This window comes from Primulina huaijiensis, chromosome 9 (genome assembly GCF_012295235.1).
Source record: "Primulina huaijiensis isolate GDHJ02 chromosome 9, ASM1229523v2, whole genome shotgun sequence".
In the NCBI taxonomy this organism is placed as follows: Eukaryota; Viridiplantae; Streptophyta; class Magnoliopsida; order Lamiales; family Gesneriaceae; genus Primulina; species Primulina huaijiensis.
The window spans coordinates 2775213-2837679 of NC_133314.1; the positions used below are offsets into that span (position 1 = coordinate 2775213).

Below are 62467 nucleotides of genomic sequence, written 5' to 3' on the forward strand. Positions count from 1 at the left end.
AGATGAAATTTCTAAAAAAGGAATCACCCAGAGCTGTGATCACGCCTTATGCTTAAAAAAGGGCTGATTTTTTTTTTTTTTTAAGAGCAAGTCATAGTGACGTGCATATGCCTTGTACTTCATGATAGGCTGAAATTTTTGAAAGAAGGGAATTACATGTTGATATGTCCACACTTTAACATCTTTGATGATATGTCATATATATTTACATAATTTCGATTTTTTTTTTACTATGTGTTATCAAATTTCAATTTTATTATGTTGTATTTGATTTTGATTTTGATTTTATTTTATTTTTGTAAATTTCATCATTTTCCACTTGACATTAATAATGCTGACATGAAATCGACATGATTCTCATGTATGCAGTGTCATATGAACAAATATATCGACAAAAAGACTGAAATTGCCAAAAAAAATATGTAAGATACATTACTAAAAATTTGTCGTTATAGCAAAAAACCAAAAAAAAAAAAAAGGACCAAAATTGTAATTTTTACTAAGTATAATAATTAAGCTTTAATTAATATCTTAAATAAACTCAATCCATTCTTTAGGAATTAATTCAATTTGTTCCGATTTCATTACAATTTAATCCACATAAATTTTTAAAAATTTAATTAATGGGCCGGTAGATTTTGTGATTTAATCAGTTAAATTCCCTATTTTCACTCATAAAATATCTGATCTCTCTCTTTTGAGCACCCCACCCCCCTCGGGTCATTGTATTTACACAGCTACTATATATATAGGCTTTAGAGTTTAGATTTCCACAACTAATATATTAATGGCCTAATCCTATGGTCTTTTTTTATTTTATTTTTTTCTCCTGAAAATATCTACTCTTGCGATTATTTAATTCCCTTAATTATGTCAATATTAACTCGATGTTAATTAAAAAAAAGTAATAAGAAATTAACAGATATAAAGCTGTGAAAATATTTGCAGATTTGTGTTGTAGAATGTGTTCCCGTTTTATTCTTTCCGATCTTTTTCGTTGGATTTTGAGCGGTTTCTTAGGGTTTGTAATCCTTACATATATAGTAAGATCTCGTGGGAAAAATTGTCATCCTTAAATATATATACTGGTTCCCCAGGGATGCGATGCGTACATACATATTAATTGTGTTAAATAAATTTTGAGCAAAAATTCTAGTGATTATATTAAAAATAATTAAAAAATTTTCTTTATTTTAATGTTTATGTTATGGTGATATGAAAGTACAAATAAAGATAAATAAATGTTTTATTAAAATATGGTAATTACATATTGGATACAAACTTAACGAATAGGTTTTTATATTATTTTTACTAAATAAAACATTGTGGCACATCATATATTCTTCAAATATTAAAAAATATTAATTAAGATAATGCCCATTACTGTTGTAAATAATGTGAAACAAGAGATCAAGAGAAAATGGGAAGAAAAACTACGGCATTAATGTTGTCAAATAGATTTTGTGATATAATTGTATTATTTGCCTAGTTAATAGATTAATAAAATTAAAGGACCACGAACTAAGAAAATGTTGGATGCATTTGATTTTATGTCAAAATTATATAAATTTTAGATAATTTAAGACAATGCAAAATGTGGAAAGGCTATATGCGGGGAATCAAAATCGATTAACCAAGTTGGAAATCTAGAATTATTTTAATACACCATGCAAGTGTGACCCAATAATTTTTTAATTTATTGAATAAGCTTACTTATATTATAAGGATGTGGTTTTGTACTTTTGTTAGCATCAAATGTTTACCGTTAGATCAAATATTATAACTGTTAGTCAATACACTACTTTATTTTCTTACACTCGTGACAATACAAAGTGCACTATTTGGGTGGTAATGGGTCCGCGGGCCATTAGGCTCATGAGTCCGAAGAGGTGCATGACTATCTTCTGGTACTATCTCATATCCTTTAAATATTGGTCTTAACATTTTCCTAACGCTGGTCTTGTCCCCAACAGATACATTATTACTCGTTAAGCCTGGCATCCTTATTTTACGTCTCACATAGCCACCCAGATCAAGAGGATCAACGTCGATAGATTGACACACGAGAACTTCCAGGAGATCACTCATCACAGTACTAACATCAATCATGAACGCTTAACCCAACATTCCCCCAAGAAATATAGAAATATGCTTCTTCAGATACTTGAACTAATGACCTCACTTTCATATCAATTGTTATGATCAAACAATTATCACTAAGCTAAAAATTATAGCTATCAGCCAGGACACAACTTAATTTTCATATACTCATGGCACCGCATAGTGCATTTATTTGAGTGATAATAGGTCAGACTGTTAGAATCATAAGTCTGAGGTGGTACGTGTCTATTTGCTGGTATTGTCTCATATCTCTTAGATATCAGTCTTATCTTTTTCCTACCACCGACCCCTATTTTTTGCAGAGACAATATTACTCGTTAAGTATGGCTTCCCAATTTTATGGTCATATCCAATCAGATCAAACGATGCAACGTCAGCAACTCGACACATGTGTACTTTCTAGGAGGTCACTTGTCTCGGTACTACTCTCATTCATGCACACTTAAATTAATATTCCCCCAAAGAAGTATAGAAATATGCTTTTTGGGAGACTTGAACTTATGTTATCGCGCTGATACCAATTATTAGAATCAGACACTTTTCAATAGGCCAAAAGTTATAGCAATTAGTCAATGCACAACTTTATTCTATTAAATTTGTGACAACGCGCGTGGAGTGCATCTACTTGGGTGTTAATGGGTCGGACTGTTAGGTTCATAATTCCGACGAGGTGCGTGTTTATCTGTTGATGTTGTCTCGTATCTCTCATATATCAATTTTACCATTTGGCGTCCCTATTTTATGGCTATCGAATGGCACAACGTCACCACCTTGCTCTGATTCCAATTGTTAGGATCAAGTGCTTACCGCTAGACCAAAAGTTATAGTTGTTAGCCAAGATACAACTTTATTTCCTTATACTTTTGGTACCTCAGAGTGCACCTACGATCGAGCTATTAGGTCAATGAGTCTGGAGAGGTTCATGTCTATCTGTTGATGTTGTCTCGCATAATTTAGAGATCAGTATTACTATTTTTCTAATGTCGACCATGTACTCAACGTCAGTGACTTCTCGTAAAAAAAATGTGTAATGTCTTTAATTCGATAGTTTTTTCTTACATTCTTATTAAACAAATGGAACCTATTAAGATTGATTTTTTTAGTCTCTGGACCAAATTTATCATCTTCAGATATTTGAAGGAGTCTGCTAACCATGACTATTTAAATTAATGGTTATAAGACTTCAAATTTCGTCGATCAACTTTGAATTTCAAAGTATTATTTTTTTTTCAAATTTTGCATTATACAGTTTTACCATTATAGATATTTCTAAACATTCAAGCAAATTTCTAGACGTCGTGAATCACACGGTATTAAGGATTTGTCGCCATGTTCCTACGTATGATCTTCCAATGTAGGGCTATTTTCGTCATCGCGGCCGATAGACTGGCGGGTGAGTCCAGGTAGATTTCTGTGAGGTGCCCTTCCCCGCTTCGAATGGGAAGGCCAACATCCTTTTGTCGCATATATATATATATATATATATATATATATATCAACTGTATGCTGACTCGAATTGTAACAAAAAATTTCCATTCTCACTCGCTAACTATCAAAGCACGCACGGCTTCCATCACTCTCAATGGGGAAATATACTAAAATTGGGCACATTGTCCGAATCCATCAGATGCTGAGTGCATGGAGAAAAAAAAAAACGCTCCGGTCTGATGTGCCGCCCGGACACGTGGTTATGTGCGTGGGGAGCAACGGCAGGAGGTTCGTTGTTCGTACGACGTACCTGAACCACCCCATCTTTAGGCAGTTGCTGAGAGAGGCGGAGGAAGAGTATGGATTCGCCAACCAATCCGGGCCGCTGGCTATTCCTTGCGACGAGTCGGTTTTCGAGGAAATACTCGTGTTCGTGTCCCGAGCTGAGTCTGGCTTGAAGAGAAGCCACCGTGGGAGCATCAGGAGCCAGGATTTTGGTTTCTCACGCGAATCTCAACCTTTGCTTTATGCCTATTGATGTACACATCCGGGTTAATTTGTTTCGGTACAACGGAGCCAAGGCCTGCTGGCTAGCTTTAGTCTACAAGTTAGCCGTGATTTTGATTTTGGTTCTCTAATTAATTAATTGAATTTTGGTCTCCGTGCAATAGCTTTTTCTCTTAATAATTTTAGTTTCTTCGGTCGGAGTGTTAATCCGATGTCGAATATCGCTAACGCGACTCTGATCATTAATAATATGATGGAACATTTTACTAACGTATTCGACGTCACGTAAATACTCCTACAAAAGAAGAGACTAAAATTGCAAAAGAAATAAAGTTATTGTAGCAAGTCTGAAATTTGATTGCGATTTCGTTAGTTTCCGGGATAGCTAATATTGAACTACAGGTTTATCAACCGAAGTAACTAATTAAGAATATTTGTACCAAAAATTAAGTACTAAGCCTACATTGACAGCATATATCCTAAAATCTTGTGAAATACTTTTCATGCATCAAGTGTATAATGTTCTCAAATATTATTGTTATTACTGTTATCACTTCAGCAAGAGTGCGTTATGTAAAGACTTCAAGGGTCAATTTGGATCTTAATTTATGGTAAAAAAAATAGCTTAACTCCTTGAGTATAAAATCAAGACCATTGTTTGCTATATTTCATTCAACACAAAAACTCTCGCGAGACTCGTTGAATATAAAATTATTACAATTGTTTGTTGTAATTCATTCCTCACAAAAAAATCTTGTCATACGGTCTCACGCATGGTTTGCTGAAACGGTATCCCACCTTGACGAAGTTCCGGGGTGTAAACGTTGATGTTTTAGGACGTCGTTACATAGATAGAAAACGTCGTGTTATCGGTGGAACAGCACGGATCGACGAAATGACATGGAACGGAACGGTAAAAAGAAAAAAAAGAATACAAGAGCAAAGTATTCTGGAATGAATACACAAACAAACAATTGCAAGGCTTCTTGTACTTGAATACACAAAGAAAGTATTCTGGAATACTTGAATACACAAACAAACAATTCTGCAATTGATTTTAGTTGATGTTAAATAATATTTAATTTTAAAGTAAGTTTTGAAGAAATTTGATTCTAATTTGGGTTAATATATGTAATTCTAATTGAAATTCTTTCAAAAGTTTAATTGATTATAACCCAAAACTTTCTTAATAGTATATTTCAATTTTGAGATGGTTGTGAAAATTTTGATATATAACAAAGATATGCTTTGTGATTCAATAAGGCGTGAATAAAATTTAAAAAATATATTTACTATCAATTAAATAATATTTATTTTGATTTCATATTTTTAAATATTTTTCCAAAATTTTCAATTTATATTAATTTTTAAAAAATATCCACGCCGTGACCGTTCCACGAAATGTCATGAGAACTGGAACGGTGACTTCCGCGACGGTCTCCGCGACCGCGATTGCGAACCACGGTATCACGGGTCAATTTTGTAAGACATATATTCTATTTGAGTCACTCATAAAAAAATATGATTTTTATGTCAAAAATATTATTTTTTATTGTAAATGTGAGCAATATTAACTCGTCTCACAAATAAAATTATATGAGATCGTCTGACATAATAAAATTAGTTTCGAGCTTTCTTGTACTTCAGATATTTATCGTCTAGGGTGTGGACTATATCGAGAAATATTAATATACCTTCTCCTTACAGAATAAAATTATTTTCGAACTTTCTTGTACTTCGGTTGCTACATTCAACTCAGCTGATTTTGTTAGGATTTTTTTTGTCCGACAGATATCAATAAATAATGAAAATATCAGAACAGGATGTAAAATTGGTAAATTTGTGTTTTGTCAGAATTAAATGTTGTGCCAGATGTTATAACATCTCGGACAACATCTTCATGCAGCGGAAACTTTTTATAACACAAATTGACTTGAAATAAATCGATGGACAAGATTAAATATGCACAAGTATAAATACTTGTGCGGTGCCTTATGGCAAAAATTAATCACTAGAAAACCAAATCGTTTACACAAAAACCTATCACTAGTGATCTCCACGAACATCAATTTCCTCAATACTTTGAGAAAACAAATGCTTTCTAAAATAACCAACAATAATAAAACGTAAACAAGAAAGCAAAAACGTAAACCCAAAAGCAAAATAAACGAAACACGATCTTCAGTCAACTTCGTTACGGATGTTGTCTGAAGATGTTGGCAACATTCAAGGCAACACTCGGTATCTGCACTTTTCACAACAGCACGTCCCTTGAAGAAATATTTCTCTGAAATCTATTACGTGCACAAGTGCGTGTATATTTGATCGAGAGAATAGAACACCACGAAAATCTCTCCAATAAAAACTCTTCCACGAAAACTCTTCACCACGAAAAACACTCCACGTAACACCACGAAAAATTCCTTCACAAAAAAACTCTCCCACGAAAATCAACTCACGAAAATCTCCACGAAAAATAACTCTTCTCTCTCCTCTTAAGCTCCCACGCACTTCCACCCTTTACATGAGGAGAATTCTCTTATTTATAATTCACCTCATCTCACAAGAAAATCTAGAAAATAAAGAAATCAAGAGTTAAATCAATAATATCATATCTTCAAGATCTTTATCATAAATATAATATCTAGAAAATCTTTATAATATCTAGAAAGGTAAAACCAAATATTCCACATAATCTCATCAATAGAAAATTAAATTTAAGGAAGAAATTATATCACAATAAAATCTTAACATAATTATCTAGAAAGTCAAAACATATTTAATTATTCAAAATCATATCATGATATTATTTGCATAATTATCTCATTATCTAGAAAGGCAAAATATTATATGCAATCAAATCAACAAGGAAATACAATAAATTAAATTAAGAAATTATTAGGAAAATATATTTCCCTTCAATCTCCCCCTTTTTGCCTTTCTGGACAAAATGAGATCAAACTCAATTTCTCAGTTAAACTCCAATTAACTCCCCCTTAATATGAGAATTTTTCTCCCCCTGAATAAAAACAAGTTAGTACGGGTGTTGTTCGAGTTGTTGGCAATACTTGAGACAACACCTGCAAAATATCATTAACAATTCATTGAAAAGAATTACATCAGGGAAAACAGAAACATATATCATTAACAATTCATTGAAAAGAATTACATAAGGGAAAACAGAAACATAAAAGGTATCTGATAGATGGTTGAGTTTGAGGCGCATCTTCTCCCCCTTTTTGTTCAGAATGGACAACCAAGNTTGGCAACATCTTCTGACAACACGCACAATTTCAGAAAAAAATCTCGATTTTTCTTCACACTTGGTGACTTAACAACTTTCTGATCATAGAAGTGATAGCTCCCACACTAGAAGAACGGTCTTCTTTAGGACTCCTCTAGGTAGCTTTTTCCAATTCCTTCTATTTTACCTTCTGTATGAAATTCAGAAGAGGTAGCTCCCACACTAAAAGCACAGTCTTCATTGGACTCTTTTAGGTAGCTTTTTCCCATCTTTTCTTCTGATACAGAGCATATTCATAATTTATTTTTCTTTTTACTCAATCTTTTCAAGTCACTTTTCGTACGAGACAATTTCATGGAGTACGTGATCATCCTTCAACTACTTTGTGATTTAATCAGATTATTAATAATATCCAAGTGTGTTAAGTTTAGATAGAACATGAAATTGTAAGTGCACCAGAAGATTATGCAACATTGTGAAAACATATCATATAACAGTATGCATGCAAATGCAGTATGCCTAAGTCCTAGAAATGCACATGCAGATGGGGTGTTGTCTGAGATGTTGTAACATCCGAGACAACATCCATGAATGATCAGATTGCACACATGTTGAGAGATTTCCTAAGGTTGGAGAATCTCTCAAAGTCTAATGCTTTAGTGAATATGTCTGCCAATTGGTTATTTGTACCAACAAATTCCATTCGAATCAACCCCTTTTCTACTAGATCTCTAATAAAGTGATGTCGAATGTCAATGTGTTTAGTTCGAGAGTGTTGTACTGGATTTTTTGAAATATCAATTGCACTCGAATTATCACAGTACACAACTAAGGTTTCACTCTTAAGCCCATAGTCTTTTACCATTTGGTTCATCCATAAAAGTTGAGTACAACAACTTCCAACTGCCACATATTCAGATTCAGCAGTTGAAAGTGAAACACAATTTTGTTTCCTACTATGCCACGAGATCAAATTATTTCCAAGATAAAAGCATCCCCCAGAAGTACTTTTTCTATCATCTAAATCCCCAGCCCAATCAGCATCTAAAAACCCTACTAAATTAGAGTTGGTTTCGTGTATATACCACAATCCTAAATCAATTGTTCCTGCTAAGTAACGTAAAATGCGTTTCACAGCTTTTAAATGAGAAATTTTAGGATTAGATTGATATCTAGCACATAAGCATACACTAAACATGATGTTAGGGCGACTAACTGTTAGATAAAGGAGGCTAGAAATTTTAGTGCGGTATAAAGTGTTGTCAACATTTTCGGCAACATCATATTTGCACAATTTTTCACTCGAGCCTATAGGAGTTCTCATGTGTTTGGTGTTCTCATTTGCAAATTTCTTAATCAAATTTTTAACATACTTACTTTGACACAGAAAGATGCCATCATGCATTTGTTTAATTTGCAAGCCAAGAAAATAACTCAACTCACCAACCATGCTCATTTCAAAAGTAGATGACATACACTCAACAAAATCATTAGCATGCTTTTGAGATGAAGAACCAAAGATTATATCATCAACATAGACTTGACAAATAAGAATCTCACCTTTGGACTTTTGAATAAAAAGAGTTTTGTCTACCTCACCTCGTTTGAAGCCAATTTCAAGTAGATATTCTGTCAATCTTCCATGCCATGCACGTGGTGCTTGCTTCAAACCATAAAGTGTCTTCTTCAATTTATAAACATGATCCAAATGGTGTGGATCCTCAAAACCCTTAGGTTGTCTAACATACACTTCCTCACTCAAAATTCCATTTAAAAATGCACTTTTAACATCCATTTGAAAAAGTTTGATTTTCATGTAGCATGCAATAGCTAGCAAAAGTCGGACTGACTCAATACGGGCTACATGAGCAAAGGTCTCATCAAAATCAACCCCCTCAACCTGTGTGTACCCTTGAGCAACCAACCTTGCTTTGTTTCGAATGATGTTTCCCGACTCATCAGTTTTATTCTTAAAAATCCATTTTGTACCAATTATGTTACCATGGTCAGGAGGTGGAACCAAGTTCCACACATCATTTCGAACAAATTGTTCAAGCTCATCATGCATTGCATTAATCCAAAATTCATCTTTTAAAGCTTCATCAACATTTTTAGGTTCAAAATTTGATATAAAACATGAAAATCTTACCTGTGAGTATGTAGAGCTCATGCATATAAGTCCAGCCAACTTGCGGTAATCCACTCTCTCTTTCTTACGAGTTTGGACTTCTCCATGCACACTTCCAATTATTTGAGATGATGGATGGTCTTTCTGAATTTTACTTGGAATATTATGTCCATCATCTACTGCATTATCATCACTGTGTGTCTCTTTCTCAGATTCAGTGACTTCAGTGTCAGGTGTTGTGCTAGATGTTGCAACATCTGCATTTTCCAGTATGATTGGAATTTCCAGTAAGTCTTCCACATCATCTTCAGCAGTTTTCTTCTTGAGATCTGCACAATCATCAAAAACAACATTAATAGATTCCACAAGAGTCCTAGTTCTTAAGTTAAGCATACGATAAGCACGACTATCAGTGGCATATCCCAAAAATAAACACTTATCACTCTTTGAATCAAACTTAGCAAGTTGATCCCTGTCATTCAAAGTGTAACACACACAACCAAAAACATGAAAATATTTAAGATTAGGCTTCTTTCCCATGATTATTTCATAAGAAGTCATGGTTGAACCACTTCTTAAATACACCCTATTTGAAATATGACAAGCCGTATTTAGGGCCTCTGCCCAAAAACGCTTTGAAATACTCTTCGAAGCTAGCATCACCCTTGCCATTTCTTGCAACGTCCTGTTTTTGCGTTCGGCAATGCCATTTTGCTGTGGGGTTTTTGGTGCTGAAAATTCATGTGAAATTCCTTTCCTGTCACAAAAAGATGAGAATGAAGAGTTTTCAAATTCTTTACCATGATCAGTCCTGATCCTTCTCACCTTCAGGTTGTGGAAGTTGGTGATTCTTTTGATCAAAGTTTTGAATACATTGAAAGTATCTGATTTCTCTCTAATAAATCTAACCCATGAAAAACGTTAGAAATCATCAACACACACAAAGGAATATTTCTTACCTCCGAGGCTTTCAACTTCCATAGGACCCATAAGGTCCATATGTAGTAACTCCAGACAGTGTGTTGTTCCAGATGTTGGCAACACTGGATGCGACATGCGAATCTGTTTATCTTTTTGACAATCTCCGCACACATATGGTATACCAGATGAAAGATTAGGCATACCTCGTACAGCATCGTACATACTCAAAATTTTCAAGGTTTTGAAGTTTGCATGACCGAGTTTTTGATGCCAAAGGTCAAGTTCAGTGATTTGTGCATGTTTGCATGAAAGTTCTTCACCTATTTGATAGCAATTATCCGAAGACCTTGTACCTGTCATAATGCACATGTTAGTTTCATCAAAAACTTCACAAGTATGTTTATCAAACTTGACAAGCAAATTATCATCACACAATTGGCTTATGCTTATAAGATTTGAATTTAATCCTTCAACATGAAACACATTGTGGAGCTTTGGTAGTCCTTCAACATTCAGTGTACCCTTTCCAACAATTTTTCCTTTAGCTCTCCCTCCATAGGTCACTCTACCACAATTTTGTTCAACATAATCGATGAGCTGTTCTCTTGAACCTGTCATGTGGCGTGAGCTTCCACTATCAAAATACCAATGACCTCAAGTGTTAGTTTTCAATGAAGTATAGACAACTTTACAGTGAGTTTTTACCTTTGGGACCCAAATTTGTCTTACTGTAGGTCGATAGTGGGAGGTGTTGCGGGAAATGTTGGACAACATTCGGGGCAACATCCGACTCGACTTTCGATTCATGCAGTCATCCCTGAGTTTAAAACAGTAGGGCCTGATATGTCCAGGCTTAAAACAGTAATGACATACATACCTGCGTTTTTTCTTCGTAGGGATAGGTGCAGCAGGTTGTCTTTTCGGAGGATCACTTTTGATTGAGGGTGTGGGTTGAGGCTGTGTTGATGTATCAGCTTTTCCTTTCACAAAAACAGTTGAATTTGAGGATTCACCAATTTCGAACACACTGTCTTTGAAACCTAAGCCTTTCTTGTCATCTCTTCCCAGCAAAAGTATGGAATCAAGCTTGGATGTGCTTGAATTGAATTTGGACAAAGTCTCAGTTGCCTTTTGAAGTTCGTCCTTGGTTTTACCTAGTTCCAAATCCTTTTTGCTCAGGATTACTTCAAGTTTGGCAACCACGGCTTTTAGATCGATGTTCTCCTTCATGAGATTTGAGTTTAACTTGTTTCTTTTAGTCCAATCTTCAAACAACTCTTCATAGAGTTTTTGTATACTCTCAAGAGTGATATCTTCATCATCAACTTCCAATTCATCATCTACATTCGAATTTTCAGAAGCTGTAGATTGTAAACAGACTGATTTTTTGCAGATGTTGCGGACAGGTGTGGCAACACCTAGGGCAACACCTGAAGGGTTCACTTGCAGCCAGTGTTTTTCTGTCAATAATGCAGTCAAGGAGGTTTGATTATCGTCATCAGCGTATTTCTCATCCACATCAGATTCTTCATCGCTTAGGGAAACATTGTAGCCTTTATTTTTCCGCAATCTGTTGGCACATTCATTGGCATAGTGACCAAACCCCTTACACTCTCTACACTGCACTGAATCATACTTCTTTGAGTCAAATTGCTCTCTGCCTTCATTCCTCGGTTGAGATTGTTGTTTGCCAGGAAGTCTTTGTGGTCTTTCAGGTATAGGAAGACTTGGAAATTTTGAGGGTTGTGCATCCTTCTTCTTATCTCTAATTCTTTTCAAATAATCCCCGAATTTTTTTGTGATAAAGGAGATAGAGTCCTCACAAAGGTCTGATTCATTGACTTCTTGGGATATTTGAATTAGGTCATTGTAGGTGTTGTTTGAAGCTTGGAATGCAATTGTTTTCCCTTTATCCTTTTTCTGCAAGTCTAAGTTCATCTCAAAAGTCCGAAGTGAACTGATAAGGTCTTCCAAAGCCATTTGCGTCGTATCCTTGGCTTCATCTATCGCACAGATTTTTATGTTGAATCTTTCAGGCAAAGAACGGAGAACCTTACTAACTAGTCGTTCATTAGAGATGGGATCTCCAAGACTGAACGCCTCATTAGCAATTTCTCGTAGGCGACGATCATATTCCAATATGTTCTCAGATTCTTCCATCCTCATTATCTCGAATTTGGAAGAAAGCATTCTCAATCTGGTTCGTCGCACACTTTCGGAACCTTCACAGTGTCTTTGGAGGGTATCCCATACGCTTTTAGCAGAAGTACAGTTTGTGATTAAACTGAACATGTTTGTGTCAACTGACGTAAATATAGCATTCAAGGCCTTTGAGTTATAGTTCGAACTTTGCACTTCATCAGCAGTCCAGCCAGTTTCGGGTTTTGGTAGGATGTCACCATCTTGATCTGTCATGCTTGGTGAAGTCCATCCATTGATGACACGCTGTCATGCCCTTTCATCTAAGGATTTTATGTAGTATCTCATTTTGACCTTCCATAGGCTGTAATTGGTTCCATCTAGGACTGGTGGTCGAAGCGCTGCATTAGCAAGTGATGTATCCATTGATTATTTATTCTGTCAACACAAAACAAAAGCAAGAATCAGCACTTAGTATATCAAGAGTAGGCTCTGATACCACTTGTTAGGATTTTTTTTGTCCGACAGATATCAATAAATAATGAAAATATCAGAACAGGATGTAAAATTGGTAAATTTGTGATTTGTCAGAATTAAATGTTGTGCCAGATGTTACAACATCTCGATATCTTCATGTAGCGGAAACATTTTATAACACAAATTGACTTGAAATAAATCGATGGACAAGATTAAATATGCACAAGTATAAATACTTGTGCGGTGCCTTATGGCAAAAATTAATCACTAGAAAACCAAATCGTTTACACAAAAACCTATCACTAGTGATCTCCACGAACATCAATCTCCTCAATACTTTGAGAAAACAAATGTTTTCTAAACTAACCAACAATAATAAAACGTAAACAAGAAAGCAAAAACGTAAGCCCAAACGCAAAATAAACGAAACACGATCTTCAGTCAACTTCGTTACGGATGTTGTCTGAAGATATTGGCAACATTCAAGGCAACACTCGGTATCTGCACTTTTCACAACAGCACGTCTCTTGAAGAAATATTTCTCTGAAATCTATTACGTGCACAAGTGCGTGTATATTTGATCGAGAGAATAGAACACCACGAAAATCTCTCCAATAAAAACTCTTCCACGAAAACTCTTCACCACGAAAAACACTCCACGTAACACCATGAAAAATTCCTTCACAAAAAAACTCTCCCACGAAAATCAACTCACGAAAATCTCCACGAAAAATAACTCTTCTCTCTCCTCTTAAGCTCCCACGCACTTCCACCCTTTACATGAGGAGAATTCTCTTATTTATAATTCACCTCATCTCACAAGAAAATCTAGAAAATAAAGAAATCAAGAGTTAAATCAATAATATCATATCTTCAAGATCTTTATCATAAATATAATATCTAGAAAATCTTTATAATATCTAGAAAGGTAAAACCAAATATTCCACATAATCTCATCAATAGAAAATTAAATTTAAGGAAGAAATTATATCACAATAAAATCTTAACATAATTATCTAGAAAGTCAAAACATATTTAATTATTCAAAATCATATCATGATATTATTTGCATAATTATCTCATTATCTAGAAAAGCAAAATATTATATGCAATCAAATCAACAAGGAAATACAATAAATTAAATTAAGAAATTATTAGGAAAATATATTTCCCTTCAGATTTAATGCAGACGGTGACAAACAGCTAGTACACACACATATATATAAATTATTTTTTACTAATTAAGTTTTAAGATATTGATTCATTTATATTTGAATAAAAAAAATAGAAGATTTTGCAAAAAATTAAAGGCAAAAACTTGTGTGAGACGGTCTCACGGGTCGTATTTTGTGAGACGGATATCTTATTTGGATCATCCATGAAAAAATATTATTTTTTATGCTAAGAGTATTACTTTTTATTGTGAATATCGGTAGGGTTGACCCATTTCACAAATAAAAATTCGTGAAACCGTCTTACGAGTGACCTATTCAAAATTAAAATATAAGAGAAGATGGTTAGTGTTGTAAGATAGCATCTTAGTTTGTCACTATTTAAGAATATATATATACTGTAAAAGAAGATTTAAAATTTAAATCTTAGTTTGTAACAATTAAATTTAAGAATTTAAGAATTTAAAAATATATATATAATGTAACAACTAAATGAGTTTTAAAATTTAAACATAGCATCTTAGTTTGTCACTATTTGAGGATATATATATAATGTAAAAGAAGATGGTTATGTTATAAGACAGAAAATTTGTCACATTATTAAAAATTATAGTCGGAGGTAATCGTGCAACTCAGTTTTTTTTTAAGTCGTACATATCAACTCAAACATCACAGTTTGATCGACAGAGACAATTATTACACATAACCGTTAGTATCGGATTCGGAAACTAATATTTGGTGACCAAAGTGATTTCCACTTTGTCCTTTTTCTTCTTTTCTATTGGATGTTTATTTATTGAATCAAAATTAGTTCTGTAGCCTAAACTTTAGTGTAGGGGAAAAATATTATTCTTAATTTTGAGAGGGAGGAACGAAATGAGAATGATTTCATGGCAATCTGTGGTTGGTTAATCTTTTGGAAGATATTTTCATGTAAGAAAATATTTATATAAACTTCGTTTTATATAAATTTCATATTTGTAGTTAATTCGTATAAAAAAATTTATCAACATTAAATAAAAAATATATTTAGTTTCGTTCAAATAATAAATGTAGATAAATATTGAATAATTTATTAAAATAAATTTTGTATTATTTCATCCAATAATAAAGTTATTTAATACATAATTAATAAAAAATAAAATTCACTTAATACAAAATTAATTAAAAAAAATAAGTTATTGAAAGAGAAACAAAAATGTAATAATAAAATAATGTGAAATGGAGCAACACTGTTCTCAATTTATGCTCCATTTAACAACAAATTTCTTCTTCAGCTACATATATTTTGCCTATTGAAAAATATTTTTTAAGAGAATTTTATCTATACTATTTTTATTATTTTTGAAGTAAAAAAAAAGTCTAAAAATAATAAAATTATTATATTTTGTTTACTGTAGAATATTGATTTAAGTTTTTTACCACCTGATTCTGAAATCATGTTACCCTCTGAAAATGGACTTTGGGAACATTGATAAATTCTACCAGATTTGATCTTTTTTCACTTGACGAAGATCGTTTGAGCATGCGCCTGTGACATGCTTGCATTGAAGTACTGCTTTCTGAAGCAAAGATGTTTGTGGAGATGGCTTCGGATTGTGAGCCCAGAAGTGTATATACGTACGTATATATAGACGAATGCATATATCGTCGATTAGGCGAATTTGAGAAAACACAAGCACACGGGGAATCACATGAAGTGTTTCTTCTTACCAAAGACATGCATGATTTCTTGCTGGTGTAAATCTTGCAACTCTTTAGCAAGTGTCTGTATTTATTGATGATTGGCCGGAACAGGGGTGCAAAGTAGCCGAGTCGAACTCAAGTATCATCTTACTGGAACTCGACTCGATTTAAAATTTTGTCTACTCGAGCTCGACCTCGATCGAGTAATCCATTTCAAGCTCGAGAGCGACTCATGTGTATATCGAGTTACTCGAGTTCGAGCTCGAAAAACTCGAAAGTATGAATTAGAGTATATACATCATAAGCTCAAGCTCGAGCTCGAGCTTGAGTTCAAATAACTAAAACTTCAAACTCAACTCATAAAACTACTCGAACTCAGTCAAACCGAGTTACTCAGAATTAACTTGACTTTCTTATATCCTTAGGCTGAATCTATCTAATCATTCTATGGTCCGAATATTACTTTTCTTTTTTTTTCTTAAATTTTCATTCTCTTATCATGATTTTTTATTTGAAAACGAAAGACAAAGCAAACAGCTAACAAAAGGGGAAATTCGATGCTGCATGCATGATTTTATCATATCCATAGAGGTGCAATAAAGCAGTTGACTCCAAATAAAATATATAGGAATTTTCTTAGAGCTACTCAATCGTTTTTCTGGTAGCATGGTGCTGGGAAATTAAATCGACTCGAAGAAATCATACTTCTGGCTCAACTACATAATGTCATTGGAACAAAAATAAGCTCCATACGCATATACCCCCTATTCATAAAGGACACAAGTTTCAATCCATAGACATCATGTTCTTTTCAAACAAGAGATGATGTAGCTGAATATATCGTCCGCGAGCAATGGTGACGTCCCCCCATCTGATGATAGAGTCCAAATTCTTCTTCGGCTTTCAATTAGCAAGTTCTAGAATAGAGAATGAGGCCAAGAAAAAAAAAATCTCTTTTGTCTCCCAATCAATGTCACTTGAAAACATCATCAGTCGAACATGTCAAATTTGGCGAAAGGACGTAGTCATTCAGAAGAAAAGCTTGCATATGCAGAAAGAGGCGTAATTTGTGGGTGGGAAAATATTAGAAACAAAAGCACTCCAGTTGGGCAGTCACAATATTGTCTTCAATTGCTAAAAGGATGTAAGAAAAACAAATTAAAGCAATTTTATCATATGGATAGTAGGGCTCGGCAACTAGTAACCATGTCTATTAAATTTAAACGGTACTCCTTTTATCTGTCTATTTCTAGCACAAACATGATACATTAAAAACGGCTTTACAACATATTTTATGCACCCAATGCAGAGGCATTTGTGCAAATGGTTGTGAAGAAAAGTAAGCATCATCAAAAGCAATTTATCACAAAATTATAAATCGTTTTCAAGAGTTCTGAGCATACAGAGGACTTCCGCTTCAAACAAAGTAATATTCACATGTCTGGCAACTTGTTTCCGATTAAAACTTACACCATAATCAGAACATGCATGGCGTCATTCGGATTGAAACAAGATGTATACAACCTTTGCTTAGCAATTATATTATCATAACTCCAGATACACAAGAAAAGGTCCTTTTCAATAGATCCAATGAACAATAACAGAGCGAGTGATAAAATAAACCTAATTCATATACCAACAGCTAAAGACCATGGCCAAAACTTTAAACACAAATACTCATGCTAGACCACCATATACACAGGATAACTGCGACTACTTTTCTTCACTTCCACCTCTCTCATGGTTTTGGCTATACATAAAATCAAATCAGTCACGCTCCCGAGCATCCCCATGAACAATTCTGGAACCAAGATTGCCAGCATATGACCAGAGTTTATCCAAGTCGGCAGGGACCACTTTGTCGAATTTGTGGTTTGTCAATCCTGGGACACTACTCTTACTGTGTGGAGAGACAGACCTTCTAGGGCTACTGGGGACTGGAGGCGACGAACAAAATGTTGGAGTTGCGAACGGGGATGTGTAAGGTGTGTGCTGGATTGAGAATGGACTTGGTGACATCTTCTTTTGAATAGGTAGCCCATTAAAGCCTCCTCCCCTACTAAAAATTGACAGAGACTCGGCAGCAGCACAGCGCTTGGTGGTGTCATCTACGTACAGGACATCATCAATCCTAGCGATTATGTTGAATGCTAAGCTTTCCATAACCCTCGCGTAGCTTTCAAGAATTGCATGTCCAACATCCTGCCTCAGAAAGACCAAGAATAAGACCCACAAATGTCAAATTCAAATACAATAATATGCCAAGTGATTAACTTCTTCAAGCACAGACCATATCAGATCATCTGATTGTTTTCGTCCCCATAAAGGTAAGATTGCATTCTCTTAATTAATGTGATTCAATATGTATTATATTATCTATGTCACTAGTCTGAATTTACTACAGTAAAGAAGAATGATGGAATGACGAACCTTGTTGTACTGGATTTTGTTCATATCAAGTGCAGTTTGTGGAAGACTTGGAAACCTAAGTCTAAGGCTATGTAACAGAGACTCTGCGCGTTGCGCCAGGAAGTGATTCTTTTCACAATCAGCAACAAGGCCCTTCACCTTACCACCCCACAACTTTCTTTTAGATATCTGAGAATTGGGGTGTTTCTTCCGGTCTTTCAGCTTCCACACATGCACAGCTGCCTCAGTTCTATTTACAACATCAAGAGTAAGATGTTCTGATGACAAGTCTAGGCAATCAAGAAGACATTCTGGTGAGAACTGCTCAGCAGTTATGTAGCGATAGATGATATCACCCAGGCAATCTTTTCCATTCTGCAGGGAAATTTTACACATCGCAAGACTGAAAATCAATGACTATAACATGGTAACCACAGTGCAATACCTCATTCAACAGGATAGATAAATGATAACCTAATATTTGTTCATGTGTGTCGAGGAGATAGCACTGATGTTAAACTTCAATCATAGAAAATGTTTTTCTTAAGCTTAAGATCATAAATCTAGTTATATATACTACCCTGCTATAAACACAATAAGTAATAAAACCCAATATATCAAAGCAAAAATATCTGTGATGGAGGAAGAAGTTAACAAGATCCCACTTGTAATGAATGCAGGTATATTCCATGAAAAACAAGAAATTTCTTAAACCCAAAACATGTGCATACCCTTTCAAATCTTTAAAGCAACCAAATGTGGATACTAGAGCAATGAGTAGTAGAAATAAATTAGCTGGAACAAAATGAAAGAGTAATTTTGTTTTCAAAAAGCAGATTTGAGTTGAAATTAACAAAAATCATGAAGAAACACTAACCGGCTATATCAGGGTAAATTCAGCTCTGTCATCGAGAATCTATATCACACTAGGAAACTAGACCAAATATGTTCAGAAACTCTAGCAGTATAATGCTTACGACCATGTGGCATCTTAATCATATTTCTTCGGGAATATATAAAACTATAACGAGTCTGAAAATTATTCAGAGGCATGCACATGTAACTCTACCAAGAAGTAAACAATTAACGAATCACCTTGGGTAAGGTTTCCACATAGGCATCTGGTATTTCCATCTCAGTAAGTACATTGCTATTAATGGCCATGGCTGCCTTCAGTAACTGGTTTGTGCAATCCCTGCACTGCTGCAAACTCTTTCTGGAGGCCTCTGACAATCCCTTTCCAGGAACTTTAGGGCATGGAAGCCACCACTTCTCTTCCTGCCTTACTGAAGGCCTCCCGCTCAAAACACCTCCCGAGGCATACTTGTCATAGTCATCCACAACTATCCCACGGTCAACATACCCAAACTCTGTGTCCCGAAATCCGTCAAGAATGCTTATTAACATTGCATCAAGCTTCTTGAGTGCTGGTAAATTCATATGCAAATCAGAACGTGGTCGAGTCTCCATAACCTCGTAAGTCCCCCCACCAGGAAATTGCTGCACTGAAGGCACGAGTTCCACAATCGAATCACTCACAGATAAGAGACATTCCATTTCTCTGCGCCACATAGCCTTCTTTTGTGGAGCCAACGGCTCCAACCTCCACAGCTCTCCAAATACAGTTGCTAATATCCCAAATCACGGTTCACATACATTAGAAAGGAACAAATTAGAGCACACAACTTTTGAACGTTGGCAGTACTAACCAGAAAGATTGGTGATGGCATTTGAAATGGCTAACGCAGTACAAACTCCTTTACCCCCTCCAGACATGTCTTCCCCAAGGAGCAGCTTGGCAAACCTTTCTTTCATCATTTCAGTTTCTAAAATATATTGAGAAAATAAAATAAACAAAAGTACCATAAAAAGGAAATGATTTTCATGAGGTAAAAAATAAATCACAAATGTGATACAAGAATGCATGCTATTCATCTGCTAGATTGCGACTGCACGGATGAAACAAAAGTCATGAACAAAAAAACGAACGCAATGGAGGAATATGAACAGGCAGACAGTCGCAAAACTTCTTAAGAACTCCAAACAACACAATTACTTCCATGAACTTGGTACAGAATATCGTCGACATTTTTCAAGCAATGACAACACGGCTTCTTATTTCTTACTTCAAAAGCGACAAGATTCTACCTAAATAAACATAGTAAAACCAAATCATCAACAGTGAAAATTCTAACGCAGCTTCAACATCACTGAAAATAAGAAAATTAATTAATGAGATAAAGCCCGCACAAACCGGACAAATCAGAGCCACGCTTCAGCGGCTTATCATCACAAACCACCACATCTTTGCCCCCAATCACCGGAAAACTAAAAGTCGGCGTGACCGCAGCCGAACCACCAGCGGCGAACGGAGTATAAACCATAGATCTCGAGGTGGGCCCATCCTCCTCCTCCTCCGCATCGTAACTCGAACTCCCCGCCTCGCTGACGTCAGCGCTGAGGCTGTAGCTCCTCCCGCACCTGTCCTCACTCCCGTCCTCCGACGTAACACTCCCCATGGACTCAGCAAATGCTGGACACATCAAAGCTAAAAAACATAAGACAACGAACAGTGAAAAACCCAGATGCACATTCCGTCTCGCATCGAAGCAAGCGCAGATGTGGCTTTACCTTAAATCTCCTCTGCAGATAAGAGCATTGGTGGAGGAGAGCTCGAAAAGTAAAAGCAGACTACGGCGCAGGAATGTCACCCCTCAATCACTCTACACAATACAGTGATTCATCTGCCCCCCTCTCTCTCTCTGCGCTATGTCATATGTCAGATAACGCAGTTAAAATTCCACTCGTCCTTTTCCCAATAACAAACGGTAAAGGCTTGGCCCGTCAACTAACGACGTCAGTAATATTCCTATTAAAAAAATATTATGTAAATCCTATCGGACAAATTTTATACAACAAACTAATATATTAACGACAGAAATTAAACTTTTAATTGTTAGTCAAATGTATGACTACTCAATCACACATGGATTAATATGATATTATCTCGTGTAGTTAAATTTAAAACATTAAAAAATTTCAAAATTTAAAATTCTAATCCATGCGATCCAATTTTCCTAGCTCCGTCACTCAATGTGGCAATTACTTAATAGATGTATAATTTTGATATGTTTCATCACATTCGTTAAGTAAGTATCACTTCAACACAAATATGACCAAAGTTGGTTAGCAACATATCAAAATTATTGTGTAATATATATAACACAAAAATTTATGTGAGATAAAATTTATGTGAGATGGTCTCACGAGTCAATTTTTTCAGACGAATATTCAATTTGTATCATCAATAAAAAAAATATTATTTTTTATTATAAATATGAGCATGATTAACTCGGCTCACAACTAAAAATACGTGATATCATCTCACAATATATATTTATATTTATTATATAAATACATAGATATTATTAGTCATTGTATAGTAAAGGTCTATCCTGCCCTTTTATCTGGAAGCACGCTAATCCAAAATATCGTGCCGTACGATTACGAAACGGTGGTACTCATGACTAGGGTTGCGTCGTTTAACGGCAGTATTGCCATTGTCAGCGTACAACCCCATTTGCACACATAAACGATATTGGTCATGTATCACAATAATTCATTCTTCCTTAAAAAAAATATTGTAATAAAAATAGATTTGAATATTTTTAGGGTTTCCGTATAGTTATTACTTTTTACTTGCCCTCAAATGGAATAAAATAAAATAAAATCAAACAAGAGAAATAATTGCATAATTTATGATATGATTTATCGTATCTTGGACCATTTTATAAATTTAATCCTGAATATGTATATTTCATTGCTTCTATTTACATTATATTATATCTTTTCTGGTCTGTCCTAAAATAAAATGTATATTGTTAATAAAGATTTGTAAATTTAGCTAAAATAATGAACCATTTAAAAAAAAAAACTCTAATTCAATTTATTATACCTAATACATTCGTCTTGTTAATAATTTTTCTTTCCCCCTAGTTTTAATTTTTGAAATCCTAAAATTTAAAAATATTATACTATGTTTATATTGTATCAAGAATAATGCTAAAATTACAATCAATATATCAGAGATATTTACAACCATTATATCGCGAGATATTACTATTATATCGCGATATGTTGTATTCAATATATAGTCAGAGTTTGATAAATTGAATTTTTGCATTGATTTTTTTGTATTGTACAAATTAATGTACAAAATATGGATGTACATGTAGCTTCACTCATTTTATCAAAGGGAAATTGGCCTTCAGTCCCCAGCCGTCGATTTTTTTTGTGTTCAGTCCCTGGGTTCTTTTTTAGTACCACATTTCCACATGAAGTGTACCACATTTCCACATGAAGTGTACCACATTTTGTATGACATAGTACCACAATTTTGTGGGTAGGGAGTGAATCTAAAAAAATATTTTAATTGGGGATTTTTCACCAACTTCTCCTTTTATCAATTGTTATTTCCCATACAAAGGTGATCTTTTTTTCTAAAAACACACATACCAAAGTGAAACAAATGATAGTGTTGTGAAATTGTAACATTCTTAGACGACCTTGGCTCCGTACATTTTATCTAACTAACATAATTTATAAAATATTACATTAACTCGAAGATCAATTCAGTGTACATCAAACAATAACGACATCGGAAAAAATCGAAATATTCGATAATTTGTTGCTAATTATTATATATATTTGCGTTTCTTGAAATAATAAATAATAAATAAATAAAAATAAAAAAAGTAGTAGATAGGTTGCGTGTAGGATTAGATGAAACGGCAGTTACTTTTTGTTATCACATTTAATATATCACGTAACAACAATGGTGACAATAATAGCGCAATGAGTGGGATATGTTAAGAAGTGGGCGCCCCCATGGTAAGAAATATGGGCGTCAATTCCCAGGCGTCGGATCTGAGAATCTACTTAGTTTTGAATACAAACTTTTTTCCTTTTATTTTTATATTTAATAAAAATAATAATACACTTATTCCCGTAATTATGCTTTATGGGGTCTCTCTATTATTATTATATATTATTATGCCAATAAAGTAGAATAAAAATCCAATCCGATTATATTATTTTAGTTCCTTATATTATTAAAGGAAAAAGGTGTAATTATGGGAATATGCAGATAATATTATTTTGTTTACTATAAATACTTTTTTTAATAACAAAGTATAAGTTCATTAGTATGGGATACTATAATTTATTATGATTAAGTTTTTTGTGAGACGATCTCATAAATATTTGTTTGTGATATGTGTCAATCATGTCTATATTTACAATAAAAAGTAATATTTTTGGCATAAAATTAATATTTTTTCATTGGTGACTCAAATAAAATATATATCTCATAAAATTGACCGTGAGACCGTCACTTTATTGATAGATATTGAAATGAGCACAATTAGTAGNTGAGCAGATTTTGTATTTGGATTACAAGATGGAGAAAGAAGATAATGATTGGGCAGTGTGCTTTGGGTGCTTATGTTATATATATTGATTTTATTAGTACTATCAAAATAGTAATAATAATGTATCGCATTGGTGAAAATATGAATTTTATTGACATAATATAATGATAGTTATATTAGAAAATAAAAAAAATTTCGAAATCGTATAATTTTTACTTATACAAAATAAAAAGCAATGTTTTGTGAGATTGAAACTTCTCACTTAAAAGGAAGTTATAATTGTTTGTAAGTGTACAATTCAAATTTTTTAAATTGTAAGACAACCTAAACACCGCTATTTTTTCGTTCTGTAAAAACATTTATAACAGCAAACAATTTTTTTAAAATGTCGATTTAAAATCATCATTGTTTCTTTCAATATTATATATAATAAAATCATGATAGATATTAATGGATAATGTGATTATAATATTTTTAATAAGACATAATTTTTATTTTAAAAAATAAAGATAAACCTAAATTTTTTTATTTTTTTATATAATTATGGGCCCTTGGGTACAAAACGATTCAAAGGTAAGTTACACTAGTTTCCATAGGCAAGAGAAGAGCAGCACATGCATTGTAATTGCTGCAAATAAGTAAACAAATGCGTCAATAACCGTTGGATGAAATCAAAGCAGTCAGACTCAATAATGAAGCGTAATTAATGGCACTAAATGTCATTTGATTCACGCATCTTTGGACGTTCAACATTCCAATTTATTCTTGACTTGTATCCCACCCCACCCCACCCCACCCCACCCCAATAAATATAAAATTGTAATTTTGGTATGACATATATACTCTTTTTATTTTTATTTTTTTGTAATTTTGATAATATTTTATGGTGCTGGACAACGAGACAGTGTCATAATAACACTTTTTATTAAAAAAAAATATATTGAAATTGTTAAAAATTGAAAAATATGCAATTATGACCTAAAATTGACACGATAGAGGACAGATATTACAAAAATGCAGATATATAAGACAAAAATTGTAATTTTCCCATAAATATGTGTGCTTTTTTTTTTTTTTTCACAAATCATAACAACCCTAAATGCTTGTGTTTTCAAATTTCGCATAAAATATTATGAATATCTTTTCAATTTAATACAGTTGAGATGTTTGGGTTAGAAAAGTTGAGATGATAACATTCAAAAAGAAGAAAAAAAATATCATTTCCCAAAATGCAAATAATTTGTTCCAGGGGTACTAATTTGCAATAAAATAAAATTACACGAGTGAAGGTTTACCCATAAATAAATCCAAGACTAGACAATTTCCCAAGGTACAAATGATTCAAGACGTGTTGGGCTAAAAGTAAACATAGACACAAATGTTTAGGGCTTGCTACCATGTAAGAATGACAATCATCTACAAAAGAAAAGCCTAACCTCAGTTAAAAAGCTTACCACAAACTCCCGACTGACTATGTGTGCTTGCGAGTCAAGCTGGTCGTGAGCGGCTCAATCAAAACTAGAGCCGAACTTGATTTAAGTGAGCTCGATTTGACCGAGCTTGAGTTTCAATTGTTTATATTTGAGTAGCTATATATTATTATTTTGTTAAAATGATATATAACTTGAGAGTATTAACGTGTGTAAATATAAATATAAAATTTAAGCTATAAAATTATTCTACTAACATTTTAGAATTTTACGAATTTGAGTAATTCAATATTTTAAAAAATCGAACTCGAGTTGGAAATATAGCACTAAATAAACATCCAAATGAAAAACGAGCTATGAAAAATACAATGATGTAAGGTAATAGGGGTGAGCAAGATTTAGGTTAAACCAAATTAATCGACCGAACCGAGCCAATTCGAAAATTCTGTTCGGTTACTTCGGAAGTTCGGTTTTCAAATTAAAAAAATTTCGGTTATATCGGTTAATTCGGTTCGGTTATGATTTTCAAAATTTTGAAATCGATTAACCGAATTAACCGATATAATAAATATTATTATTAATAAATTTTATTATTTATCAATTTTATATATAAATTAATTTTTAATTTTAAAATCAACCATAATTCTAATCTACGGTCTCGTTCTCACTTCTCTAACCGAATTTCTCGTTCTCACTTCTCTATTCTCCATTTGTGTAGATTGTAGTGTTCAAGAAAAATTACATATATAATTAAAGTTAAAGCACAATTTTTTTTACAACTAACTGAATTAATCGATTTTAATTTAGTTCAGTTTTCATCGATTATGAAAATTAATTCGATCAATTCGATTATGACTAAATATTTCAGTTCGATTCGATTATGATTAATTCGATTCGATCGGACCGAATGTTCACCCCCAATAAGTTAATATTAGGATCTGTTCGCTGAAGTTTGGCTTTGAATCCCTATGTAAAAAGTTCAGACCTATGATGTGTAAAATTTCAACTTTTGCATCCCAATAACTTGTTTGATTCCATACGTCTCTCTTTATCGTGAAGTGTGTTACACTCACATCCACATAACAACACCACGCGCCCAATCATGCGTGTCCCGCTCACGCCCCCACCATCTAGGGATACCCATTGAGATGCTGTTCAACAATTATATAGTTCTCTGTTTATATATTCATTTCACAAAATTTCAAATCAAATCAAAGAAAATCATAAATTACTTATTACTTATAATGATAATAAGTAAACTATCGTAAACTAAAATATTATGCATAATTTTTCAACTTATGAAAAAAACTTAAACTTTTATGGTTTTTATGTTATTTTGAGCTAAAATATGTAATAAATAAATTCTCGAAATATTTGGATAGTCTACAAAGCTCATTGACCAAATCAATTTCTTCGATTTGAATTATTTTACAATCAATACAAATATTGATTGACTTAAAATTGATCAAAACCATATAATTTGGTTTGGTTTTGCAATTTGGTTCGATTTTTTGAATACCTTTAGATATCAAGTCGAGACTAAATCGAATAAAAAATTATCTTTTTATTTTTTTTATTGCACCAAATTATGCCTGAAATAAACATATATTTGAATAAATTTTAGTAGGTCTCTTGTGAGACGGTCTCACGGATCTTTATCCATTAGACATGCCAACCGTATCTATATTTATAATAATACGAAATATTTTTGTAAATAATGCTTTTCCATGGTCGTCTCACAAAATTGACTTGTGAGAAGTCTTATAAATAAATTTTTTGGATAAATTTATACTTGGTGTATTTCTAAATTGTGATGTCATTTATACAAATCAAATACACACGAATCTTTCTAATAAAACTTTTTTGGGATAAATTTATACTTGGTGTATTTCCAATATGTTTTTTTTTTAATTTAGATTAGATAAACGTGATGTCTGTTGTACAAATTAAACATACGAGAATTACAAATCATGGTCGTTCATGTTTATTGTTACACATCTTCAAAGTTGCAAACCAAAAAAGAAAAAAATCCAAATAATAAAGATTCGCCTTATGATTGTTGGTGAGATTCTAACAGCTTCGTTCGAACTACAACTTGAAGATAACTCATAAAGATGTGTTACCAATTTGAAGTGCAGGCAAGATAAAACTCTTTATCTTTAAGAAAAATTTATCCTGCATATAGTGCTCACGAGATATGACAATCGTCTTCTACGATAGAACTACTTCCAACTTGCGCGCTAAGGCCTCCCTTGCTATTTGGGCTACGAGAACAACCATTATGTTAGGCTTTGTTGGAAGCTTTCAAGGTGAATATTTGAACATTTTTGTTCGGTCGAGTTTTCTTCGTCTTTTTTTTTTTATTAATTTATATTCATTAAGCTCAAACATTCCAACAATTATCAAACTGGTTTTCTGTGTTTTACCAAATGCACCTACTTCAATCAAGCACTGGTTAAGAATTCAACAGTTGAAGTACCTGTATCTCGACCATGAGATTATGTCCTCGAAATGTGCAAGAGTTGCTACTGGAGCTTCTTTTTTTTTTTTTTTTATGAGTTAGTTGTGTTCTTTATCTGCCGATTTCTTTCTGTTTTGTTTGTGTGTGTGAACTGTTTTCCTGACTCACTTTTGTCTATCAATATTTCCTAATTTAATTGGTCAAAAATAATTTTAACTCAAACAAATAACTTTATATTTCAGGCCAGCCCTTTCTCTAGATTTCAATAATTTACCAGACACTATCACTTTACTATAGCACTCAGCATCCCATAGTGATACCATTCTCTATTCATCACTCATCTGTAACATAATTTTAATATTAATTTGCATCTAATGTTCTTGCATATGTATATGTAAGGAAAAATATGGGTTCTTTGATATACACTTGTAGGGTGAGTTGATCCAACCGCGTCACCGTCCGGGTTTGAAGAAGTTGGCATCTAACCCGTTAACAATCAAAGACCAAAGAGCTGCGCTGAATAACATTAAGCTCAACACTACACCTAATGAACCAACACTAATGTTTAGGCACCACATTTTACTGAGTGGGTGGGGCTACTTGATGGCAACCCACATGAAACAGGGATACACCAGCGTTAGAGGAAGTGCAATCGAGCCTAACAAGGCTCCTAAACTTGGTAGAAACGGGAAAGCCATTGCTATGAAATATGTTAATCCTCCGAACGAGACCTTAATGGCAGAACGGAGCCATCTCGGGCATGGCTGGTTTTTCTTGCTCGTGTAGATATGTTCGAATTTGTCGAACACGGGCATGGCGTAGATTTGGAAGGCACACAAGTAGTTGATCAGTATTATGAAATATATGGCACCGGTTATGTACTTTGATGTATGGTTCTGGTGAAACTTTGTAAAGGCACCTAGAATTCCTCCGTCCACTATCACCTGAGAGACAAAAGGACCGTATAGATTGAGTGTTTCATATATTCGGTATTCAGATCGGATTCATGGAAAATTTATGTCTTAAGTATTTGTTTACCTTGCTTCCGTAAGCCCAATGGCCGACAATTGCCAGCGGATACATACACATAGCAATCAGTAGATATGAAATAGTCACTCCTCTCCACATGGGTTTACGCGACGGCTGTGTTGGACTTGTAGGCAGGGTTCCCTGTATCTCGAGCACGAGATTATGCCCTCGAAAAGCAAGAGCAATGATTCCAATACCATTCAACACATTCTGAATTCTATCACCAGTATCGGTAGGTTTAACCTCCATCGTCGACGAATCACCCGAAACATGAGCCAGCTGGCCCTTACTGACTGACAAAACCCACAGAAGGCTGCAATATGCAACTGCGGTGACAGACCCGATGAGGGAAACACGGTAGAGTTTGTTGAGATTAGTGAAGAAAAGAGCAGTTAAGGTGGCTGAACATATGAAAACTAGAAACCATTCAGAAAGTTTTAATGTTTCCGCCTCGCATTCGAGCTGGTCATCTCCACAGAGGGCGTGGTGAAGTTGGTCCAGGATGTTGCCACCGCTGATTATGTACAACACACATGTACCGGTAGATAGGTACATTGTGGGGAAGATAGCTACCAGCTTTCCCAATTTTTTACCTGTAATTGACCAGATATACGATGAGTTTATAATAATACACACACGTACGTGTGTGTGTGTGTGTATATATACACACACACATGCAATGTTTTGGTACGGATTTATACTAACCGAAGGCTACCATAGAGAGGTGGAGAAATCTACTGTAACGAATTCCAGAAGCTGATTCGTGAAGATTAAGAAGAAGCCATATGGTGTAGAGTTGCCACCAGAATACAACAGACAGACAAAGAATCCCCCCCGACCTGTGGACCGTCAAGATCAGTTTCAACAAAATATTTTGCAATCGCGGACAAAATATCTCCACGAATAAAAGCTAAGGCATGATTCTTGATTCGCCATGAATCAATATGTAAAAAAGCCATATTCTTGATCATGCATTACTAATCTAACTGTACGCTGTTGAATTCACAATCCTTTCTGAATCGATTTATTTATTTAACTTGCTCACCATCCGAGGTAGGAGAAGGCAATGGGGAGTAGAAGAGGCTGCACTCCTATTCCAGAACATATCAAATGGAATGCAACAGTGTAAGTGTTGCCCTTTCTGGATTCTGTAATGGGTAGCCAAGAGTCTTGCTCATTCCGCGGCGGCTCTGTTTCCGACACAATTATCACAAATTCTTGTTGGGGTTTGCTTTCTGTCCTGCTCGAGACCTCTCCGGTTTCCTCCGCAACCGGTGCAATTCTTGCTGACCCGCCGCCCATCGCCATTTCTCCGATCATCACGTGATACAGAAAAAAAGAATCCTTAATCTTAGTATATATGTTTCAATGTTGTATGAGCAATCTCACACCTACGAGGAATCAATATATATAGACGCGCACACAATTTATCATAGGCAATGTTTGTGTTAGAAATTATTTGATTTTTAAATTATTTTCCATTAATATATATATATATTGATATATTGACACGTTTGAATGAATCAGGAATGTGCGTTTGGGTAGAGATCGCAATTCGCAAGCAATGATGCAATTTTTAGTGTCATTGGCCATGACGTCATTATTATAATGTTGGTGTTTAATGTTTTATTATTAAATTTCTTACTTTTTGAAAATGTGGGATTGAATTATATTTGTTTTTTAATAAAGTTGAAAAAAGGCGAAATCAAAGAAANATTAATAAATTTTATTATTTATCAATTTTATATATAAATTAATTTTAACTTTTAAAATCAACAATAATTCTAATCTACGGTCTCATTCTCACTTCTCTAACCGAATTTCTCGTTCTCACTTCTCTATTCTCCATTTGTGTAGATTGTAGTGTTCAAGAAAAATTACATATATAATTAAAGTTAAAGCACAATTTTTTTTACAACTAACTGAATTAATCGATTTTAATTTAGTTCAGTTTTCATCGATTATGAAAATTAATTCGATCAATTCGATTATGACTAAATATTTCAGTTCGATTCGATTATGATTAATTCGATTCGATCGGACCGAATGTTCACCCCCAATAAGTTAATATTAGGATCTGTTCGCTGAAGTTTGGCTTTGAATCCCTATGTAAAAAGTTCAGACCTATGATGTGTAAAATTTCAACTTTTGCATCCCAATAACTTGTTTGATTCCATACGTCTCTCTTTATCGTGAAGTGTGTTACACTCACATCCACATAACAACACCACGCGCCCAATCATGCGTGTCCCGCTCACGCCCCCACCATCTAGGGATACCCATTGAGATGCTGTTCAACAATTATATAGTTCTCTGTTTATATATTCATTTCACAAAATTTCAAATCAAATCAAAGAAAATCATAAATTACTTATTACTTATAATGATAATAAGTAAACTATCGTAAACTAAAATATTATGCATAATTTTTCAACTTATGAAAAAAACTTAAACTTTTATGGTTTTTATGTTATTTTGAGCTAAAATATGTAATAAATAAATTCTCGAAATATTTGGATAGTCTACAAAGCTCATTGACCAAATCAATTTCTTCGATTTGAATTATTTTACAATCAATACAAATATTGATTGACTTAAAATTGATCAAAACCATATAATTTGGTTTGGTTTTGCAATTTGGTTCGATTTTTTGAATACCTTTAGATATCAAGTCGAGACTAAATCGAATAAAAAATTATCTTTTTATTTTTTTTATTGCACCAAATTATGCCTGAAATAAACATATATTTGAATAAATTTTAGTAGGTCTCTTGTGAGACGGTCTCACGGATCTTTATCCATTAGACATGCCAACCGTATCTATATTTATAATAATACGAAATATTTTTGTAAATAATGCTTTTCCATGGTCGTCTCACAAAATTGACTTGTGAGAAGTCTTATAAATAAATTTTTTGGATAAATTTATACTTGGTGTATTTCTAAATTGTGATGTCATTTATACAAATCAAATACACACGAATCTTTCTAATAAAACTTTTTTGGGATAAATTTATACTTGGTGTATTTCCAATATGTTTTTTTTTTAATTTAGATTAGATAAACGTGATGTCTGTTGTACAAATTAAACATACGAGAATTACAAATCATGGTCGTTCATGTTTATTGTTACACATCTTCAAAGTTGCAAACCAAAAAAGAAAAAAATCCAAATAATAAAGATTCGCCTTATGATTGTTGGTGAGATTCTAACAGCTTCGTTCGAACTACAACTTGAAGATAACTCATAAAGATGTGTTACCAATTTGAAGTGCAGGCAAGATAAAACTCTTTATCTTTAAGAAAAATTTATCCTGCATATAGTGCTCACGAGATATGACAATCGTCTTCTACGATAGAACTACTTCCAACTTGCGCGCTAAGGCCTCCCTTGCTATTTGGGCTACGAGAACAACCATTATGTTAGGCTTTGTTGGAAGCTTTCAAGGTGAATATTTGAACATTTTTGTTCGGTCGAGTTTTCTTCGTCTTTTTTTTTTTATTAATTTATATTCATTAAGCTCAAACATTCCAACAATTATCAAACTGGTTTTCTGTGTTTTACCAAATGCACCTACTTCAATCAAGCACTGGTTAAGAATTCAACAGTTGAAGTACCTGTATCTCGACCATGAGATTATGTCCTCGAAATGTGCAAGAGTTGCTTCTGGAGCTTCTTTTTTTTTTTTTTTTATGAGTTAGTTGTGTTCTTTATCTGCCGATTTCTTTCTGTTTTGTTTGTGTGTGTGAACTGTTTTCCTGACTCACTTTTGTCTATCAATATTTCCTAATTTAATTGGTCAAAAATAATTTTAACTCAAACAAATAACTTTATATTTCAGGCCAGCCCTTTCTCTAGATTTCAATAATTTACCAGACACTATCACTTTACTATAGCACTCAGCATCCCATAGTGATACCATTCTCTATTCATCACTCATCTGTAACATAATTTTAATATTAATTTGCATCTAATGTTCTTGCATATGTATATGTAAGGAAAAATATGGGTTATTTCATATACACTTGTAGGGTGAGTTGATCCAACCGCGTCACCGTCCGGGTTTGAAGAAGTTGGCATCTAACCCGTTAACAATCAAAGACCAAAGAGCTGCGCTGAATAACATTAAGCTCAACACTACACCTAATGAACCAACACTAATGTTTAGGCACCACATTTTACTGAGTGGGTGGGGCTTCTTGATGGCAACCCACATGAAACAGGGATACACCAGCGTTAGAGGAAGTGCAATCGAGCCTAACAAGGCTCCTAAACTTGGTAGAAACGGGAAAGCCATTGCTATGAAATATGTTAATCCTCCGAACGAGACCTTAATGGCAGAACGGAGCCATCTCGGGCATGGCTGGTTTTTCTTGCTCGTGTAGATATGTTCGAATTTGTCGAACACGGGCATGGCGTAGATTTGGAAGGCACACAAGTAGTTGATCAGTATTATGAAATATATGGCACCGGTTATGTACTTTGATGTATGGTTCTGGTGAAACTTTGTAAAGGCACCTAGAATTCCTCCGTCCACTATCACCTGAGAGACAAAAGGACCGTATAGATTGAGTGTTTCATATATTCGGTATTCAGATCGGATTCATGGAAAATTTATGTCTTAAGTATTTGTTTACCTTGCTTCCGTAAGCCCAATGGCCGACAATTGCCAGCGGATACATACACATAGCAATCAGTAGATATGAAATAGTCACTCCTCTCCACATGGGTTTACGCGACGGCTGTGTTGGACTTGTAGGCAGGGTTCCCTGTATCTCGAGCACGAGATTATGCCCTCGAAAAGCAAGAGCAATGATTCCAATACCATTCAACACATTCTGAATTCTATCACCAGTATCGGTAGGTTTAACCTCCATCGTCGACGAATCACCCGAAACATGAGCCAGCTGGCCCTTACTGACTGACAAAACCCACAGAAGGCTGCAATATGCAACTGCGGTGACAGACCCGATGAGGGAAACACGGTAGAGTTTGTTGAGATTAGTGAAGAAAAGAGCAGTTAAGGTGGCTGAACATATGAAAACTAGAAACCATTCAGAAAGTTTTAATGTTTCCGCCTCGCATTCGAGCTGGTCATCTCCACAGAGGGCGTGGTGAAGTTGGTCCAGGATGTTGCCACCGCTGATTATGTACAACACACATGTACCGGTAGATAGGTACATTGTGGGGAAGATAGCTACCAGCTTTCCCAATTTTTTACCTGTAATTGACCAGATATACGATGAGTTTATAATAATACACACACGTACGTGTGTGTGTGTGTGTATATATACACACACACATGCAATGTTTTGGTACGGATTTATACTAACCGAAGGCTACCATAGAGAGGTGGAGAAATCTACTGTAACGAATTCCAGAAGCTGATTCGTGAAGATTAAGAAGAAGCCATATGGTGTAGAGTTGCCACCAGAATACAACAGACAGACAAAGAATCCCCCCCGACCTGTGGACCGTCAAGATCAGTTTCAACAAAATATTTTGCAATCGCGGACAAAATATCTCCACGAATAAAAGCTAAGGCATGATTCTTGATTCGCCATGAATCAATATGTAAAAAAGCCATATTCTTGATCATGCATTACTAATCTAACTGTACGCTGTTGAATTCACAATCCTTTCTGAATCGATTTATTTATTTAACTTGCTCACCATCCGAGGTAGGAGAAGGCAATGGGGAGTAGAAGAGGCTGCACTCCTATTCCAGAACATATCAAATGGAATGCAACAGTGTAAGTGTTGCCCTTTCTGGATTCTGTAATGGGTAGCCAAGAGTCTTGCTCATTCCGCGGCGGCTCTGTTTCCGACACAATTATCACAAATTCTTGTTGGGGTTTGCTTTCTGTCCTGCTCGAGACCTCTCCGGTTTCCTCCGCAACCGGTGCAATTCTTGCTGACCCGCCGCCCATCGCCATTTCTCCGATCATCACGTGATACAGAAAAAAAGAATCCTTAATCTTAGTATATATGTTTCAATGTTGTATGAGCAATCTCACACCTACGAGGAATCAATATATATAGACGCGCACACAATTTATCATAGGCAATGTTTGTGTTAGAAATTATTTGATTTTTAAATTATTTTCCATTAATATATATATATATTGATATATTGACACGTTTGAATGAATCAGGAATGTGCGTTTGGGTAGAGATCGCAATTCGCAAGCAATGATGCAATTTTTAGTGTCATTGGCCATGACGTCATTATTATAATGTTGGTGTTTAATGTTTTATTATTAAATTTCTTACTTTTTGAAAATGTGGGATTGAATTATATTTGTTTTTTAATAAAGTTGAAAAAAGGCGAAATCAAAGAAAAACACTTCCAAGTTGGGTTTTTTTTTTTTTTTAAATCAGTTTGAAGTCATTTTCTAAAATCTTAGTGCTTTTCAAAATTGTAACAAAATAATGTGAACTTAAAAAAAAAATTGATTAATGCTGTCCCGTCGTTAGGAGTAGGCAGGCCACCAACAAAACTTTATTTTATATTCTCGTGACTCTCGTCCATGGCAAAGGTNTAAGAGACTTGTACTACTCTATATAGTTTGAGTAATATAGTTTCTAGAATTAGAGTTTAAAGTGAGCGACTAAATTTCTTTAAAATTTTCTAAATTTTTTTACCATTCTTAGCAATTTTTAGTCAGCTAAAAAATATTTTTGAACGGTTAGTTGGTTGATCATTAAAAAGTGAGTAAGTGTGGAAATACTCTGATTTGACCAGTGATGAACTATGTTTGACAGTTTAACAAGAAACAATTTGAAATGTGATGTGCAAGAATATAGAGTGCCTAATGAAATAAGACAAGTGTTTTCTTATTGATGTTCGGAGATAAAACATATACGTCACCACTTATTCCACTCAGGAAGGTTTTCACTAAAAAAAAACTTTGGTTTTACAATGATTTGTAACAACTTACTTCAACTAGGACTTGTCATTGCATTCTTGGTGATCATTTTACAACTCTGGATATTTAAGAACCATAGATTCATCAGAAAACGGTACAAAAACCGAACGGTTAGTTTGACGGCTTAAGTTGTTGGTGTAGCATATAATGATCCTTGAAGATCTAATATATTCTCATATGGGTGTACTAAATGAGCATCTTGAAATCGAAAGATTGAGTATGCTCAGAGTTCTTGAAAATTGCAGGCTTGAAAATAATTAGCAGTTTTGTTGATTTAGTTTCTATGGTCTTCTTCTCTATGAATTCTACACATTTATACTTAAAAAGCTCCAACGGTTGGAACTATTCAACTGTATTGTTTCCTGATTGAATGGAAATGTCATTTTTAGTTGCCGAACTTATCATTAAATGCTAATTAATGTTTCTTGTGCTTTTGCGACTTTAAGATCGCCGCTTTCAAAAATCCGACACACCATGTCCGAAATGGGTAGCTTTCTATCATTCGACAGTTGGTAAGATACTGTGTAATCATTTTAAATATGATAGTTGTTGAACGACTTGACTTGCAGTGCCCTTTTTGAATTGGTTGGATTTTTAACTTTTTGAATTGGTTGGATTTTTAACTTTTTGAAGAATTGTATTATATGTCAGTTTGACATATGAGATCTTGTAGCTTGAGGTCAAACATTATGCGGCTTGGCTTCTTGCCAAAACGGATTAAACTTCTGATGCTTTTGTATAATGACTTGAACTGATTCAACGATCCGTAAAACCTGAAATTAAATTTAAAAATCAGTTGGACCTGAAAAAGCTCGATATTGTTATTTGTCGATCACCAAAACTTAAGATACTATAAATATTCTTACAATAGTTAAAAATAAAATTATCATAAAATGAAAATAGTAAAAATAAATTCGATTTATATTTATAAAAAAAATTATTCTAAAGAATTACGAGGAGTTCAGGTAAAAAATATGATATTCTTTTTAAAAAGTTTTATGTTATTTTGTTAAAATTTTGAATAACAAAATCGTTTGATAAAATTTTTAGAAAAAGACCGACTAAAAACTGATAAAACTCCCCTTCTAAGTTAAACAACGCTGGCTCCTAGGGATGTAATCGAGCCGAGCCGAGCCGAGCCGAACTCTTGAATGTTTGGGCTTGGTTCGTTTATAATCGAGCCGAGCTCGAGCTTTATTTAACGAATATATGCATTGGTCACGAGCTTATTCAAGCCTTTATCGAGCCTAAACAAACTTAATAAATATGAATTATACATATAAATTTTTATTAAATTAATTAAAAAGTAAATTATATATTTAAAGAAAAATATATTATTCTTATTAAAATTTGTAAATTTATTATAATAAATAAATTTAATAGATTTTTCTATATATTTCATAAATAATATGCAAAATCAATAAATCAAATATCAAAACTATTATTTTTTCATCTAAAAAATTATTCATGAACTTACCAACAAACATGTTCACGAGCTAACGAGCCGAGTACTGTAAAGCTTGAGTTTGGTTTGTTTATCTTAACGAGACTCATTAAACGAGCTCAAACGAGCTTTTATCGAATCGAGCTTCTAATAGCTCACAAACGGTTTGGTTCGTTTACATCCCTACTGGCTCCTATGAAAATTTAGTGTATAGTTCGTCGATAGCTATAGGAGTTATGTTAGCATTCCGATTGAAAAAAATTAGTTTAATAACTAAAATGGTCTCTAATTTTATTACAATTACTTGAAATGTATTTGAATAACATCATTTTTCAGTTAGGTATGAGTTCTACTATTTCCTCCGACTCACTTTTAGAAATCATATAAACGATTATTCTCACGTATCATGAAAATCTTTTGAAAGAAAAGAATCAAATAATCTTTTGTGGTGAAATAAAATATCTCTAATTTCCCACTCGAATAGATTTTCTACTTCCAAATGAAACATAGTAAAATAAATGTATATTTGGGATTTAAAATCCAAACAAACTAATTAGTTTGTTATTATGGATTTGAAATTTCCAACTATAAATTTCATCTATCCAAATGAAATCTAATATTTTTGAAATTCAGGTCGAACTCAAAAGATAGGCCCTTGACTAATATAGCATATTCAAAATTTTTATTTTTTTCCATTAAGAAGAGTTTTTAAAACTAAATATATGGATTATAGACTCAAATATAGTAACATATAGCAAAATAATATTAAAACTACTTATTCTTGTCAAATTTAGTAAAATAATAGTTTTGTTACTATCAAAATTTATAAATTTTTCGGTTAGAAAATCAAATCAAATGAAACAAAAATAAATTAACCGACATCTTTGGCTAATCGACAAAGGTTTGTGGAGGGCCTCTTGTCTCACACAAGTTAGTAAATTAAGTTTAAACTAGTTTATAATGGTTTACCATGAAGTTCTATAACAACTCGAGTTAACTATTTTGTAAAACTAGAACGGATACGAAGTAGACCATTGTGCAGTCGCGTGCACGCGGGTCTAGGTCGGATGCATGACAAAATGATATCAGACACGGTATCTAGAAAGAACAACGAAAAATAAGTGATATACAAGATAAAACGTTAAATGGGTGTGATCCACGTCTTGAACTAACATGACAAAGTGATACTTCTGCTGGAGCCACTTCTTGAACATGTACAATCAACTCTATATTCTTTTTTTTTAATCTTATTCTAGAGGGTGGGAGGACTCGAACCTGAATCATAACAAGGGAGAAACAAGGTGAGACCATTGGAGCTAAAGCTCGGTCTCACAATCAACTCTAGATTCTAGGTGTCGTTGAATCAAGTGTTATGTCTGGATGAGTATGTCACATTCTGAATGAGCGATAATTATAACACCCTTTGTCCACGTGAGCTAGAAAAAGATGTTTATGATATTTTATAATTAAATTTTATAACAATTTGAGTTAATCATTTTTTAAAACGAAAACGAATATGAATTACTTATTATTGGAGCTCATTGTACAGTAACGCTTGTTTGCGAGGACGTAGGCTAGGAGCGTGACAGCTTTTCATTCAATAATTGTACCATATATTTATAAAACTAAACTAACCATTTTATCTCATTAAAAATACAATCTTCAATGTCATCTATTCATCTAGTCTCATACATTTGGAAAGATAAAAAAAATAAAGAAAAATAATTAATACAAATAGACAACCATACGTTTAATAAATACTAGCAGCTCGTGGCACACACGATACATGTGATCAGATGGCATAAGAAATATAATGGGAAAAAAATTTATAAAATATAAAATTGCACAGGTAAATGAGATTTTTGGAATTATGAAAAAAATTTCATGAACATAGGAAACACTTGAATTTTATAAACTACATGAATATTTTAAAAAATCACTAAAAAAACAATCGTTTTCATCGAAAATTTAAAAAAAATGCATAAAATTAACTATTAAATATGGAAGACGAGTTCAAATGATAAATGCGATTGGAAATTTATCAATCCAAACACGACCTAAGTTTTTTTTCCTCGAAAAATTCTTTATTCAGTAAATGACATGTATTCCCAAATTTACGTTACCAAGCCACTGATATTTTTGCTCCGCTAGCACTACAAAAATAAATTTATCAATAACGTGAAGATGATACGTAACATCACATAAAAAGTAGATTTGAACAAAAATATCACAAATTTTAATGTGACACTCAATTATATTTAACCAACCAACTTATCAAATGAAATCACCCTAAAATTATCACTAAATTAATTAGTTCATTCAATTAACGAAGTAGTTGATGCCCATATCTTTTGAGATGAGCAAAACTGATAACATCGATACTGAAACTCGGTTCTGTTGGTCTCACGTGCGACAATTTGAGATATAATTATGAAAATGAAGAATAAAATTGGACACCGAGATTTACGTGAAAACCTCTAAAAATTATTAGGGTAAAAACCACATGCAAGTTGAAAAGAATTTCGCTATAATATTTTATGGTGTACAACAACTCAATGTGTTTCCATAGAGAACACGCATTCTATTAATACAGGAGAACAAACACCTCACAAATATTATATACCTAAACACTCAGATGCTATGAGATGTGAGAAAAGAACCGAGAATGGAATGAATGAAATGAGAGGATGAAACTCTATGTATAGAGCTTCTTAACGCGTATTGTTGTAATTGTCATTAAATATGACAACCACAATCTACCATTTGCCAACCCCATCTCCAACATTAATTGCCGACAGTTCGACTTTCTATGTAGTTTGATTTATGTTCATAAAAATATCGGTTTAATATCTAGTACCGTCGAATCTTTTTCAAAAAGATTGATTAAACGAAATTGATCCAACTTAAGAAAAACAAAATATTTATTTCTTGATTGAACCTAGTTAACAAACTGTATTATTAAATCACTACAAGAAATTCTGCATACAACAACGCATATATGACAACATTGTCGTATGTGTTTTAACAACGGTTTTAGCGAAAACAGTTGTCTTTTGGGGGTCAAAAACCGTTGTCTTTGGGGGGTCAAAGACAACGGTTTTTAGGGTCAATGACAGCGGTTCTATAAAACCGTTGTCTTTGAGCGTTTTTTTAGGGTCAATGACAACGGTTAGAACCATTGTCTATTAGCGTGCTTTTTTGGACAATCAACAACGGTTTTAAGAAACCGTTGTCGATTAGCGTAGTTTTTGGACAAACAACAACGGTTTTTGAGAACGTTGCAATATTTAGCGACAGATTTCATAAAACCGTCGCTAAATATAGCGACGGTTCAAAGGAAACTGTCGCTAATTTTAAATTAGCGATGATTTTATATAAACCGTCGCTAAATTTAGCAACGGTTTTACGTAAACCCGTCGCATGTTTAAAATTAGCGACGGTTAGTCAAAACTCGTCGCTAAATATAGCGACAGTTTAAACAAAACCTGTCGCAAACTGTCTATAAATATCACCACACTCGGTCCATTTCCCTCCACAACACTTAAATTTTTCTCCCTTACACGAATTTATCACTACCCATAACACTTAAAAATTTTCTCACCACTTCACAATACTTAAAATTTTTCTCTCGTACACGATTTTACTAATTCACAACACTTAAAATTATTCTCACCACTTCACAAAATTTAAAATTTTTCTCTCTTAAACGATTTTACTATTTTACAAGACTTAAATTTTTTTTTTCTTTTACACGATTTTAGTTTCGATTGTTAGTTATTTTTTAAATTTATTAAATTATAAAAAGTTTTTTTTATTTTTTGAAACAAATTAGCGACGGAAATCATGATTAAGAACCGTCGCTAAACGTATTGACGGAATTTATTGAATAAACCGTCGCTAATATTATTTTAGAGACGGGTTTAGAAACCGTTGCTAATTCAAAATTAGGGACGGTTTTGAATAAATCCGTCGCTAATTTTCTTTGCGACGATTTTTGCAAATTCGACCTACCACAACGGATAAAAACCGTTGTCGTTGAACGGACTTTCAACAANTATATATAAGCAACAGAGAGGAAATGTGAGTGAGGTACAGAGAGGAAATGTGAGTGAGGTGTCGTCCCACTGCCACAGACAGAAGGAATAATCTCCATTGACATAATGGATCAAGGAATGGGATTCACGATATCAGGTTGAGTGATTAATTAGGTGTGTCGTCACACCAACAAAATTTAACTTATGATTTTTTTTAAAAAAAATATAATGAAAATTTAACTTATGATTGTTTTAAAAAATCTCCATTGAGGCTGGTTCAAATCTCACCGATGTTCATGTAAGTTATGTTTATGTAAATATTCCGCACCCCGTACAAAAAAAAAAAAAAAGATTTCGTAAGTAACTAGAGCTAGCCTACAGATACTTTGAGCTGGAGTTACATTTAATCCAAATTTAAATGTGTACTTATAGATTGATTATTTTTATATATAAAAAAACTTATGATTTATATTTAGTTTTGGCCACATATACTGATTTTTTATTTTAATTTTTTTATTAAAAAAATCATTAACTCGTTAAGAATTATGTGAATACAATTTTTCCAGGAGAAAAGGAAACCCAAAAGAAGTTGTCGGGGTCGGACTATTTAAAAGTAAAATTTTGTGTTGGCAGTGCTGCTTCATTATTTCTACGACATAATTATGTTCTCGTTGAATATTATTATTATTATTATTATTTTTTTGGGAATGAAAGATTTTTTTTGAAGTCATTATGTAATTCGAGAAGAACGAAACTTTTAATGGCACGTTTGTCCAAATAAATTTGTACAAAACCTATTATGTGATCGTGTCACGTATTAATTTTGTGAGACGAATATCTTACTCGATCTTTTTATTAAAAATATTATTTTTATGTCAAATATTACTTCTCACGAATCTATATCTTTGAGGCTAGTCGATCAGTCTATGGGTGTTGAGGAACAACCAAAAAACAGTTGGTTATTCTGTAAAAAAAATACACACAAAATTGTTTATTGTCGAAATGACATAAAATATAATACTTCGATAGTATTTTTTTAAAAAAAATTATTTATGTTATTGTTTGTTAATATAAATAAAAATCACTAAATATTTCATTTAATAATTAGAACGGTAAATTATACAGTAAAAATCATTTAATTAGAATGAATATAATTGAAAAATGCATGATAGGTTTGATATAAGATCTAAGTATATTCTCCGTCTTGTAACTTACATTATTTTTATGTTTGGTTATGTTTGGATGTTAATTTAGTCCAATAACTTATATTTTTCTTTCGATTTAGAACATATTTACCGAAGTTCTGCCATGTCTATCGTTAGCGATGGTATAATGTACCTTACCTAAAAATTCATATGATATATCATACCGAAAATTTCTGTATTAAAAATATTTATATTGATATCTTACCGAAAATTTTGGTATACCGAGACTTGATATACTGAAATATTCGGTTCATATAATTAGCATATGGATTATATCGAAATGTTGGGGAATACCAAAATTTCGGTACGATATCAGTATATATCGTTTTATACTAAAAAAATACCTTATATTTTTTAAAAAAATTAACTTTATTATTTATCTATCTATATTATTTCAGTATATATCGAAAATTTTCAAATTTCATATCGTAATATATAATATTGAGAATTTCGATATTTTTCGATATAGTAACCTCGATATATGGAAAGTTCAATAATTTTCCCATCTTTATTCATTGCTATATCATCAATTTTTATTAAAACATAATAATTTTTCGAAATCATATCCACACACTGATAAAAAACAAACATATAAATTATTAAACAAACATCATAAATTACAGGATCGCAGAATTTTCAAGGGTCGTGCTCAAAGTGGAGCAACTAATTTTCCGCTGTCTTCTTTGGTGAAAGCATTGAGGGGAGACCACCACCACCAACGACCCTAAATTCCACCAACTTGACCTCTTACAAGCTTTCAATTTTTCCTTTGCCTCCATGAAAGTGACCATTTATTTCAAAGATATTTAAAATTTAAATTTTTTTTTATCACTATTACTCTTTGGTTCGCATGGTGGATAAATGAAAGATATATAATAACAATGGTAAGAAAATGAAAGATAAATATAAAAAAAAGTGTAATATAATAAATTATACGGTGTTTGATGTGATTTTAAAATGATAGACTAATTTTGTTTATTTTCTTGTAATGATCAAAATAACCCCACTTCCATTTTTTTTTCCTATTTCTTTTATTTTTGAAAATTAAATAGTAATATATTTACTTTTCAAAATAAAAAAAAAAAAACCAATTATTAAAATTGTTCTCTTCATTGTACATTTGGGCCAGCTTCTTCACATTGATGGAATCTTCTTCTCGCATATCCAAAAAATCGACCACAATGGATTGATTGGATTTAAGGTATCCAACACCTCCAGTCTGTTCCTGCGACATTAGGGATGATATCATGGTCGTGTTGTCCGAAAAATGAAAACTGAGGGTCTGTTGTACTACAACTGCTCGACGAACCAATGTGGCTTCTTTTGTTTGTGTCATCCTGACTGTTTTACTTTGCTTCCCAATGGAGTCGAAAATGAATATCATGGTGATTTAAGAGGTCTGAGTTTTAGCAGCTATGGTGGTGCTAGCAGTCGAGATAAACCCCATGAAAAGCAGGTTATGTCCACTGTGCGAGAAAGAAATTATGGTGCAGTTGAAGCTGGTTACGTTCATGTGTCATGGGTTGTTTGTGTTTTTTTCTACTAGTGTTGGTTGTTCTCTTGTTGACGTAAAGTTTATGATGTTGTGTTTAATTGTTGAAAACTATTTACGTTCATGGTTGAAAGATGGTTAGTTTGTGTTTAATTGTATTGTAGCAGTGTGTGTGTTGAATTTGTAGTTAATGTTGAAAATGTCAAGCTATGGATTCTGAAATTCGTCGGGATATCAATGTATTTTTTTTTTTTTTTTTTTATCATTCTTCAATTTATTCATTTTAATTTGAAGCAAAGATAATGATACAACAATAACTAGAAAAATTGTTTCATATCATCCAAGAACCATTTTAGAAAAAAAATTCATACATCAAAGAACCATTCTAGATAAATTATTCCATGACCTAACAAACATCGAAGTTACTTGACAAAATACATCAAAATAGGGTCATTTGTATCCTACAACCCCCATCTTTACAACCTTGAAACTGTGGTATTCTCAGCTGTAACTTGACTTGAACTTGTTCCTTGGCTCGAACCAGTAATATTTGCATCTCCACTTGCAGTGGTTCTAGCTCTGGCAAGTCCAGTTGCATTAGCTGTAGCTCTGGCACATGCAACTCCAGTAGCTCTTGTACTAGCACTAGCATCAGCATCTGATCTTTCTCTTGCATTTGTTGTTGCTCTATTCAAATGGCTCATTTGCACTTTTTTTGCATCAATATCCGGGTCTTTTACCACCAGTCATGCATGTTTTTTCCTAATATGACACAAAAAATTACACGATATGACACAAGAAGCACATTAATATATAATATCATATAATTACCACTTACACTTGGATTTATATTTGATGCAAATGATGTATCCCAATGGAGTCTTGTTCAGTAATTCTTCCAAAACAATCAGAGTGTTGTTTCCTGACATGTAATACAAATAATTATGCACATAACTTTAGTCTCACTTTTGACCTTGTTTTTGCTTTTGATGATCCCCTTGAGGATTCGTGAGATTTTATTCTTGGTGTTTTCAGTTTTGTTTTAAGGACTAGCAGCAGTTTGTGCATGTGGAATTTTTTTGTCCAACAACTTCTTGATTAGCCCCCTGCATTGAATATGTCTTAACCACGACATAAGACAAGCATCCAGTGGAGAAATGGCTTCTAGCCCAATGAATTTGTGGAATTTTCTTTAGCCATTCATATGTTGTTTCTTGGATTTCATTCAATTTAAGATACACCATTGCCATTTTCTTCAAATGCTCCTCAAACTCATTTTTGTTTCTTGTTGTAGCAACCTTCCAAAACAAGTATTTTAACTCTAACCCTCTGAATTTTTTCTTGAAGTTTTGATATATAAGCCTCAAGCAATATCTATGCTTACAATCAGAAAAAATTCTTTCAGTGTTTCAAATATTCTCTTCTTTCTATCTGAGATTAATGACCATTTATTTTCTCTCATTCCTCTTATATCTTCCAATAGAACAGTCAGAAACCATGTCCGATTCTCTATGTTCTCAACTTGTATTACTGCGAAGGCTATGAGCACCATATTATCATTCTCATCTATACCAAGAACTGGCCACCATATATTGTTTTCAAAAAACAACCATATAGTTCAATAATTGGCTTACAACCTGCTAAGAAGAAGATTTCATTGCATGGAAGCTTACGTAAAGATTATCAAATATTGGGGGATCTAAATCTTCATTTCTCTTGAGACAAAAGTACTTCCTGGGTTAAATTGTCTCATTGTCTCACAGTAGTCCCATAGAAGATGATATTGTATTCTGTCAACCTCTCTAATCAACCTTCCTGCAACAAGAGAAAAGTTATTCATATCCCTCCCATCTTTGAAAATAGGATGTCTAGGCCCCTCATCATCAGAGTTTGGTTTATGGGGATTTTGCTTTTGAACATGAAGATCTTCATGATTACCATTAAATAGATCGTCAAATGAAGGAAGGTCTTGACTCATATTTCCGTATGGATCAAATTCAGAAAAGACGAACCAGAACAATCAAATGTTTCACAATTGTTTGTGTTATTTTGCTTCACAGGTATTGGTTTGGAAGCACTAGTTTCAGGATTAATTTGATTGTATTCATTCTCAAGTACTTGGTCAGAGGCTGGAATTTTAGGATCATTGGGTACATAAAACATTCTTAAGATTAGGATTTTCAGACTCCAAATGAAATGATAAAGTCTTGTTGTTGTCATCCATGTTGTATTAAATATAACCTACAGGATCAGAATTAACAAATGTTTCAACTTCTACCATGTTTCCTAAATGTTCTAAAACCATTTCAAGGTATGTCATTGTCTCCTCAATCCAAATGGTTACTAAATCTGAATCCTTATACAATGCATACATGTTTGCGGCATCCAAATCTCCATAAATATTTACCAAAAAATGTTAAATCACCATACCAAGAATTCGGTAAAAACATCACATTAGACTTGTTTCCACCACACAACTTGTACAAATCATATAAATCCAAAAAATTAAACCCTTCGAAATTCGCATTCTTAAACTCGTGTTTAACTCTTTCAACTTAAACTACTTTGTATATGTATCCTTCGGATTAAGCTTAAACTTACCTCCATACCATATATCAAACTTGTTCAACAAATCCATAGAATGAAAGAGAAATAGAACACTAAAAAATACTGGATTTGTTAACAACATCAAAAGTGAGAACGATGGTGAGAAAACCAGCCGTGTATCATGTATTATTTAGTAAAGGACAAAAAATTAATAACAAAAATTAAAACAGAATTAAATTGGACGTGATATATGAGCCAATTTTTTAAACAATGGGGGGTTATTAGCCTATTAATAATTTATAGGGGGGTTTCAAGAACTTTTGATGTTTCACAGGGGATCAAAAGCAATTAGCCCTTCAAATTGGGTATTAATTAGGTGAATAAGTGGAACTTGGGTGGGTTTTGTAAACTTATCTAAGAAATAAAAAAGACAAAAACTTGTGTGAGACGGTCTCACGGGTCGTATTTTGTGAAACGGATCTCTTATTTGGGTCATCCATGAAAAAATATTATTTTTTATACCAAGAGTATTACTTTTTATTGTGAATATTGGTAGAGTTGACCCGTCTCACAAATAAAAATTCGTGAGACCGTCTCACAAGAGACCTACTCAATAAAAAATTGCACTAAACATATGAAAACTCACTTCAAACCCAAACAATTTTCAGATAACCTTAAAGATCATTGTATTCTTCACCTTTATCAGTTCTTAGAATCTTAATCGGCTTTTCACACTTTTTTCTACTTCAATCTTAGAAATCCCAATCCAATGTCGTTTTCTTATNAAAAAAAAAAAGACGATGAGATTATCTCTATCCATATTCAGACAAAAAGTATGACAAAATTATTCCGCACAAAAACATGAAATGAAATCATGCGTGTCTAGAAGATCAGATTACAACAAATCTTAGCTTAACATTTAATACTTGTTTCTTTTAGTTAATTTAATCCCTAAAAACAACATTCTTTCAACATCAATACAAGACTTGACACCTTTCACATACACTTCGTTTTGAAGGACCACACATAAAACCAGATGGTAATTGATGTATATATCTATTATCTATTATCTATTACCGTTATAAATATATGAGTTTGAATTGTGATTTTATCTTTTTATTTGTTTTATAATTTGTCATGTTCATTTGGTTCTTTATGTAATTTTCTATGTTAGTTTAATATGTTAATTAATAGTGTACTTCACTTTCATTTGTGAGTTTTCTTTTTTACCCTTTCATTTGTTTTATATTTTGTCATGTTCATGGGGTTCTTTAAGTCATTTTTCATGTTAGTTTAATATGATAATTAATAGTGTACTTAACTCAATCAAATTAATTATTATTTTGATTTTAATTATAAATTTATCATAATGTTATACATTTAAAAAAATTGCTAATATTACTAACATCTATTTTATTTTATTTTATTATTATAAATATGTGACTTTTATTTGTAAATTTTCTATTTTACCGTTTTGTTTATTGTCATTTTTCATATTAGTTTAATATGATAATTCATAGTGTAATTAACTCAATCAAATTAATTATTATTTTGATTTTACTTTGTAAACTTGCTATTTTATTTTTTTTGTTTTATAATTGGTATATAACGGTAGGTGAACTGGCATTAATTTGTGGCCTGTTTTCAGCAGCAGGCTGTTGATCATCTTCATCTGGGCCACGCGGTTTCCCGAAATCTAAAGTTTAATGTGTGCTATATTTGATGAACAACTTCAACAGGTTGATGCTTTTCTCCAGTTGGTCGATGACTGTAAGTTGCAGGAAGGAGATGGTAAGAGAACAATTCTAAAGTTGTATGTAGGTGATTTGAATATAAACATTTAAGCTATTTAGTCAATTTTCGATATATGATGTTAAATAAATATTATCTATTAAATATATGATATTCATTTGTAACCTTACCATTTTACCATTTTTTGTTTTACAATTTGTCATGTTCATGATATTATTTAAGTCATTTTTTATGTTAGTTTAATAAGATCATTAATAATGTACATAACTCGATCTAACTAATTATTGTTTTAATTTAATTTTAAATTTAATTTTAATTACTAAATTTATACATTTCCGTCAAATTCATGAAAAATATCTACCATATTGATGATAGGTAATAATGGGCAGATGAAGGGAGATGAGTCGGATTGAAGAAAAATAAATTATTAATAAATATTAATGTTATATAAAAATTCTTTCTCCCATTTAGAATAGAGATATTTTCAAACTTTTTACGAGTCAATAGATATATATGATTGAGAAAAATGTTTGTATGTAAGTTATTCCAAACACTATTTTTAAGCTATTTAGTCAATTTTTTTTATATATGCTGCTAAATAATATGCTTCATTTGATAATTTTGTATTCTTGCAATGAGATGAGTTTTTTAACATAGCATTTNGCCATTTTTTATGTTATTTTAATAAGATCATTAATAATGTACTTAACTCAATCAAACTAATTATTGTTTTAATTTAATTTTAAATGTAATTTTAATTACTAAATTTATACATTTCCGTCAAATTCATGAAAAATATCTATCACATTGATGATAGGTAATAATGGGCAGATGAAGTGAGATGAGTCGGATTGAATAAAAATAAATTATTAATAAATATTAAGGTTATATAAAAATTCTTTCTCCCATTTAGAATAAAGATATTTTCAAACTTTTTATGAGTCAATAGATATATATGATTGAGAAAAATGTTTGTATGTAAGTTATTCCAAACACTGGTTTTAAGCTATTTAGTCAATTTTTTGTATATGCTGCTAAATAAATATTACTAAATAATATGCTTCATTTGATCATTTTGTGTTCTTGCAATGAGATGAGTTTTTTAACATATCATTACATGTTTTGGTGTTATATGTCGTTTGTATTGATCATGTTGTATTTGGATTCCTTATGTGCTTGATTATATTATTTTTGTAGTATTATTTATTGTGAAATTAATAGGTGGGCTAAAAAAATTAGTGGATCTATGAGTTTTCTGATGGACGACAAACATGGATAAATTGTTAAAAGAGATAATATCAAGTAAATTTTTGGCATACGATTTTGTTCTAATTAAATGATTATGCATGATTCTAAATTTTAATTGTATCACAAGTTAACGTATATTTTGTCGTTGCCAGATATATTTTGTCAACGGTCTAATATTTTTCTTTGATTTAAGGAAAATTGTACGACTTCGTATTATAATTTAATTTCTTAAAGTTTTATTAAAGGATTTTTCATGATGGTTTTGAGGCACCATTTTTTCCTTTGTGAGTTTTTTTAAAAAATAAAATATTTATGAAACCATGACGTTAATAAGGCGCCTTCTCTTTATTTGAAATAAAATATTGAAAAATTTATAAAATTTTTGAATAATATGAGTTAGTATTTAATTTGAGAGTGATTTATGCTTTTTGTTGCTCGTATATACTTCAATTTCTTTGTTATTGTACTAAATAAATTTTTTTTGAACTTTGAGTTATCATTTTTTTATGGAGGTTGTTTGTGTATTGAATTTTTTAAATTCATTTTGTTTAGTATTGTTGGCGGCAATTGATTTTCCTGATTTTCTATTATTTGTCTTGTTGTTTATATAAAAATATGTATGAGAGTACACCAATCAAAGTCACATATTTTGGGTCTTATGTTCTACGAAGAGGGTAATATATGAGTTCTGTGAATTATATAATTTATTGGTTCTTCATATATGTAGTTAAGAAATGAATCAAATTTTGAACAAAAAATTTATGACAAACATAGTGGATGAAAAAAACATGTTAAAAAAATAATGTTGCGTATTACTATGTCCCTATTTCTGTATGATATAATTCAAACACATTTTTTTAGATATTTGAAATTACGTCTAACTATGTGACATGAAACATATACATATATATTTGAAGGCGTATTTAAATCAAAATATTAAGATCAAGAATTATTCATATTTAAATTTCAACGCAGTACAACGAAGAAGAAATTGGAAAATTGTATGTGTAAACCATTAAGGGTTATACAGTGATTATGTTGCTACTTCATTGTTTGCAACATATTGATGCCATATAAAATATCAATATTTTTCAAATAATAAACAAAAATAAAAAATTCTTCATTCAGAAAAAGAAATACATGAAAAAAAAAATTTGTGTATTATTCTCATTTTATTTTTAATGGTATGAGAACAATTCTAAAGCTTTGTGGACATAATAGATCAATTTTGTGCATTTTTAGTAAATTGGGACATTGAGCCGGTTGCACTTTATTTCTTCCAATATTATCTCGATAGATTTCGAGGTGGCTAAGAGGTTGCTTTTGTCTATTTTTTTAGTTAAAGTGGCTAACAAACTAATTCATGAAATATATAATAGTAACATACAGAACTACTCGTCAAATAAATTCACTTAGCCGAATAGTGAAATTCAAATTGAATTATACAATATTTCATCAAATTAATTTTGTCTATTATAAGATGTTCATGAAATCTAAACATTTTTATTATTAGATGAGATATTGAATAAGACAAATACTTTGATATATATTTGAATGAGATCTCATATACATATCTTAATTACGTTATCCGTGTCCTTCTCAAGATTTTTAAAATACAATAATTAATTTTGTATTTCATTCCACAATATATAAAATATTATAAAACAAAATGTAAACTCGATAGAATAAAATTTGTTTTGTTTATGAGATTGAAACTATATCATCCCCATGATATGATGCACGCAATCATTGTTCCAAATCTTCTAAAAAATGACGAACGAAATGATTTTCCTGAATTGCGTCAAATTAAACAATGACACAGTTCTAAGATATAGTCATTTGAAAAGATTTTCAAGTTTTTTTCTCACACCGATTTAGAAATAATTGTTAAAAATTTATTAAACTTATAGCTATATGTTGATAATATTGATACTAAATATATAAAAATGATATTACAAATATCGCGATGTTTGAAGAAATTACAGCACCATTCATTGGTTATGTTGTTGAAGAATATATAGGTTATACATACTTTTATTCACAAGTAAAAACCAACACTACAAGAAAAAAGGCCTACGACAACGGTTTTTTCCCGTTGTTGTAGGTCTTTTAAAACTGTTGTTAAAGCTCTTGTGGTTAAAAGGTGGGCTCAAAGACAACGGTTTGTATCCGTTGTTGAAGCTACAAATATTGAGACGGATTTTTGTTAAACCGTCGCTAGTTAGCGGCGGTTTGTAATACCGTCGCTAACATTAGCGACAGTTTTTATTTCCGTCGCTAATATTAGCGACGGTTAAACAATTCATTCCGTCGCTAAATTTAGCGACGGTGTATTCTTAATTTTTGTCGCTAATATTTTCAGTAAAATAAAAAAATTACTTTTAACAATTTAATAATTCTAAAAAAACTTGTAATTTGAATAGACTAAAATCTTAACTAAAACTTCAAAATTTAACAAAAAATAAAACGAAAAAATTTACATAAAAACTTGGAATAATTTTTTAAATTACCGAAACTAAAATTATGTAAGAAAAATTTTAAGTGTTGTGAAGTTGTGTGTTTTAAAATGGACCGAGTAAGTGGGTATTTATAAAAGAGTTGCGACGGGTTTTGGTTAAACCGTCGCTAATAGCGACGGTTTATTAATGACCCATCGGCGATTTATAATTTGCGACAGTGTTTTCTGAACTGTCGCTAATTGTAGCGACGGTTATGCTAATACCGTCGCGAAAATTAGCGACGGTGCAATTACAACTGTCGCTAAGTAAAAATATGCGACGGATTTATTTAAAACTGTCGCTAAATATAGCGACAGATATGATACCGTCGCTATATATAGCGACGGTTCTAGGATAAACCGTCGCTATTTTTAAATTCGCGACGGTTTACATTAAGCCGTCGCTAACTATAGCGACGGTTTTGCTGAAACCGTCANAGTTCTAAGATATAGTCATTTGAAAAGATTTTCAAGTTTTTTTCTCACACCGATTGAGAAATAATTGTANGCTAATAGACAACGTTTCTATAAACCGTTGTCTTTGACCCTAAAAAACGCTCAAATGTTGACCCTAAAAACCGTTGTCTTTGACACCTAAAAGACAACGGTAAAAAACACACATACGACAACGGTTTTTAAAAACCGTTGTTGTAGGTGTGTTGTTGATGCTGATTTTTCTTGTAGTGCAATCACGACTAAAAACAATATTTATTCTTATGAGTTGTAGTTGATGATTGTCAAAAACTGAAAATCATTCAACGATAAAATAAATATTTGGAAATAAGATTATTGGATAAAAAACAATGTAGAAAACATAAAAAACGTCCTGATAGGGAAGTAAACTACGAGCATATCAGATCTCAGACGAGGATTTTAAATAACATAGTAAATGTTAAAGACGATCATATACTTGCTGAGTATATCAAAATGATTATATGTATATTATAACAAACTACGACAAAGAGTTGTTGAGTTATCAAAATCAACCAAGAAGTATATTGAAAAGTGTGTCATGTGAATAAGATAACTTCTCTGATTCATACACCGTCTATGGTCATGATTTTTGATTTTGTGGTTTGGTTTGTTTCAATTAATAAATGTTATTAGTCATATTTTAATTCATTTAAATATTATCAAAATTTCGTACTTATATTTCCAGCAATTTAATTGCTCACGTGCATCGCACGTGCACTTTTCTAGTGTGTGTATATATATATATATATATTTGATTCATTAATTTTTCAAATTTTGATTATAATATTATTGAAAATTTGACTAACACTCTGTTGCCTCTTTCTTTCTCGAAAATTAATTAATTTCCACGGTATGTATGAGTATATAATACATACTAAGAGTAGGTAAAATTCTATGACCTGTACTCCACTCAAGATCTTCATCATCATCATACCAATCGCATTCTCAACAGATTCAACACCCACAATTATTCAATGGATATGTTTTCCCTTTACTTGGTAATCTTCCATCTCGCCTCGTTCGCTACCGCGTGTGATAGCTGCGTGCACCAAGCTAAAGTTGCCTTCTTTTCCGATGATGGAGCCCTTAAGTGTAAGCAATTATCAAGAATCAATTGTATTATATCGAGCCCAGATGAGAGAGATACATATATGTTATATGTTTGAAAAAAACATTGTGCTGCAGTTGGTGCTTGTGGGTACGGTTCCGTTGCAGTAGGATTGAACGATGGCCGGCTCGCGGCGGCGGCCCCGGCGGTGTACAATAAAGGAGTTGGTTGCAGTGCATGCTTTCAGGTAATAAAAGGATTAAATTCTATGATTTTTTGGTACATATATCTAGTTATCTTATACATGAATATGGAGTTGACTATTACAATTGAGCGCAGATGAGATGCAACAGAGGAAGCATCTGTAGTAAACAAGGGACAGTTGTGTTGGTGAGTGACAAAAATGGCGATAATGGGACAGATTTCGTGGTGAGCACCAAAGCTTTCGCGGCTATGGCTAAAAAGGGCAAGGAGCATGATCTTTTCCAACTCGGAATCATCCCTGTACAGTACAAGAGGTATTCTGGAATTACAATAGGAAAAAAAAGAAGATAAAATAAATGCTTTACTTGGCGTTTCTAATCACCGCGTCAACAATATTCGATGACATACGAGCAAATCAAATTTTGATTAGTTACAAATTATAAGAAGGTTTTTGTAATTTTCCCGTTAGAAAAAAATTTATCCTTATAATTTGCAAATTTGTATCCTAAGAAATCTGAATTATTATTATTATGTGTAAAGGGTACCATGTGATTACGCAAAGAAGAAGAATTTAAGTATTCGGGTTCAAGAAATAAGCCAGAACCCGAATTACCTTGCCATTTCTTTCTTGTACCAAGGTGGACAAACAGAAATCGTTGCACTAGACGTAGCTAAGGTATATATATATATATACACACATATATGTATCCTAGTGTTATTTGACACTATACAAATTCTTGTATTTGGATGACAGATTGTAATTGCTGATTTGATAATTGTTCAGGTTGGGTCACCAAATTGGTATTTCATGAGTAGGAATAACGGGGCTGTTTGGGACAAGAGCCGGGTCCCTGCTGGGCCTCTGCAGTTCAGGTTTGTAGTGACTTCTGGGTACGACGGGAAATGGTATTGGGCCAAGAATGTGCTGCCTGCTGACTGGAAAAGTGGTGCCATTTATGATTCGGGCCTACAAATTAATGATACTGCCAAACAGGGTTGTTCTCCATGTGACTACTCCGCCTGGAAATGAAGATTTAAGCCTATCTGATTTGAGCCAACGACAACAACATAAATATAGTTTTTTTTGGTCTAACAATGTTGATAGCTACAGGTGCTTGTAATAAAGAGATGTGCACACAGAAACATGCGTGTAAACATAAAAATCGCTTCAATGGTTGAACATTTTTATTGCAAGTCTTTTCTTTTAAGTGATACTGAGGGGGGCAAAAACTTGTGTGAGACGATCTCACGGATCGTATTTTGTAAGACGGATCTCTTATTCGGGTCACCAAGAAAAAGTATTACTTTTTATGCTAAGAATATTAATTTTTATTGTGAATATCTGTAGGGTTGACACGTCTCATGATAGACCTACTCATTGAAGGGAACATCAATTGTAGGTGTTTCCAGAGATTTCGATTTAGGTGGGAGGATTTGATTTGGATAAAGAATATCAAATTCGAACCAGATGGCATTGATCTTGATCAGTTTATTTGAAAATCCGGTATAAAAGAGGGTGTTAAATTTCAAACTATTGAAAATCCAAATCCATCAACTCAAATACACCCTCATCGCAAGAGAATCTCCGGAAAATAAACTAACATTCTCTTGCGATTACTCAGACTTGCGTATATATTTAAATGCGATCACATATTAAAAAAAATAACATTAAACAATATAAGCATTTTTCTCAATTTCTTATATCATCAATCTCTCGTCATCACTACTGTTACAATAGATGTCTAGAAAACCAATTTATGATTCGGACTTTATTGACTCTTAAATAAAAACGATATTTATTTTAATAATATTTTACAGTTACATAAACCACCGTTGTGGTCAAAGAAAACATTGGAATTCGGTGTAGCTTGTAAGGGACAAAAACATGCATATATCAAGTTGGGGAAGATTGATTTGTCAAGTACCTGTCACATGGAATATCCTACCACAGTCCGCATCACTAGTGGGTGTCTAATGATGTAGCAAGTGTTCAAATCCACCTTAGAACAAAAGTTTAACCTAACCCCAATGTCACGCAAAATGCAGGACTAAATACAAACGACGAGTTGAGGCGGCGGCAAGCTAGCGAATAGCATACCGCCCCGGGTGGAATCTTACGGTGAACCTGGGATTGTGTCAACCTAAAACATAGACATGCACTAACAGATGGTGCTGACCTCAACTACAAAAATAAGATTAATGCAAGGAATCAAGTTGAACAATCCATCGAAGGGTCAAAAATTTCAAGCCCGCAATAGATAGGACCGAGGAAAGAACCCCTCCCTGCTTTAAGCAGCTTCTTTTTTTTTTTTCGTTTTAACTTCATATACATCAAAAAATCCTCATTTAGGACAACTTACACTTGGACTGAGGAAAGACCCCTCCCTACTTTAAGCAGCTTCTTTTTTTTCGTTTTAACTTCATATACATCAAAATATCCTCATTTAGGACAACTTACACTTGGAAAAAAACACCGGAAGAATGATGATGATGATGCAAAATTGAATACACGTGACCGTGAAAAGGAGGGAATATGCACAACCGAAGCACGTTCTATTCATGCAACTGAAACTGTATCATGCATGGCTCCTTAAATAGCTTCCTCCTTCCCGTATTTGAACGAGAAGACCAACCCATGATGATGTGATAAGTTTCAAATGTTTGTCGTCTTCTTCAGGAGATAAATACCCACACCGGTATTTGAATTAACTTCATGGTAGATGCAACGAACTTCATAAATCTAATTGGCCCAGAATAGACAATACGTAGCATCTATAATGATACTTCTGTTGCCAAGGTCCCAGCGCTTTTAAGCTGCCTCCACTAACCTTTCACGGCATTGCCTATTCAAATATCATCACAGCAATTGATGCTTGGACAAATATCATATCAAACCAATTGATGGCGCCAAGCGAACCATATCTTGCTGGCATGAAAGGAGACACCAGTTGGATGAATCCACCGAAAGTAGCACCCTCCCCCCATTTCACGACAAAAAAAATAGTCAAGAGTACAGGTGTCGTTGAAACAAAACTTTAAGATTGAAAATTTTATTGGACCAAATCTCGCCAATAGATATGACCTCGGTTTTATCTCAACAGAGCACCACTAAGAAACTCTTTCATGATCCCGGGAAAGATGGTCCTCTTCAATTCGTTGCAACAACTCCTCATAAACTTTCAATGAGTTAGACGTAAAACCCTCCATGGCCTCAAGAACATGTTGCAAACTTGCCTGCAGGCTTCCCCTTTTGGTGGTCTCACTCTGATACACAGCATGCTCAGTCGATGCCATACCATTGTCTTTTGTGGAATTTAATAAAACCATCCTTCTGTCCAAAGCCAGAATCTCCTTTTGTATTTTCTGGTCTTCTTTGTCCAGGCTCTTAATCTTTCTATCATCCTTGTTCACCAACATCCTTTGGCGCATTTCAGCCTTGTCCCTGTCCCACAGCTGAAGAACATTAGAGGCGAAGTCTCGCATAAAACCAACCACTTCTTTCTCGGAAATCCTTTCCAGGGATTGCCACCACTGATTGCAAACAACAAACACTGGGGGGGCACCAATCCTACCCGGAGAAAATGGGACTATTCCATCAGCTGTTTCTTCGGGAACATAGAGGAGACAATTCCTGAGCCAGGTATTTAATGCTCGGACAAAACCCTTTTGTGCATCAACCCAATATGAGAACCTCAAAGTCCAATTAACCAGATCGCATTCAAATTGACGAGTTGCTTCAAAATGAGCATCACTAAGGTATTTGTGGAACGCAATGGCATCTAACCGTTTGGCTTCTCCAATTGCTTGGCATTGATTACGATGACATTCCAGCATGGACTTCCACATAGTAGTTAACCTAGGATAACAAAATATTTAAAAGATGCATCATGAAAAAGGCATTAACATAAAGCAATATTGTCAAGGCATACCAAAAAAGCGCTTCAAAGGTATAATGGTAAAACAAAATAAAGAAAAAGAAAAATAAAGACATCGGGAAGTACTGCTGCTTTCTGCGGTAATTTATGGAACAATATCGGAAGATCGTAACCATCTTCATTCAATAGTATCCCCGGTGATGGCCATTATATCCTGGAGGTAAAATAATATATTCATCCATCCTAGTTCAACCAGCAAAGCCCTTGTGCATTTCTCACCGATCCCCTTATCATACAACATAAAATCACGACCATGGACCTAATTCTGAATCAAGCTAAGAAAGTGCTCCCCTGAGGTTTATTCTGGCTGGTGATTGTATACACTAATTTTTTTTACCAAATCCAGATTAGCCAAGTATATGATAAAATGAAAGAAAATAAGGGATAACAGCCAGCTAAAAATTATATCATGCAAAAAATAATGACAGGCAAATTTAGAGCAGTATAATTCATCATAACCAGGGCTTAAAAATTAATAGATAGACCATATATACCCTTGAATGAAGTCATTTAGCTGCGGCCACAATTCTTCGTCCCTCAAGTTATTTATCTTCACTGATATTTTATCCACCACTTGAATAGCAATTTTAATCTTTGTGGAAAGACTCCTGACCAAAGTTCTCGTTACATCAACTTTAGAAGCCTCGGCACCTCTTTCATCCAAATACTTAAGTTTTTTAGACTTGCGATCATGGAGTACCCTCATTTTCTCCTCAGCCTGTAAAAATGGCTCACAAATCTCATTTGGCAAATATTTTGGCCTTTCTTTATATGAGATAGTATTCGGAAATGGCCAAATGGGTACACAGAGAATGGGATGCAGATGAACCACTGGCATTCCTAAAGGGTCCTACATGCTTTACGTTATACTGCAGCTTATTATCCCTTTAAAATGCACCTCATGAAAAATAAAAGAATAAATCTAATGAAGCACGACGTATTAGTAACATAGGCTGACGCTGATGTGTTGCTGCTATTTTTAACAAAACAATTGAAGCATACTATGGTTATATTAAAAATGTTTTGGCTATGTAATAATCACGAATTGTTTAATAAACTCCAAGGGTCATAAACTCGAATGCTCTCGTGTAACCAACAAATATGGAGTGAATTTAAAAGTAAATGACAGTAAATGAGCCATCACATTTGATTCTTGAATGATTTCATAGAAAAAAGAGCCACGTTGGGGGGACCACAAACCATATTAGTCAGCACAAATGCACAATCGAACAATAAGAAGTGTCCCAAGCTAAAGATGAAAGAAAGACCATAGAGTTTAACTAAGCGATTAGCTATGTACCTTCACTTCTTCGTACAGTTTCTTCTCCCAGAGGTACAACTTATGTAAAGTAGAAGAAAGATTTCTGGACCTTGTCTCCAATTCCTGATTAGCTTCTAAGTATGCAGGATCGGCCATATTAATCTCAGAGCCTTTAGACGTTGAAGGTAATGAGGGCACCATAGGCAGATGCAACATCTTGGAAGACACTGCCACACAAATATCCATCAAATCGAACATCAGAAGGGCAAAAATTTTTATCTTAAATCTCTTTTGCAACAAACATACGCATATCTCAACTCAACATTAGGTAACAATAAACCATGTTAAAAATAAAATCTTGAAACTAAAATACACAATATATATGTGTGTGTGTGTGTGTGTGTCTTTTACCGTGATTGACACCATGCCTTCGTTTATACCGGAGCTTGCCAACCTCCAGAAACTTAGAAAGCTCACTTCCTGACTCTGAAGCTCGGTCAAACTGAAGTTGAATCTCTCTCACAACTTCCAAATCTCCTTTGAGCGCACCTCGAGGCTTGAATCCAGAAGCACTTCCCTGATCTTTTGACCTGTCAGCACCAACTACCTTCTTATCCACCATATGCACCTCATATTCAACTGGATCTGTCTCCATTTCAACTTTCTGCCGCGACCTGTACTGTAATTGGGCATCATTCGCCTCCTGCACGTTCGCTTCGGATACCCCTGGCTTTGAGTGACTGCTTCTTCCGCTATCAACAAACTTCTGATGGCCATGAACTTCCTTTACTACTTCATCATCCTCATCTTCCAAATCCGGAATCCCCTCTTCCTCCCTCACATCCCTCGAGTCGCGGCTCGAAGTGGCAGCCGGATAAAATTTTTCGAATCCATCAAAAGGGTTCAAGAAATCCCAACCAGAGCTCCTCGGTGGTGATGGCGGTGCTTTAGAACTTGAAGCCACCGCCGGCTGAGACGAAATCCCGCCACCATACGACACCGGCGTGGCAGAAGAACCACCGTAAAACCCGCCTCCAGCTCCGTAATTGGAGTAACTTGGATAACCACCATAATTATAATTAGTATTAGAAGAAGGGTTGGGATTTCGATTGCTATCAACCTGATAGGTAGGATAAAGATTGTAAGAAGAAGCGGAAACAGAAGATTCATCAATGTGCGAAGTTTTTAGAGTCATAGGCCGTTGGATATATCCCACAGATGGCGTCGCTTGATTTTTCATATAATTTATGTGCATAAAACCCCCTCCCCCACCCCCGCCGGCCGCAGCTCCTGGGAAATTGAAATTGAGATTCTCGTAACCCGGCATGTAACCAGCGTACGATCGTTGGTTGCGTACCGGCGAGCTGACTTGATTATTATGTAAGGAGTCAGGTTCCTCATCGTCGGATTCGGAGTGGAAGTTCAGGTGGGAGCCGGAGTCGGAGTGTGAGTGGGAGTGGAGGTGGTGGATATTCTCGGAAGAAGAGGAAGAGTGACCATGAGGATCCCCTTTCCTCTGCGTCGGAAGATTCAGTACCGGAGACAGCGGACGGTTGGCAGAAGCATCGAGATCTTGAATGAAAAACGTGTGCAGAGAGACACCAACCGCCTTAAGCGACTGAAGGTAAGCAGCGTGCGCATCAGCAAGTGCGAAGCGGAGGCGGATGGCCTCATCAAGAAACGCGCAGCGCTCCCGGCACATTGCCACAGCGGGGAGATCATCCAGCTTGGAAGTGGCGCAGCCCATGTGGAAATCGCTCAACCCAACATAAATGAAATCTTGCTACAAAAGGAGGGATGAGAAATGGGATACGGCAGTGGAGGAGAGAAGTGGTTTGCAGCAAGGAATTTTGGGAAGAAAAAGGAATCTTCTTTGATAATTGATGGCAGGTGGGAGAGAGAGAGATGGTGATGGGAGATGTATCGTGGACCGCCGTGACGTGTTGGAGATGAGCAATGGAAACACGCACACACTGCTTTTCCAATTTTGATCTTACTCGCTGAACCAAATGGGAAATGCTTGGAATATTGCTATTTGATTTAGAATCAATGAGTCAGGTATTTCTGGTTTCAGTATGTCTCTTCGTACGGTTTCGCTAACTTTTACATGTGAGATAGGTCAATCTTATCGATATTCACACTAAAAAATAATATTCTTAATATAAAAATAATATTTTTTCATGGATGACCCAAATAAGAGATTCGACCCACGAAATTGATCCGTGAGATCGTCTTACAAGAGTTTTTGTGTTGGAGGAATGGTAAAATCTTGGCATGTAAATTTTGAAACAAAATGTTGAAAAAATTAATGAGGTAAACGGGGTAATTAAAAAAGTCAGATTTACAACATAAAATAGGTAGCTAGTACTATTCTTAATTTTTTTTTTTGCGAAAAACTTTCGAGCGTCCTTCTTTTGTTTCGAAGACTCTTGTATACTTTCTAGCATTTGAATTACTCTTGAATTAATGTGTATAATTGCACATTACAAATTAGCTGATAAAAACTAGCTATTACGATTTATGAGTTATTTATGATGTTAATTCAATTTTTCTTATCACATTTTGATATGTATATGGTTTATCCTTGTGTCTTACTTGAAAAACTCTTTCGAAAATGAATTTCGAATAATTTTGTCATTTCAAATACACTTTGTAACCTAATATGTAACTCTTGTTATATTTGTAGTATGACTTTAAAATAATATTATACACTCCCAAAATTTAGATTCTTATCATATTTTATTAATGTGGTAGTGAAGCTTTTCAATTTGGTAATCACACAATATTACACATTGGGTGTGAATTCCGTTGGAGTAATACTAACATGACATCAGATATTATCGATATGTTTAACGTTGTATCAATATTTCGGGTAAATCATATTAGTTATGAGAAGTTATGATATTTTTCTCTTCCAGTAAGTTTATCATTTTTGGTTCCAATCTACTAACTTTTCAATTTTTAATTTTATTACATTATCTTTTAATATTAGCTATTTTGGTTTACTTTATCCTCAAGTGGTCAATTTTCGTCAAAAAAACTGACTAAACACGGATATTAAATGGCATCCTAATGGAAATATATATATGAAATAAATCAAGAAATCTTCAATTTTTTTGCCACATCAGCTTCAATCACAGCATAGTTAGTTTTTTTTTGGCGAAAATTGACCGCTCCAAGAGAAAATGAACTAAAATAGTCAAATATAAAAATTTAATGTATCAAGATCAAAAACTGAAAAAGTAATTAACTAAAACCCAAAAATTATAAATTTACTTGTAAAAAAATGTTAGTCTGTTATGAAAATAATTATCTTGATTTGTTAAATATAAAAAAGTCATATGTTTAAACATTTATTATATTTTTATTTATTATATTATATTTTATTTACTACTATTATTTTTACTTTTACTTTATGATCCATCCATCCATCAACTCAACATATGCATGGCATCCTGAGGGGCGGTGGATTTGTCTGCCTCCTTTCCGGTCCACTATATAAATTATAATTTTTTTTTAAATATCTTAAAAATATATATATTTTTTAATTTGATAAATTTAATCTTTTGAGTTTACTTTTGGTCGTTTCTTTCAAATAGTAAACGCTTTAAAACTCACGATTTCAATTTTAGATCGAATATTTTTTCTGTTTGATGAAAATTTTAGTTTCAATATTTTTATTTAGGCAAATAATTTATGAAAAATAAGTTGGGACTCCATAGTCAAGCTCAATTTACAGATGAATATTTTTTAAAAAATTTTATATTTTAAAATTTTAATATAATATATGTGGATTTTGTTTCTTTTTAATTAAA

General features: G+C 33.3%; 6 protein-coding genes across 8 annotated transcripts; 2 read left to right on the forward strand and 4 right to left on the reverse strand.

Moving 5' to 3' along the window:
• The first annotated feature begins 3703 nt into the window (after positions 1–3703).
• LOC140984674 (auxin-induced protein 15A) lies at positions 3704–4087 on the forward strand. Its single transcript, XM_073452220.1, has one exon. It carries the CDS (start codon positions 3704–3706, stop codon positions 4085–4087), a length of 384 nt encoding a protein of 127 aa, XP_073308321.1.
• A 13252-nt stretch (positions 4088–17339) lies between these two features.
• On the reverse strand, positions 17340–20990 carry LOC140984588 (rop guanine nucleotide exchange factor 1-like). The gene is made up of 6 exons (XM_073452123.1): positions 20864–20990; positions 20487–20765; positions 19942–20058; positions 19328–19860; positions 18254–18607; positions 17340–18025 (listed from the first exon to the last, which is right to left on the reverse strand). The coding sequence occupies exons 2-6, from the start codon at positions 20749–20751 to the stop codon at positions 17591–17593; spliced, it is 1704 nt and encodes a 567-aa protein (XP_073308224.1). The 5' UTR covers positions 20752–20765; positions 20864–20990; the 3' UTR covers positions 17340–17590.
• Positions 20991–27945: 6955 nt separating this feature from the next.
• Positions 27946–30009, reverse strand: LOC140983749 (lysine histidine transporter-like 8). The gene is made up of 4 exons (XM_073450873.1): positions 29627–30009; positions 29287–29420; positions 28591–29174; positions 27946–28496 (listed from the first exon to the last, which is right to left on the reverse strand). Exons 1-4 carry the CDS (start codon positions 29899–29901, stop codon positions 28149–28151), a joined length of 1341 nt encoding a protein of 446 aa, XP_073306974.1. The 5' UTR covers positions 29902–30009; the 3' UTR covers positions 27946–28148.
• A 2565-nt stretch (positions 30010–32574) lies between these two features.
• On the reverse strand, positions 32575–34641 carry LOC140983713 (lysine histidine transporter-like 8). The gene is made up of 4 exons (XM_073450815.1): positions 34256–34641; positions 33916–34049; positions 33220–33803; positions 32575–33125 (listed from the first exon to the last, which is right to left on the reverse strand). Exons 1-4 carry the CDS (start codon positions 34528–34530, stop codon positions 32634–32636), a joined length of 1485 nt encoding a protein of 494 aa, XP_073306916.1. The 5' UTR covers positions 34531–34641; the 3' UTR covers positions 32575–32633.
• Positions 34642–53083: 18442 nt separating this feature from the next.
• Positions 53084–54662, forward strand: LOC140984798 (expansin-like A1). The gene is made up of 5 exons (XM_073452422.1): positions 53084–53296; positions 53390–53499; positions 53592–53770; positions 53997–54132; positions 54241–54662. The coding sequence occupies exons 1-5, from the start codon at positions 53179–53181 to the stop codon at positions 54484–54486; spliced, it is 789 nt and encodes a 262-aa protein (XP_073308523.1). The 5' UTR covers positions 53084–53178; the 3' UTR covers positions 54487–54662.
• A 966-nt stretch (positions 54663–55628) lies between these two features.
• Positions 55629–60641, reverse strand: LOC140984015 (uncharacterized). 3 transcript variants are annotated; one of them, XR_012176528.1, is made up of 5 exons: positions 59064–60641; positions 58692–58879; positions 57886–58109; positions 55917–57312; positions 55629–55817 (listed from the first exon to the last, which is right to left on the reverse strand). XR_012176528.1 is itself a non-coding variant. In XM_073451162.1 (4 exons), exons 1-4 carry the CDS (start codon positions 60397–60399, stop codon positions 56565–56567), a joined length of 2496 nt encoding a protein of 831 aa, XP_073307263.1. In that variant the 5' UTR covers positions 60400–60641; the 3' UTR covers positions 55827–56564. The 3 variants fall into 3 exon arrangements, 1 of the variants encoding a protein (XP_073307263.1); XR_012176527.1 differs by having other exon boundaries at positions 55629–55742; positions 55846–57312; XM_073451162.1 differs by lacking the exon at positions 55629–55817 and having other exon boundaries at positions 55827–57312.
• Between the last annotated feature and the right edge of the window lie 1826 nt (positions 60642–62467).

Bases quoted from the DNA above. Each gene is read 5' to 3' on its own strand.
- LOC140984588 (XM_073452123.1), bottom strand. From the start codon at position 20,751: ATGGGGAGTGTTACGTCGGAGGACGGGAGTGAGGACAGGTGCGGGAGG. The intron at 19,861-19,941 runs GTTAGTACTGCC...TTGGGATATTAG, and splicing joins TGCCATCACCAATCTTTCTG to CAACTGTATTTGGAGAGCTG. The intron at 18,026-18,253 runs GTTCGTCATTCC...TTTCTGAGGCAG, and splicing joins ACAAAATCCAGTACAACAAG to GATGTTGGACATGCAATTCT.
- LOC140983713 (XM_073450815.1), bottom strand. From the start codon at position 34,530: ATGATCGGAGAAATGGCGATGGGCGGCGGGTCAGCAAGAATTGCACCG. The intron at 34,050-34,255 runs GTGAGCAAGTTA...GACGGTCCACAG, and splicing joins GCCTTCTCCTACCTCGGATG to GTCGGGGGGGATTCTTTGTC. The intron at 33,126-33,219 runs GTAAACAAATAC...TTTGTCTCTCAG, and splicing joins ATTGGGCTTACGGAAGCAAG to GTGATAGTGGACGGAGGAAT.
- LOC140984015 (XM_073451162.1), bottom strand. From the start codon at position 60,399: ATGGGCTGCGCCACTTCCAAGCTGGATGATCTCCCCGCTGTGGCAATG. The intron at 58,880-59,063 runs GTAAAAGACACA...TTTGTGTGGCAG, and splicing joins AAGGCATGGTGTCAATCACG to TGTCTTCCAAGATGTTGCAT. The intron at 58,110-58,691 runs GTACATAGCTAA...CCATTTTTACAG, and splicing joins AACTGTACGAAGAAGTGAAG to GCTGAGGAGAAAATGAGGGT.
- LOC140983749 (XM_073450873.1), bottom strand. From the start codon at position 29,901: ATGATCGGAGAAATGGCGATGGGCGGCGGGTCAGCAAGAATTGCACCG. The intron at 29,421-29,626 runs GTGAGCAAGTTA...GACGGTCCACAG, and splicing joins GCCTTCTCCTACCTCGGATG to GTCGGGGGGGATTCTTTGTC. The intron at 29,175-29,286 runs GTTAGTATAAAT...GGTCAATTACAG, and splicing joins CCTCTCTATGGTAGCCTTCG to GTAAAAAATTGGGAAAGCTG.
- LOC140984798 (XM_073452422.1), top strand. From the start codon at position 53,179: ATGGATATGTTTTCCCTTTACTTGGTAATCTTCCATCTCGCCTCGTTC. The intron at 53,500-53,591 runs GTAATAAAAGGA...AATTGAGCGCAG, and splicing joins GTTGCAGTGCATGCTTTCAG to ATGAGATGCAACAGAGGAAG. The intron at 54,133-54,240 runs GTATATATATAT...ATAATTGTTCAG, and splicing joins TTGCACTAGACGTAGCTAAG to GTTGGGTCACCAAATTGGTA.
- LOC140984674 (XM_073452220.1), top strand. From the start codon at position 3,704: ATGGGGAAATATACTAAAATTGGGCACATTGTCCGAATCCATCAGATG.